At 34.7% G+C, this 60618-nt stretch overlaps 4 protein-coding genes across 4 annotated transcripts; all 4 read left to right on the top strand.

The window, feature by feature from the left end:
- Positions 1–10195: 10195 nt before the first annotated feature.
- LOC114721438 (TMV resistance protein N-like) lies at positions 10196–11134 on the top strand. The gene has a single exon (XM_028907257.1). It carries the CDS (start codon positions 10196–10198, stop codon positions 11132–11134), a length of 939 nt encoding a protein of 312 aa, XP_028763090.1.
- A 982-nt stretch (positions 11135–12116) lies between these two features.
- LOC114721437 (TMV resistance protein N-like) lies at positions 12117–13106 on the top strand. The gene is made up of 2 exons (XM_028907256.1): positions 12117–12866; positions 13056–13106. The coding sequence occupies exons 1-2, from the start codon at positions 12117–12119 to the stop codon at positions 13104–13106; spliced, it is 801 nt and encodes a 266-aa protein (XP_028763089.1).
- An 18011-nt stretch (positions 13107–31117) lies between these two features.
- On the top strand, positions 31118–32050 carry LOC114721436 (uncharacterized). Its single transcript, XM_028907255.1, has 4 exons — positions 31118–31148; positions 31259–31624; positions 31711–31951; positions 32028–32050. Exons 2-4 carry the CDS (start codon positions 31310–31312, stop codon positions 32048–32050), a joined length of 579 nt encoding a protein of 192 aa, XP_028763088.1. The 5' UTR covers positions 31118–31148; positions 31259–31309.
- Positions 32051–37333: 5283 nt separating this feature from the next.
- Positions 37334–39607, top strand: LOC114721434 (zinc finger BED domain-containing protein RICESLEEPER 2-like). The gene is made up of 4 exons (XM_028907254.1): positions 37334–37849; positions 38260–39027; positions 39106–39424; positions 39528–39607. Exons 1-4 carry the CDS (start codon positions 37334–37336, stop codon positions 39605–39607), a joined length of 1683 nt encoding a protein of 560 aa, XP_028763087.1.
- The last annotated feature ends 21011 nt before the right edge of the window (positions 39608–60618 follow it).

Raw genomic sequence — 60618 nt, 5'->3', positions numbered from 1 at the left:
TCTTACTATCATGGTTGTCATTGTCTACGATCGTAGTTGTTATTTTTTACCGTTATGCTGGTTGTCATTGCCTGCTATCATAATTGTCATTCCCTACTACCATAGTTGTTATTTCTTACTATCGTGGTTGTCATCGCCTGTTATCGTAGTTCTCATTCCCTACTGTCATAGTTGTTATTTCTTATTGTCATGGTTGGCATTGCTTGCTATTGTAGTTGTCATTCCCTACGGCTATAGTTGTTATTTCGTACTATTGTGGTTGTCATTGCCTGTTATTGTAGTTGTCATTCTTTGCTACCATAGTTGTTATTGCTTACTTTTTTTATGGTAGTTTATAATAAGAATTGCTTGAAGCTTACATATTAAATTTTGTTTATAGTGATTCTTGTAGATTGAAGGGAAACTAAAAGCTATAGAAGACTAACAAAAGACCATAGAAGGACAAGAGAATATAATACGAGGCTTGGAGAAAAGAATGAAAATTCTTTGAAATTTAATTTTGAGCCATTTGTGATTATATTAGTTTTGTATGTTATGATTAAATGTGTTGTAATGCAACTTCAATGAAATGAAAATATGTATTTTTCCCGAATCCTTATGTACAATTTTTGTCTTGTGACTGTTTTGAAAATTTGTATTTTTTTTTTTTGCCAAACTAAAAATCTACATTACTTGACATATTTACAAACAAAATGTATTCTTTAAGCATATTTAACTTGAAATTATATTATATCATAATTCTATATCATATTTTTAGCATCAAAGAATTGAAAAGTAAAAATGCTTGTATTACTAAGTTAAGGAGGTGGTGTTAACAAGTGGGGGTGTCAGAAATAACTACTCATTTTATATGAAAATGACAATTCATATTATTTTAAAATAACTAACTTCATATTCAAAATAAAGCCATTTTAAATTATTATATATAAACCTATGGTATAATGTCATTTAAGTTTGCAAATTTTAACTCTATATGATTTCAAATTAAATATACTTATATTCTACATTTTGGCTATACTTTTGTCTAATATGATATAATATTTTTACATAAAAGAAAGTTGTCATTTATTGCACTATAACTTGTAAATTTCAGCACTTTAACTTGTCAATGCATGTCATCTCAATTGTCAACGCATATTGATAAAAAATTTGATAGAAATATAGTCTCATTTGCTTTGATAATGCATTGTGCATATAATGTTACCCTATAATATAACAGTAGTTCACTATTAAGTTAGTTATCATTCGTGCTTTATATTAACGGTAACACTTTAACTTATCAATGAATGCACTCTTACTTGTAATTTTCCTACTCCTAACAATGTCATGAAGTTTTGTTTGGATCTTGAAAACTTGATATAAATTTATATCTTATACTATAATATAATATACAATTTCATGGCAAGCATCCTTAATCTCACTAAAACTACTTACCTTCACTAGAAGGTTTAATTTCATTCATGAATAAGAAAAACGTGCATTTCCTTCTCAAATAAGATACAAAGAAGTTCATTCCTAATTACAAGAATTCAATACATCCTAATTACAAGAATTCAATACAACTGGCTTTTGTCTTTGATTTTGTACATTGGCCTTTGTTCATTTCCTTTCAGAGGATTCAAGAACTCAAGTTCTAGGAGAAGAGCTTCCTCTTTATTCACTTCCCTTTCTTTCGACTTGGCTTGGTCTCAATTGAAAGAGTTTCCTCTACTTTACTATGGTGGGCCTCGTGCACAAGAGAAAACATATGGAATACTGTGTAGTATAAGCACAATTTGAGAAACTTCGGTTCAGTAGATTATAAACTCACTATTCTAATCTTCAATGACATAGCAAAATTCACATCTTGAGTCTTGACATATAAAAACCAATAAAACACCACACTTAAAAGCATAAGATTTGTCTGGTAACAGGGCCGAGCCCTTTCAAAACTAAAAATATTTATGCACCTCAGAAGCATTAAAAAAAAATTACAGATGCATAAATAAATATCTTCCCAAAGCAAAGTCTAGATGAAAAACAATAGTTCCTATAAAAAAAACAAACAATCACATTCCAAGCAATTATTATAGTGAAATAGGACAAAGGAGCATATATTTGTAGCTCTCCCGCGAGTGATCAGTTCTAAAAGAACCATGCCAAAGGAATATATATCTATTTAAGCCTATAGTTTCCTCCTCCCCAAGCATATAACTGTATATTCAGAAAAAAGAATAGGATCTAATGTTTATGATGCATACCTGATAGATATAATCGAACTTAATAAACAAATTAGATATAACATTTTAACTTTGCAAAGTCAGAGGAAGAAAACATTACCATAAACATACAGCATGGATGAACACAGGGATGCCGTCGACGATGCTCTAACAATGAACAGTTGAGCAATGGTAGTGACTTAGACGATCTTCAACAATTATGGCAATAATGAAGGCTTTGAGGTACGTTGCTTTTGATGAGTGGATGATTTTGAGAGGATTGAGCGCACGATTTTGAGAGGACGGTGGAACAGGCAAAAAAGGCAATAGGGTTCAAAATATATCATCTTTTTTTAACAGGGACAATGTAGCATTTTCATCTTTCTTCTTATTGCAATCAGATCCCTTTGAGACTCATGAGTAATTATCAAGTTTGAAAGGAGCTTTTTATAGTATTTTACCTTTTATGGGACCTCAGTGTTATTTTCCCAACTTTCTCCCCTTCTTTTTTTTTTTTTTGGGACAGAAGAACTTTCTTCTATTTACATCGACCGGTCCCTTATTTGTCCGCCAGCAGAGCCAAATCTGAGTTCATACCTTCGTCTACAGCAATTATGTCTTCCTTGGTTTCTTCGTCCTCCAAACCCAAATTGACTTCCTACTACGACGTCTTCGCAATTTCCCAAGTGACCCGACATCGCCTTCCAGACTTTCGGAATCTGGTAGGATCTCTAAGAGATGATACCATCAAACTTTTTGCAGACTGCAGATACTCTTCAACGATGGTTGCGTCTCTGTCTTCCGCACTGGAGGCCATGGAAAGGTCGAGAATTCTTATGGTTATTTTCACACCAGAGTTCCTTAGCGTCTCCGACGAATTATTTCTTGAGAGGCTGCAGAACGTAATGGAGTGTCACAGATCTATGAAGAGACCGGTGGTTCCTGTATTCTGGGGAGTCGAACAAAAGGAAGTGGTTGAGCATTTGGCGACACGATTCAGGGATTTGGACTGGATCGGAATCGCCGTTGAAGCTGCTTCGCAATCCGGCGTCACACTGTCCACTCATTTCAGGTAATAACTACTACGGCTGCTTCTTTTCTGGATCTGCTTGTATTCGTCTTGATTTACCTATCCTCGGGATGGAAAGGAAATTAGAAAGAAAGTTTGAATAAGGAAAGAAAAATTAGGAGAGCAAATTTTCCCTCCGGGAGTATTAAAATCGTACCGATGAATGAATCGGTCGGACTAATGATTTAAGGTTAGTGTGTTGTGTGTAAAATGGAAATTAACGACCGATCATAATTAAAATCATATAATGTAACTAAAAATCTTTATATTAGGCTGCGCATTATTTAAACTATACTTAAATGTACGAATTCAAAATGGTAAAAGAGTCTTTATCTTTTTGAAGTGACAACTCCCTGCCAAGCAAATGAAAATGAGCCTATGTGCTTGCGCATTATATTGCTTTTTGCTTTGAATTTTGATACGAGCTTTTATTTTATTCTATTTAAATCTTTCGCCATTCCCAAGCCAAGGACGCGGTTCTCTGCCCTTTTTTCCCCCTTAGCAGTCCGCTGCCATCTTTTCGTTTTGGGGGACAACGAGGAGGAATATGAATTATTTTTTTATTTTTTTTAAACCAATCATTCTCAATTTTTTTAGTGTTACTAGATATTCTAAATTAATTTTTAGTACAATCAATACTTTAAAATATTTTTTTTAATGATACTCAATATCTAAAACTTGACATCCTAAAATGCTTTCCAAATGACAATTAGCATCTTTTCATTTTTGATATATTTAGCATTGTAAATTTTTTTAGTGATATTTACTTGAATCTAGTATATTGAAGCATTTTTTTAATAATAATAATCAACATCTTAGACTAAGTTTTAGTATATTCAGCGTTATAAAATATTACCTCAAAAATTATTTTGAGATACTAAGTTCTACCAAAAAAATATTTTAAAGCAGTGGATGTTCTAAAAATTGGTTTAGAATTTCAAATGCTACTGAAAAAATACCTCTGTGATAGATGTTAGGTATTGGGCGTTACTGAAAGCTTTTGAGGAGGATACTTGACGTCACTGAAAATACTTTAAATACTGGATCAATATTACTAGAAAAATATTTGAGAATATTAATTGTATTAAAAATTAATTTAGAATCTCACGCTGAAAAAGTATTTTAGAAGGGTAGATTTTTTTTTAAAAAAAAAAATCGTCCTCCCCTATTTTTCCTCAAAACGGCGTAGTTTTTGGGATAAAGTACCAAATGTGACCAGGTTTTATTCCTTTTCTTTTTTCATTCTCTGGTTATTATTGTTCTTTTTTTTCAGTATTCTTCCTCATGCGACATTCATTTTCCAGCGTTCTTTTATCTTTTAATCTCAGAATTCGAATCTCATCAACACACTTCCTGCTGTGGTCGTGCAAGATCTTCAGCAATTATTTTCGAGTTTTCATCACCTTTTCTTCTGCATTCTCCACCATTTTCACCGCCTCGACGGCTCCCGTCACCTACTGTTTATTGTCGCAGCCATAGATTTCCCTTCCTTTTTCAGCCATCACCATTATGTTGCTTCTCTCTTCCCTCTCTTCTTCATCTTTCCTCATCAATCTGAAGCTGGATCGTGCGTCTGAAGGGAAAAACATTTACTCGGACGGCTCGCCTTGCTCGGTGAGTCATCCTAGTTAGGCCCGTGTCGTCCTGAGTCACCCGAGGGCCAGCTTTCCCCCGAGTTGGAGGCTTAGCTGGACCGGTCAGGTACCTGTCCGCTCCAAGTTTAAAGGGGTGATTGGATAGATCCAAATTGTACTTTTAAAAATAATTTTATAAATAAATACATAAAAACATTTATTTTATAAAAAAATATTTTTAAAAAACACTTTTAAATATGGCCAAATACCCCTAAAACCATGAAGAAGACACTTCCTCCTCCTCTACTCACCTCTTCAGATTTGGCAGTCCTGGTGATATTTTCGTGAGCGCAGCTTGTAGAGGCATCTTTTGGGTATCATCCTGGAAAGACGATACCTCTGATGCCAAAATATACTCTTCAGAGGGTTAATATTGCTTAATACCTATTTTGTTTATTAATTTTTTTAAAAAATTAATCCTAGGCTTAGAATGTTAAGATGCTTAATCCTTATTAGGTCTTACACTCACATTAGTTAATTTTTAGATGGTTCATGTCTTGCCGATTTTCGCGATGGTTTTAATAGGTGTACCTATTGTCTTTTTGTGACCCAAAAAAAAAATCCAGAGCTTTGTTTGCAACTTTTTTTTAATTTAGACAATTTAACTTCATAGGGGTGAGACCCACATACTCCCGCTTTTGCCGCTTTTTTTTTTTTGACCAGCGCTTTTGCCGCTTTATTATATGGAGCGAAAAATCTCGTTCATGCAAATATGTAGTAAGTATGGGTTGAGGGAGTGTCACTTGAGCCAAAAACTCTAGAAAGTCTGTGTGTGACACAATCATCAAACACTAGTACAAAGGAAGCACTAGGCTTGGGTATTTAAATGACCTGTCAAATAGGTATTCACTGTTTTTTTTTTTTTTTGAGTGAACTAGGTATTTATTAGTAAAAAATTTTCATTGACTAATTTGAGTAGATTAAAAAAACTGATTAAATTAATTATTTGTAATAAATAAGTATTATTTTTGTTAAAATATCCTTACTAATCAAATATATTGACTAGAACTACTATTATTATAAAGACTAATTTAGAAAGATGGATAAATATAAAAAACAAAATACATTGAGGCTTTATATTTGGGAGTAAAATAAAAATCAAACGAGTTTTTATATTAAGGAGAAGAAGAAATATAACTTGTGACTCAACATTTTTAATTGATTATTAATCCCAATTGATGGATCTTTTGTTTTTCCCCTAACGTTAAATACCTAGTCGGCAAAACATGTGACACCTTAAACACGATGCCTTGTTTTGATGAAAAGAAGTAAGGTACCAACTACCAAGTATTCCATTAATACTTCAAGTGCAAAAATGGTTTTTAACCCAAAGTTAATCTAGAGTTAATAGTCAATGTCATTTTCCATTAATCCCAAGGATTGAAAAACTAGCTCGACTTGAACTAATAACGATTAATTTAATGCGTTTTAGATTTTATATCTTACATATTACGTTATAAGTGACATTTTATGAAACATTATTTGACAAGACTAAATTTGTAAAATGAGAATAAATACTTTTTTTTTAATGAAATATCATTTTATTAGTGCATAATACTCCTTCTGTCCTTAATATAAGACTCATTTAACTAATTTGATTAGATTAAGGAAATTAGGTAAGTTAGTTAATTATAAGAAATGTGACATGTTTTTCCTAAAATACCATAATCATCTTTCTTAATACTCTATCTTCTTCTTTTACTTGATTATGGTTAAGAGAGTATCCATAGGAGTAATTTGGAAAAAATTGATAAATATGAAAAATGGGTCTTATATTTAGGATCAAAACCAACTCAATAATTGGATCTTATATTAAGGATCAGAGGAGTACTAATTAACAAGAAAATTTTTAAAAAAATCGTTAGTAGTTGCTGAAAATTTAAAAAATTATTGTAAGGTTTATAGATAAATGAAATTGGAAAGCTTTGTATCCAAGAAAAATCAATTGATTTAAAATTAAAATATTGTGGAGAGAATTAAAGTGAAAGCTTGTTTTCAAGACAAGTGGAACCTAGGATTACTTTTCACCAATGCACTTCTTGAAACTCAATAAATTCCCCTTAGTTAGTGATAAAATGGTAATGTTCAAAAGTCGTGGTCTGCTCCGGATCTGGGGTGGATTAAGATCAATTTGGACGGTGCTTGTTGTGGTGATCCGAGCTTCGCGAGTTGTGGAGGTGTCCTGCGAAAAGAGGAAGGTGAGTGGATTTGTGGTTTTGCCCAAGACTTGGCTTTTGTGGCGTGATAGAAGCAGAAAGCTGGGGGATTTTGAAAGGGCTTACCTTGGCTTGGAATAGAGGCTTTCTTAAGATCATCATGGAAACTGACTCTGAAATTCTGGCTAAGCGATTGAAGGGCGAAGAAACTGCTGGTTTCGTTGATGGGGTCCAAAGAGGAATATTGGAGCTTTTGGAACGTGACTGGACTGTGAGGATCTGCAAGATTGGGAGAGATCTGAACGTTTGTGCTGATGTTTTGGCGAAATGGGGTTTGAAATCTGACAATGTAGGCAGAATCTGGGAAGAAGTTCCAGAGTGGTTGCGTGTTCAGTTCGAGAAAGACAAAGGAAATATGCTGACTTCGACTCACGGGATTGATGAAGGCTAGGTGTTTTTGTTCCTTTGGGCCTTAGGCCTCTTTCTTTCACCAAAAAAAAAAAAAAGGTAATATATGCCAATCAAATGTATTTAACAATGTTAGCTTAATAGATATATCTCTATTCTACTAACATACTATCTATTTAATCCATATATTTTAGGTCTAGCATGATTTTACCCAAATTCTACAATCAAAGTAGCTTTCTCAAACATCAATTAATTGAGCAAATCTATCTAAATGGTGATCGAGCACTTAGAAGTATTAGATTCAAGGCAAAACCAGCACATAGATACCATTAACACTAAGAGAAGATCATAAAATGAGTTTCAACCCATACCATGGCTCAAGTAATCCTAAAACAAAAGGTTTAGGTGCTCATAATAAGAAAAGAGCAAGAAATATCTATAACTTCCATGTCCATATCAGAAAATGAGAGAAAAATGAAGAGAAGTTTAGAAAAAATTAAGAAAGAGGACCAAATCTCTTCAATCATTTAATCCCAATCTCCAAAACCTTCAAGATTCCCAAGCCCTAGCACTATACAGCTCTCAAGGCACTGCTCCAGGTCGTTCTCTCTGTTCCTAGGTTGAATGTCGAATTCCCTCTCTGCCCTAGCCCTAATATGCTGTAAATTCAAAGCACAGTGTTTTGCTAAAATTTAAACTTCGTTGCGGTAAAGCTTCCTTTGCTGAGGTAAAGGTGCTCTCATAACTTTTTATTTTCTTTGTTTGGGTCTAGAATTCATAAAAAATGAAGCACTATCAACCAAACCTTTGATTACTTAATTTCTTTTAAGAAAAAATGATAGAAAAATATTTATTGAATTTTAAAAAGATAAACAAATCATGCTAACTACTTTTCTAATATTTTTGACTACTTTTATAATGATTCTGACAAGTCAAAATCTGTCAAAAATCACCTATTTATCATTTCAAAATTCAATAAGTATTTTTCTGTCATTTTTTCCCTCTTTTAAATAAGTCTTGAATTTATCATAAACGATATCAAGATGACTCACTTTTAAATGCAGTGATAAATGAAAAATGATAAAATATTGGGAGTCAAGTATTGTCCACGTTAAGGGACTTATTAAAGCTAAATTACAAGTATAAAGTTTGAAACAAAAAAATATAAATAAATAATTAGAAGTGTAAAGATTGAAGATTTGTGCTTACATTAGAAGAATAGTCCAAGGCTTAAGCAAAATAAATCAGCAAAGATCAAGGAGAAAGGAGGAGGAGGAGGAGCAAAACATTAGGCACTTTTACGAAGGTTATTAGAACTAAATTAAAAAGACAAATAAGTAGAAGTATAAATATTAAAAAAAGTTGAATATTCAAATAACGTAAATGAACAATATAAGGAAAACATGAAAAAATTGATGAAGAGAACGAGCTAATGGCCAAGTAAAGCAACGTGAGTATCACCTTAAAAAAAAAAAAAAAACTATAGCAACGTGAGTCACTTCGGATTTTTTTATAAAAAGCCTAATATATTATGTATATGGGAAAAAAATTTACTTTTTAGTTCTTCAATTTTTAATTCACTTATAACCCGATTCTTTAATTATGACCCGATATGCCTTGATCCCTAAATTTTTGACTCCCTGCTCTTTTCACTTTTTTAAACAATATGTGTCTGCCCAACACTAATTCAGTCATCCAACGTCCCAAAAAAAAAAAAAAAAAGATTCCGTGTCACGTGGAATTTATATAAAATTGAAAAGAAACATCATGCAGATTAACTTCGGAAAAACTCCTCCGAAAAGGTTTACCTGCAACTAACTGCAGAGCCTAGTGGAAGACTCCTCCATTTGGATCATGTGAAAAGTTGATATAAGTAACTGTACTCAAAGTCCTTAATTATTAGTTCCTAATTAGAAAAAATTTCTGCTTCTGTGGAATTTAAAGTTCATCTTAAAGCATTGATGGGTCATTTTGAAACTAATTACGTAGAACTGAACTATCATTAAACTTAATATGTTAAGTGAAAGAGTAAACTTCGTTAATCAAATTCTATACGCAAATGAAATCACACAGAGTCCATTATACTATACAGCAAATTCACCAATGAGGATGAGAAAGAGAGAAGAGGGGAGTGCTCAGGAGAAGTTACTCAAAATCACCCGTGTGCAAAACTGACTCTCTCAATTTACATAAACACATGACTCACGTATGAGAAATTATTACAATTTAAATTTTAAATCAATAGGGTAAAACTTCCTCTTTCCACCCATGTGCTTTTCTTTAGTAGCATATAAGCCCCACCTACATTGGGCTTGGACTGAACTGGGTACATTCCAGCAGATACCTACACATGCGCTTACGTAATTTTTTAACTGATTGTGAAATGTTTTTGTCCAGGGAAGATATGAGTACACTTACGGGGGCATTATGTAAATACTTGTTTTGCAATCTTCCGCCCCATCCAGCGGGGTTACTACTCCGTAGTGTGAAAGATGTACTTCGTCTGTTGATGGATGGGACTTATTCCATCGGAATATGGGGGGTTCCAGGTATTGGTAAAACTACTTTTGCCAGAGCTATTTACGATAGAATTTGTGGCAGGTTTGAGAGAAAAGGTTTCCTTGCAAATATCAATGATGAATGGCAAAAAGATAAGGTCTAGTTCATCTACGACAGCAACTTATTTCAGTTGTTTTCGATACAGAACTTGATATGCTTCATGATGTTAAGATGGGAGCCAGTCAAATGAAGGAGGCACTGTCCAATAAAAGTGTGCTGGTAGTGTTTGATGATGTGAATCATATAGACCAACTCATAGCATTATGTGGAAGTAGGGATCTGTGCTTCGGCAAAAGGAGTTTAGTACTTGTTACGTCAACAAGTAAGGATCTAATTCTTGGCCTCGGACTCTACTTTTATGAAATGAAGGCGCTGGATGAGAGTGAGTCTCTTGAGCTTTTCAGCTGGCATGCATTTAAGAAATCTAGTCCAACAGATGATTTCATGTCTCTATCAGGGAAAGCAATAAATTTTTGTGAAGGACTATCGTTAGCTCTTGAAGTTATTGGCTCTCTTTTGCTTAATAGGACAAAAAAAGAGTGGAATAATGTGTTGAAGAAATTGAGAGGAATTCCTCGTGGTCAAATACAAGAGAAGCTCAAGATAAGCTTGAATTTTTTAACCGATTCAGAGAAAGATTTATTCTATAATATAGCTTCCTTTTATGTGGGTCTAAATAAACATGATGTTACACAATTGTTAAAGGGCTCAAAATTTCCTGTAGAAAAGGCAATGCATGAGATTACAGAGCAGGGACTTGTAAAAGTTGATATGAGTGATAAGCTTGATGTTCATCATTTGTTGCGAGAGATAGGAAGAGAAATAAGTCCTAAAAAGATAAAGCATGAATATACCTATGATGTATTCCTGAGTTTTAGAGGTGAAGATACACGTAAATCTTTTACTACTCATCTTTGCACTGCTTTAAAGAAAGCAGCTATTGAGGTCTTCATGGATGAAGAGGGGATTAGAAGGGGTGAAGCCATTTCTTCCTCTTTACTGCAAGCAATTGAAAGTTCAAGAATGTCGATAATTATATTCTCGAAAAATTATGCTGGTTCTTTTCACCAAAAAATTATGCTGGTTCTAGTTGGTGTTTACAACAATTAGAGAAAATCATGGAGTGTCACAAAACAACTCATCAAGAGGTCTTACCAATATTTTATGATTTGCAACCATCTGAAGTTCGTAAACTACAAAATATTTTTGTAGAAGCATGGAAAAGACTCACACTAAGAAACTCAACTAGCAAAGTGAAGAAATCGATGATCAATTGGAAGAGAGCACTCATTGAAGCTGCGAATATATCTGGGTGGGACATGCATGAATGGAGGTAAATCTGATTACCATTCTTTTTCAGTCAACAAGTTTGATTATCTTTTGCTTGTTACTATGTGACATCGTTAAATTCCTTAATTTCCTATTGGTGATCTGCGCTTCTATATATGAAAACAATGTCATTGGGAAAAGAAAATACTTGGTTGTAATCAAGCTGCTTACTCTTACAAATCACACAATGAGCACTGAATGAATCTTAAAAAGAAAGGTTTTTGTAATTTTCTTACAGAAGATGCGTCAAAAGAAGGGTTTGAATTTAGGTCATGCATAACAAATACCTTTAAACAAATTTTAGCTAACATCTATGTTAAGAGGAAATTGAGAATTGTTAGTCTCCAAGCTTAATAATTAAACGCCAAGATTGATCCTGATATAAATGTAACTTGTTTTTGCCAGAACTGAAACGGAGTTGATTGACGATGTGGTTGAAACTATAACAATGAAGCTAGACAACAAAGATTTGTTTGTTGCTCATCACCCAGTGGGAGTGGAGCCTCGTGTGCAAGATATCATCAAGCTGCTGATTAATAAATCAAATGAGGTTATCATAGCAGGGATATGGGGGATGGGTGGGATTGGCAAGACCACTATTGCTAAAGCGATCTTCAACGAAATTGGTCAAACATTTGAAGGAAAGTTTTTCCTCTCAAATGTGAGGGAAGTGTAGAAGCAAGATAATGGTCAAGTTTATCTTCAAAAACAAATTCTTTCAAGCATCTTTAATGCAAGAAGAGTGAAGCTCACAAGTATAGAAATGGGGACAACTCTAATCAAGAAAATGCTTTGTAAGAAAAGAGTACTTATTGTTCTTGATGATGTAAATAATGATGATCAGTTGAAAGCTTTATGCGGAAATCATGAATGGTTTGGTCGAGGTAGTAGAATACTCATCACTACTAGAGATGAACGGCTACTCAAGATCCTTGGAGTGGAAGATCATAAGATATACAACATGAAAGAAATGAATGATAGTGAATCTCTTGAGCTTTTTAGTTGGCATGCGTTTAAGCAACGATTCCCTAAAAGAGATTGTGTTGAATTTTCAAGGAGGATAGTTTCTTACTCAGGAGGTTTACCGCTAGCTCTTGAAGTTCTTGGCTCCTATTTATTTGATAGGGAAGCATTGATATGGGACAGTGTTCTAGAGAAACTACAACAAATTCCAAATGATAAAATACATGAAAAGCTAAAAATAAGTTATGAGGGTTTGAGTGACCAAACAGAGAAAGATATATTTCTTGATGTATGTTGTTTTTTTATTGGGAAGGACAAAAGTTATGCTACACAAATATTAAATGGTTGTGGACTTAATGCTGATATTGGAATTATTCGTCTGGTAGAGAGGAGCCTCATAAAAGTTGGCAAGAAAAATAAGCTTGATATGCATGACTTACTACGTGATATGGGAAGACATATCATTCGTGAGCACTCACCAGAGGATCCTGAGAAGCGGAGCAGATTATGGTCTCATGATGATGTGCTAGATGTGCTAAGAAATTGCACGGTGAGAATGTCTCTCAATGACTTGTATTGTTTAATTTATGTTGTTTTTTCATTATCGTTTTGCAGTTCCATTTTTTAGTTAACTATTGCGTGTTCAAACATTTATCATATTGCTTGTTTATTGTATATGTTATGTTTCGGTAACTGAAATATCATTTATTTTTATTTCCCGTTATTTCTACTTTAATAGGGAACAATAGCGATTAAGGGATTGGCTTTAAACATGTCAGCAAACAATTAGGATCATTGAGTGCCCAAGCATTTGAGAACATGAAGAAGCTTCGTTTGCTCCAACTTGATCATGTACAACTTACTGGAGACTTTGGTTATCTATCAAAGGACTTAAGATGGCTGTGCTGGCATGGATTTCCCTTAGAAAACTTGCCAACAAATTTAAGTCTCGAAAAGATAGTTGCCATAAACTTAAAGTGGAGTAATCTCACAAAAGTATGGGAGAAAAGCCAGGTATTTACAATGAAATTTTCAAATTAAACACTAGCAGCAATTGTCATGTTAATTTGTTTCCATATATTTTATTCTTTCCATTCATTATGTCTATTTGTTTTAAAATGTTCTCTTGGTGCAGAGGCTAGAGTGGTTGAAAATTCTCAATTTGAGTCATTGTCATCATTTGACAAAGCCACCTGATTTTTCGAAGTTACCATATCTTGAAAAGCTAATACTCAAAGATTGTCTGCTTGTGTCTTCGATTCACCCCTCCATTGGAGATCTTAAATATATTGTTCTGTTAAATTTAAAGGACTGCAAAGACCTTAATCATCTCCCAAGAGGTATATATAACTTAAAATCTTTGAAAACTCTCAATCTTTCTGGTTGTTCAAAGATTGAAAAGGTGAAAGAAGACATTGGGCAAATGGAATCCTTGACAACTTTGGTGGCAAATCAAACTTCTATTACACAAGTTCCCTCCTCATTAGTGAGAATGAAAAGTATTAAATTTGTGTCACTATGTGGCTTCGAAGGATTATCGCGCGATGTACTTCCATCGATTGTTATGTCTTGGATGTCACCGACAGTTCATTCGAAGTCCCTCCTACGAGCATTTACGATCATGCCATCTTTAATCAAGGGCCTATCACATCCTTTATTTTCCAGAAGCCGTGTAGTATTAGAAGCAAGACCCAGCACATCTCAAGATTCATGTGGAACTGAAGGGTTAATTGTTTTTCAAGAGAAATCTCACATGGAAAGGTTAGAGACATTCATGAGTTCTTTAACTATCCATTTAGGTGGATTCAACAAGGTTATGGATGCACTTTTAAAGAGTATTTCACAGGTAATTTCTTTAGAAACCATCATGAATGTATTTTCAATTAAATCAGCATGACGATTTTCATTAGTGTGAGCATTATACTACTATATTTCCTCTGTTCTCAATTCTTTTCTTGGTTCATAGATTAGGGATGGAGTGACGGAAGGTTTAACTATTCTCAGCTTCCTCAAGATAATTATCCTGATTGGCTATGTTTTGAGAGTGAAGGATCTTCTGCATCATTTAAAATGCCTCGAGTTGTTGGTTGCTTTGATAGGAATGGTAATCTATATTATCTATTCGTCTTCTCAAGATAGCATGGCATCCGTATGTCCTGTTGGCCTCATGATAAAGAATTTCACAAGGGGTACTATTGACTTTTACAAGAGAGATGATGCAGCGACTTCTGCTGATGATGACTGGCACAAAATAATACTTAATCTAGAGCCTCATAATGAGGTGGAAATTATAGTCAATTTTGCCCAGAAGCATATTGTGAAGAAGACTTTAATCTATCTGGTATGCGATGAAGGAACTACACTAAGTCTCACTCGATAATGTTAAAGCATTGGTAAGAAGGCAGGTTTGTAATTTTTTTCCCCTAAATTGGGATTGTCGTATGTATACATTTGCATGTGTTTACTCTGAAAAAAGTTTTAATATTTCTTTCTATGCATATAATATTGCAGGGCTTCATTAAAAGGAAGAAGAGGTGAAGAATGACAGGTAGAAGGTTGTAGGTTACGGCACTCGTCTTTTTTTCTTTTTGAACTTTACGTTTTTATTTGTTGAGCAAAACAGCAAAAGAAAAGATCAAGAAAAAGTCTGTGTTTAAAAATTTTATTGATCAGAATGACCTAAATTTGAATATAGGTGTTTTCTATGAATCCTTTATAATATTAGTATTTAGATTATTTTGGCCAACAAAATTTTTAAAAAGGGATTTTTCACCAATTTTTTGGGGGAAAAATTAAAATCGTTACCATGTATTATCTGTCACTATCCTGTCCTCAACTTTTGTCATTGGCATTTGGCAATTTGGCATCATTATGATTTATTTCACGGCACGGACGTCATGCAGGACCCACTTGTCTAGAAAATACTTCTTCGTTTTTAAATGTTAATTGGGCTTTGTTTTTGAATGACCCAAAACCTTGACCCATTAACCTAAATCCTTACCCACCCAGTTAAATTAATAACCTATTTCACATTTAATTTCATTTCTAAATTGACTTGGTACATTTGAAAAAGTAAGAGTCGAATAATCTCTGGAGTTTGAGTTCAAAGAGTATGGTCTTGGTTTAATATCTTTCATATTGATTTGTCTGCATCTGTATGATTTATCGTTTAATGAGTATTTCGGTTTTTGATCCATCGCAGGGGAATTAAAGGAGCTGAAATTAAAGTATGGTCTTGGTTTATAAGATGGGTGATTTTTGTAAGCCCCTGATCTAATCTTGCTGTTATCATAATCTTTAATTTCATATGAATTCTTGTACCATGACGAGATACTAATTAAAATCAATGTTTGTTTTTATGATGTATTGAAATAAGGAATTGAAACTCTTGGCTGAAAATATATACGGTGCTGGACCATTGATATATGGAGATGCAAAATCAAACGTTGGGATAATAGGTAAGTTGTGGTTACTACACACACACACACACACACACACGAAAATTCTGACTGTGATTATTGTGTTAATTCATGAAAAAAAAGGGTATTAGCCCTCAGTCCTTAATATAAAAAGCTAATTGACTAATTTGATTAGATTAAGAAAATTAATCTTGTTATTTATAATAAATATGTGTTGTCTTTCCTAAATACCCTTGTTAATAATGTATATTAGTTAGAACTACTATTTAATAAAACATTTAATATGTGCAGCTATTATGAGGATTACCTTGGAAAAAAGAAGATAAATATGAGAGATAAAATAAATTGAAGTCTTATATTTAGGACCAAATTAAATGTCAAACTAGTTCACACATTAAGTGCAGGAGGTAGTACCTACTAATTGCTGCAAAATAATCCCTTAAAGGCTTAAACTACTCTTTGATCATGCATATCTACCAGGCATAGATGCTTGTGTTTTCATGCTTGAGTTGCTATTATGTAAGCACGAAAGTGGTCTTTAATTAGTTACTGACTTGAACTACGCTCTCTCTCTCTCTCACGCGAATATAGGCATTAAGAGTTAATTATAGGATCCATATATACGTCAAATATAATCGCAAATGGCTCAGGGGAAAGCAAAGGAAGAGAAGGATGGGACGTTATCCTTGATCAGAAGAATTCAAGTTATGAAGGTGAACCAAGATCATTAAGCAGGGATCAGTAGTTATGTTCCTCTTGACTGAAAGATTTTTAGCTTCTTGTAATGATCACAAGTCCTTGGGAGAGACATAAGGGCTCTGTTCTATGCTGACTATGCGTGGTAGTTACAAAGATTTTAGGATGATCACAAAATTTTTTAATTTAATGAGTAACTCAATGGGGGAGGAAAGAAATTGAAAAAATTTTCATTATATATTAAATACATAAATTAACTAGAAAACCAGTAGATTTTACTTAATTTGTTAATAGAAATATTTAGCAATCACCACGTACGGATATATATTCAGTTGAAAATAGCAGTGGTTTCATGCGTGGTTATTGTATTCTGAAGTAATCAGGAAGCCTCAAAACAATAGGTGCCAAATATTAAATAACCTCGATAATTTTCATTCATACTTTCAGCAGTCAGTAGAAGAGCCTGAGAAATATTCATGCATGGATTCATTAATTTCTTTTTTTTTAGATAATGCAATCATAGGTGACATTTGCATTTAATGTTAATTTGATTGACGTGCAGGATCTCATTCTCACTCACCTTTTGAAAGCTTTAAATGGTTGCTAACAAGAGACAAAAGTGGAAGACACAGCGAGTTGAAATCACCTATGTTTAGAATCCCTTGTCTATCAATTCTTCATCTCAAGAAACATATTCCCTCCCGTCGTTTTTATAGCATTCTTTTAATTAAATTACGTAATTTGAGAAATTAGTTAAAGTTAATTAAAAAGAATAAATATGTAAAAATTGAACCCATTTTTTTCCTAATATGTCCTCATTTAATAAGGAAGTAAATAAGAGAGGGAAATACTAATAATGAGATAGAGGAAGAAAAAATATGTAATATGAGAAAAAGATAGCTGGCAAGGGAAAAAAAAAAAAGAAAAAGATAAGGAGAGAGCACAGAAAATTAATTAGGGACAAAAGCAATAAAAACAGATTTAATGTTCAGATAATTCTAAATAGAATTTTATTTAAAAAAACTAATTTAAATTTTGAGATGTTATAAAAATGAGCCAAAGGGAGCATCTTAAAATCTAGTTCCCACCTCGCCTTACTTTTCTTACTTTTCATCTCCTTCACATGCACAAGACTTCGGCTTCCCCACAAGTATTGTGACTTCGATGTTATACGTATTTAGATAAATCCCATTTAATGCTGACACAGACGTTTAGTACCATGGAGCAAATACTGGGGAAATCTTTAGAATTACGTATATGTCTTTTTAAAGTGAACTTATTTCACCCAAAAAAGAAACAGGTTTAAGGTGAATCTAGGATATGGAGTTTTTTTAATACAAAAAAAAAATTATGTGAGTTGGGTCCGAGGGCTTACCAAAGTCAAGACATCCCTGTAGGCTTAACAAATACTTACAGAGGTACTTATAGATTATCTATCAATAAGATCTTCACATTCGTAATGAGATTCGAACTCATGGCCTTATCTGTTCTGAATCGACTCCTTATCAATTGAACCAACTATTGTGAGTTAGAATCTCAAATTGAAGGTATAAATACAATTAATGATACAGGTCTTGAGTGGAATGGACTAGGCCAGTGGGAGTATGGGCTAGATATGAAATAACTATTGTCAAAGCCTTTTGAGTATGAGAAAAAGGGAGGTGCCATAGGGAGAGTTTTTCCTCCTTTGATTTTCCGAATTAGAGATAAAAGTGTTCAGGGGATAGGAGGGGACAAAAACAATCCTGTACAGGATGGCTTTTTCATTCTGTGTCAGGACGGAACATAACTGGGACGAGACAGGGACATCCCATCTTTTTTTTTAAATTCTTTTTTGTTTTTTAAATTGAAAACTAACTATACGTGAAATGTAGGAACTTATAATAAAAACTATATGAAGAAAATAGATAAAAATAAGAAAACAATGACAAAAAAAATATTTTTTTGGTAATCTTGAGAGGCAAAAAATAAACAAACTTAAAATGTGCACCACAAAAATATTATGTAACCCATACAAAACAACTTATAAATAGATAATAATATAACAATTGATAAATAACATTATTCAAATACTATTACAATGATAAATAAAATAAATTTATAACAATAAAAAAAATAAAAGATAATATATTGGGACAAGATTGAGATGAGACACTCCCGTCTTGCGTCCTGTCCTGTCCTATCCCCTTATGAGAACTTTTAAGACAGGACTGTCCCATCCCAAAATGATGGGGACAGGGATAGGATGCTAGGACGGAATACAGTTGAACACCTCTAATCAGAGATTGTCGGTTCTATATGGAGTAACAAAAAAGGAGGGGCAGTGGGTATGCGTAATAGATGCTTAAATAGATGTGTTTGGGTTATACTTATTTCATTCTTGATGGATTAGAGCCCAAACCTGTTAGTGTAAAGAGTTGGAGATAGTTTTATTTTGGTTCAATAATATAGGAAAATAAGTTAATATTTTAGTAATCATGAGGGAGTTACTTTTATGAGATTTTATCTGGATCATGGGAATCAGTTTTTAATTAAGACGATAACTCCCAAAACTTTCTCCCTACCGTTCTCTTCTTCTCTCTTTCTGTTTAGTGTATTTGTTGTGTATCATTGACATGATTTCATTACATGTGGGCTGCCTGCTATCTTCATCAGATGTGTGTGGGTCCTTCTCCCATGGGAGGGTGTTAAATTGTTAGAATAAAAAAAGAGAATTATAAAACATAACATATTTTATTATAAAAAGCGGGGAGTAGAGGAGAGAGTTAGAAAACGTTTTTTGACTTGTTGAAGAGCTTCATAGAGAGTTTTTTTTTTTGGTACAAAAGTTTAGGTGAATTGAGTCTCAGAGGCTCACCAAGACCAAAGCAGTATGGGCTGAATATGACACAGGTATTGGGTCAAGAAGGAGGTCAAAGCCTTTTGAGTATGAAAAAAAAAAGGGAATGCCAAAAAATCTCCTTCCCCTCTGCTCATTATTCTAATTCTTCCTTTCTGGGTTTGTCTTCCCTTTTCTATGTGTTTTCTTCTTGGTTTTTATGTTTGGAGTGATCGATGATTTGTGGCTAATTTGATATCTGATGCTAAGCTTCTTCAGCTACGAACTTTTGGGAATATTTGTGACCATAATTGTAGATATTGTTTTTTTTTAATGTGTGTTTCTTAAATGAAAACAAGTAATTTAAAAAAATCTGCACATCCACTAATGGAGAGAAGAGAGAGAATTATAAAACACAAATTATATTTTATTATTGAAACCCTCTTGCAGGCTTCTCGGGTTCAGCTTGAAGATTTATATACATGGGGACACAAAATTCTACATTTGATTCAAGCTAGCCACTTTGGCACACAAACCTCATGTATATCTGAGGCATATTTGATAACAAAAGTATTATCAATATTCCATCTCAAGTCAAAGAAAGTTTACCAAAAAAGTAGTCAGAATTCTAATTAACCTATTTACCCCTCAATTTAGTCTAACGTTTCTTCACTGTATTTGGTTGTTTTTATATTTTTGATACAATTTTATTTTCATTTTTTTTGCCCGGACGAGGAAGGCCGAAGAAACAAGGAATATCACACCATATCTGTAAAAGAGAGCCAGAAATGGGACAATATCATCATTTATGTACAACCATGCATATAGATTTGTTTTGATTCTGCATATATTGACTTCATAAAATGTGTTGTGGCCAACAAATGAAACTTCATGGAAAATGTTGCAGCAAAAAACTGGAAAAAATTGCCGAATTTCAAATCTCCATTGCCTTTGATCTAGATTTGATAGATTGTTATGCCTCCTCCTCCTCACTTTTGTGTTTGGTGCCACTTAAATTCGTAGCTTCAGATGGTCAAAGCTTCATCTGATCATCCAATGACTCATCATATCAAATAGACAGCTGTGTTGTTCACGGTAAATTCATTCCCAAAAATTGCTTTCACCTCCACTTGGTTATCAGATTCTAGATTTGAAATTATTTTCTTCCTCTCTCCTTCTTCCTAGGATTTTAGTTTGTCTCATGTGGAGACCAAAGTGGTTGCCTTTGTATAAGTTATAATCATCAAGCAAATTACACAAGATTCATATGCCTTGTCACCCAAATCATTTGATAAGAAATATATACAACAAATAGCCATCTATTTTAAATGATCACAACCATTAACTGGAGGCACTTTAAATTTTGCAGAAGCTCCTTCACCCTTGAATGTTAGCCAATAGGGGTAATTGTCAGCAAGGAGAATATAATCATCACTGTACTTTGTGAGATTCAATCCCTACGCAATAATAGAAACACAGCCTCTAATTTAACTATATAATATGCATGCATAAATCTTTTTCAAAAAATTAATTTAGGAAAATCTAATTAGAGAGAGCTTGTGAAACCCTCTTTGAAAGTGTATGAAGGATTTGAGAATTCTTTTCTATTTGAATTAAAAGATTTCCTAGGCAATTTTCAAGCCTCAAGGTGTCCAATACAATTCGCGGCACACAAGGAATTAGGAATCTCCAATTCATCTTCTGCCAAAAGACGACATTGTTGATTTGGTTCATTTCGAGGGATTGTTGAAGAATTGGAGACAACATCTTTTGATCGACGCTTTTGAAGCTTTCTACGCACTTCTTGCACTTGAGAACTCATTCCAACTAGGCCATTCGTGGCAAACGGGCCTTTCGAGTCCAATACATAATGAACATTCTGGACAATATTCTGAATATCCTCACTTTCATAATTCCTGTGATTTCTAAAGAAGATAGAATAGCAGAAAAGGGAGCATTGATTAATTAATTAAGCATGATTGCAAATAAAGCAGAATGATGGGTATCAAGAGCAACGCATAGTTATGTTTCCATCAATAAATAAAACGCAAAACGAAAAGGAAAAATTACTTGAACCCAAAGTCATGCACAACATACCCATAAAGTCCCCAGCTTCACTGAGCGCTGTCCTCCACCTTGACACTTGATCTTCAGTGGGTGAAATTCTTTGTACAAGACCTCGAAATGCTTCTCCAAAACTAGGTCTTGATTATGAACTTCAGAAGGATTCACACCATAGAATATGGGCCGGAAACAACTACATGATCATGTGATATGCAAAACCCCATCATTTTTGGGAGTTCCTTGAGGCGCTTTTTGGAGCTAGCATAGCGCTTGGAGAAGCCCCGCCATTTAAATTTTAGAACCTTCCATATTGCTTCGCAATAGTTTAATTTTGTGAATGAAAATTCCAGCTTTTCATAGAAATGAATAGAGACGGGAAGTGAAAGATTCTAGAGTGTAGTGTCTTCCCCCCCCCCCCCACAAAAAACTAAAACTCGATAACACTTAATATTTATTGCCTACACTTTAAATTACATAAACACATGAAAGGATCTGTACAGGTTGATATACATATATTGTGAATGATTATGAAAATTGTAAATACATTCACGAACCAAAAGATTATTCATTGGCCCTATCGAATACCCTAAAAAAATAATACAACGTGTTTATCTATCAAAAATTGATTTGCTAGTCCTTATAATTTTATTATTTTTTGAATTGAGTCCTTTTAATCTTGTTTGTTTTTATTGGATCCTTATGTTTTATTGTGTTAAAGATGTAAGTTCCGTTTAAAAAAAGAAAACACCGTTAATGCATCAAGACTTGCTCTCTCTCTCCCACAGCCGTGGCGCTCTCTCTCATCTTTCGGCAACCATGACCAGTTCGATTGCATTTTGCCTCTTCCTCTTCCTGCCACCACCCTCTCTTTTATATCCCTTCTTTCCTAGCTCCTTCTCTCTCACCTTTCTTCCTCGCTCAATTCTCCTCCTCCTCACATCTCTCCTTGCTGTGAGAAAGAGTACACCAACAAAGGAGCCTGAACCAAAGAGGATGTCCAACGCTTCATCAATTATATATATATGTACTCCCTCTTATCCTATTTATAAACTTCAAATTTGAAAAGTGTGATCCACTTTATAAGTTTTAATTTGAGTATGTCCTAACTGGTAATCACTAGAATTTCATGTCATTTTAGCACTTTTCCTTTAATTTTATGTACTCTTAGATATATTTGTTCATCTTTTAGCTTTCATCCTTGTTATTTTTGAACTTATAAAGTTTGTCACTTTTGCAAGGTATATTTTGGCATTAAGAGCAATTATGTCAAGTCACTTGGAAAGCTTTTGAAAGTATTTGAGGATCAAGATTGTCATGCCCCAAAAATAAGGGATGATCGGCACAGAATATGAGAGAACTCACATTTCTTAAGCCTTAAAGCAATTAAATAATTACCCCACTTAATAATGTTATTATCACTAAATCAAACATAAAAATATTTATTGTATTCAGACAAAAACATACATTCCAAAATAATAAAAAGGACAGAAATTTGCATATAAACTACATGGAGCGTTTAAATCATAAAAACAAAACAAGTGAAAATTTAAATTTACGTCAATTAGTAGGCATACTTAGTAAATTTATAAGCTTTGATCAACAATGAAATGTCTCTGCTATCAAGGTCGGCGATGCTCTCTAAAGCCAAAAAAATTTTCCGATGAATAATGTAGCATTAATGGGAACAAGAAAAAGTAGTGCTTAAAAGAAAAATTGTGCACGTATTGTTTTGTAAAATAAATTATTAACAGTTACTTATAACTTAAGTAACATATAAAAGAAAATATATAAATGATTTTTAGTAGATAAAATTTACTAAACATTAAAACAACTTATGCATGAAATCTAATCATGTAATAGTATGAAAAACCTTTTTCGATTGAGGACTTTGACAGAATGAGCAACAAGTGTGGACACACAGTCCACAAGGGCAAGTAACCAATAAGCGTGGCTGAAGCCACAAATACAAGCGCGGGAACGATACCCACGAATATCAAGCGAGCTCGATGTTAACCATGGTGCACCAATACAACTGTAGCCCAAAGCCATGAAACAAGCGTAGCTGAAATCACAAATATCAAGAGTAGCCAAAGCCACAAAACAAGCGCAGCTGAAGCCACGAAACAAGCGAGCTCGATAGTAATCATGGCACACCATAGACTAATAGTTCTGTTGTTAGCAACCAGCATTCTATATTCAGTCCTCACAAAAACATTTACAAGCATGCGCAGGGTCGAAAACCAGAGCAAACAAAGCTTTTCTTTGTCACTAAAAATTTGTAAAATGAATATTTCATAACAAAAGACCCCAACATAAAAGTTCACAAAGTCTGAAATATCTTGTTCAAATTCCGTCATTGGACAAAACCATTTTTGTTTTTCAAATCTATATTAATGGCTTGCATAAAAACATTTCAAGATGTTAAAACATTATGATATCAATAAAGTGAAAATGAATAACAATATATTTCAAATTAAATTGTTTTGTTGAAACCATACTTGAGAAATGTAGTAGCTAAATAATAATAGAACAAATAAGAAAGTATCATCTATGAAAATGTTTATGGCACGCTATTTACACACCTGCTACACTCTCAATATACAATTCACTTCTATATATTACTCACTTTTGAATTATGTTTACCCCTTAATTCCTAATGTTCAAACAATGTCGTTAGTATTCCAACCATAACTTTTTATGAAATATTCACAATATATCACTTGACAAGATTTTATTTTCACTAACAAAGCTTTCCTTAACTTTTACCATATCCAGATAGCATTTTAAGTTTTATAAGTCACTTCACATAATTATACCAACACTTAATATATCAATACGCTCATAATTCAATTCTTAAATCAAAGCTATTGTTTATGAAACCATACTATGTTATACAAAACAAATGCATCCAATACCTCACCATCAATATTCTGCCTTTCTAGCTTAAACTCACGTTACTAGAGTCATTTATTAATATTCTTCAACAACTTAACAAGTACAATCAACCACCACATAGGCATTCCAGGGTTGACATAAGAATAAGCACACTTAACTATTGAAGTTTTCAAATGGTGTTCTTTCCATATCATTTTTTTTTTGTCAACCAAGTTTTCAATTAGAACACTCTTAATTTAACCAAATTTCTTTTCTACACAATTCCACAAACATCTTGTGTGCATTATAAAAATCAAGTTGCAAAACAATCGTCATCATCTCAAATTGCTAACCAATCAAATTTAAGTATCCTTGTTAAGCCCAAAACTAGATAAATTTGATTTCTTGACAACTTTTTAACCTATAAATAAACATTGTACTCCTCCATTTAACAACCACATATCATTCAAGTTCAAGCGCCATAGTAGTTTCACAAAAGTCCTAAAATTCCATTCAATACCGACATTTTGCTTTCAATTCTACTTTCGACCATTTTGTCAAACACCTAATATGCATTTAATTTGAAAAGCTTAAAAAAAGTATGTTCCTCTTAAAACTACGGCCTCGAACCACATACATTATGTTTATAATTCAACTTTGTTTACTCACCAAAACTTGGTAAAGCTCAAATCTACACCAACTAGACTTCCCACTCCACACACATACCAATTAGGGGGGGCAATACTATGCCACATTAAGAAAATAGCAGCATTAAAAAAAACAGAGAGGGGAGAAGAAGGTTGGTGTTTAAAACACACCCTTTTAACCATATCTGACCAACTAGACAGGCGTAGCATCAGCAAGGCGGAAGAACGAGAGGAAAGAAAGCAGGCGATTTCAATGTTGAGAGTGGGATCAGATGAGAGCCTCTAGAAATTTCCTCTCCTCCACTTGCGGATCACCGACCTTGTTTCCCTAGAAAGAGTAACAGTCATATATATGAAATAAAATATAATCAGTATTATGTTTATTTAAGAGCAATATGGTAATTTTGAGTGGTAAAGATGATAAATAAATCATCTCCTGGGCACATACGAGACTTGAATGGAACAAGAAGCAAGGCTCTATTAGATTCAGTTTCAAATATAATAATGAGATATTAATACTATTTAGTATTTAATTCCCCATATCTTTGTTTTTTTTTTAAATAAATACTTATTTATTCACTACAATAGAAGACACCCAACTTCTCTTTTTACATTTGATCCAAAAATTTAAATATAGATATGAAATATGCTAATCTAATAATATTGTAATTATTATTACTATTGTTACTGTTACTTTTGACTATATTCATGGTCTCTTGTCTCTCCCTCCTTTTGATTTTATTAACTTGCTTCATCCATTAATCAATTATTGTTTAATTTAAGAGTTCTCAAATAATTCTCAGGGTCATTACAAAGGTTACTTTAGAATCACACTGTGGTGATAAAAGAAGAACAAATAGACTCCAAATTATGGGTAAAACTCCTCATTTGAGCTAGAAAGACAAAATTTTCAAGAGATAATCTACTACAACAAAATGTGTTATTTACCTCCCTCGTTTATGTCTGTTTTGCAAAATAGAAGAGACTTCATGTCTGTTTTAAACAAAACAGACGTGAATTCACGTCCGTTGACCCAAAACAGACGGACGTGAATTCACGTCCGTTGACCCAAAACGGACGTGAATTCACGTCCGTCTGTTTTGGGTCAAGACGTGAATTCACGTCTGTTTCTTAGAACAGACGTGAATTCACGTCTGTTTCTAAGTAAACAGACGTGAAGGGGCTTCATTTTTAAAAAAAATTTGCCCGCAGCGCAGCTCGCATCAGTTATCTATCAGATCTGCATGTACTGCGCGCGATCGAAGAACTCCAGCTCGCAGCTATCTCGCACCCAACTTTCATTTTCGGTCTCTCCCTCTCATTTTCCTCTTGTCCGTGAAGTAGCCGTGAGCTATTTCAACTTGTTTCGGTCTCTCCTTCTGGTTTCAGCTCTTCAAGGCCGTAGCCGGACTCCCTCCATTGCGTCTCGCATTCTGCAGTAGCCGTGTTGTAGCAGCTCGCCGTTGAAGCCGTGAAGCTCACACGCACAGCAGCTCACCGTCATCGTCCTCTCTGTAGGCCGTTGATTCGAAGGCACGCCAGAACGGTGAAGGTAAGTTCATTCAACCGTTGCATTGTGGATTTAGTGTGTTGTATGGTGGGTTTGAGTAGCTTGAGGAGTTTTGAATTGGTTTCTGAGGTTGCTGTTTAAATTTTTACTGAAGAATTGTGTTTAGATAGTTTTAAATTTGTATATATTGATTGGGTAGAAATTTTAATGATTTCAAGCCTTGTTAATCTTGTTAGAAAAATAATGCATACAAGGTGTTTGTCAAAATGCCTAAGAGGGATTGCATTAGATAGTTTGCTATATGTGTTGAATTTAGATTAAGGATTGGGTATACATTAAATGATTAATGAAAAAATTGCATTTAGATAAGTTAAAATTTGTTTACATTGATTGGGTAATAGATTTGAAGTTTGAAATCATTTGCTTGGAATTGGCATGATTTATGTTGTAATTGGAATGAATCGGATTCAATTGATATCATTAGTTTTGAATTTGGTTAATGTTTATTGGGACTGTGCTGAATGGAATTAAATTGTTTATAATTCCTTAGGTAGTAACAGAATGGATCATAGTTGGATGAATGCTTTGAGAACAAGTGATGAATATGAGAACGGAGTAGAACGATTTATTGAATTTGCTAAACAGAATGCTCCTAGCAATAACGGAATGTATTTTTGTCCTGTGTCAAGTGTTTAAATGAGAGGCGACTAAGTGTTGATGATATTAGAGATCACCTGCTTTGTGATGGTATAAATCTTCGATATACAAGATGGATATGGCATGGTGAAGTAGGAACAAGTTCAATACTCGAAGAAGAGGAAGATATGGATGATGTAAATGATAGAATGAGCGATATGATTCGTGATGTAGGGGTAGAGTTCTTTGTGCAATCACATGCAAATGATAACTTGAAGAGTGATGCAGAGATGCCTTTGTACCCTGGGTGTTCTAAGTATACACGATTGACAGCTGTATTGAAATTGTTCAGTTTAAAAGCAAATAATGGGTGGACTGACAAAAGTTTCACAGAGTTGCTTCAATTGATTAGTGATATGCTTCCAATTGATAACGTTCTTCCAAATCGTGTGTATGAAGCAAAGAAAATCTTGTCTCGGATGGGTATGGGCTATGAAAAGATACACGCTTGTCCTAATGACTGTGTATTATATAGAAAAGAGTATGCTGGTCTACGTGAGTGCCCAAAATGTAAAACTTCACGATACAAGGTGAAAAAGAACATGGACTGTGCTGGTAACTATGATGGTGATGAGACAAGTAAAGGGCAACCTTTGAAGGTGTTATGGTATCTTCCGATAATACCACGATTTAAGCGCTTATTTGCTAATGCAACAGAAGCGAAGAAGTTAAGATGGCATTTTGATGAGAGAATATCAGATGGAAGATATCTTCGGCACCCTGCTGATTCTCCTCAATGGCAGAAAATAGATGAAATGTTTCCGGAATTTGGTCTTGAACCAAGAAATCTTCGCCTTGGGCTTTGTACAGATGGAATCAACCCTTACGGTACTCTTAATAGCACACATAGTGCATGGCCAGTACTGTTGGTGATTTACAACCTACCTCCCTGGTTATGTATGAAGCGCAAGTACATGATGCTTTCTATGATGATTTCAGGACCGAAACAACCAGGAAACAATATCGATATCTACTTGGCACCTTTAATTGAAGATTTGAAGATGTTGTGGGAAGAAGGCGTGGATGTGTTTGATGCATACAAGCAGGAGTCCTTTAAGTTGCGTGCCATGATCTTTACAACGATAAATGACTTTCCTGCATATGGAAATCTATCAGGATACAGTGTGAAGGGGCATAAAGCATGTCCTATATGTGAAGCAGACACATACTTCCACCAACTTAAGCACGGAAGGAAGACAGTTTACCTCGGTCACAGGAGGTTTCTTGATCGGTTCCACCCATACCGGAGATTGAAAAAGGTTTTTAATGGCTCACCAGAGCATGGCATGGCTTCGAAGGCATTAACTGGAGAGGAAGTTTACCAGCGAGTTGAAAGAATCAATGTCATTTTCGGTAAGACTCAAAAAGCTGCAAGTGAGAAAAACATATGGAAGAAGAGGTCTATTTTCTTTGATCTTCCATATTGGCGCAGTCTTGATGTAAGACACAGTATCGATGTGATGCATGTGGAAAAAAATGTGTGTGATAGTCTTATCGGTACTCTTTTGCACATACCTGGAAAAACTAAAGACGGAATTAATGCAAGACTTGATCTGGCTGAAATGGGCATTCGAGAGCGCTTACATCCACAATTGAGAGAGGGTGGTAAGCGGGCTTATATGGAACCTGCGGCCCACACATTGTCTAAAGTCGAAAAAACAAGCTTGTGTCGGTGTTTGCATGACATCAAGGTGCCCCAGGGGTATTCTTCTAATGTGAAAAGGCTTGTCTCAATGCACGATTTGAAGTTAGTGGGAATGAAGTCTCATGATTATCATGTACTGATGCAACAACTATTACCCGTAGCTATTCGAGGCACAATGAGAGATGATGTGAGGAGCACTATAACTAGATTATGTATCTTCTTCAATGCTATTTGTAGCAAAGTCATTGACATAGAGAAATTGGATGAATTGGAAAATGAGGGTTATGTTATCTTGTCTCAACTAGAAATGCACTTTCCCCCAGCATTTTTTGACATCATGGTGCATTTGATCATTCATTTAGTGAGGGAGATAAGGCTTTGCGGTCCTATTTTTCTAAGATGGATGTATCCATTTGAGAGGTACATGAAAGTCTTAAAAAATTATTCTAAAAATCCTTATCGACCTGAAGCATCAATTGTTGAAAGGTATGTAGCGGAAGAGGCTATGGAATTTTGCAAAACATATCTATCTATAGCTAAGACACCATCTCGGCATGAAAACGGTACAAGTAAAGGAATCAGGGGGTTGAAGGTAAAGAGTATGGGTCGTGAAGAAGTGTTACAAGCGCACTTATACATATTGAATAATATGGAAGAAGTGCAGTCGTATTTAGATGATCACAAAAAAAGTTTAAAAGAGAAGTATCCAAAGAAAAGTGATATGCAGATAGCAAATGAGCATAACAAAACATTTATAACATGGTTCAGTGAAAAAGTTTTGAGAGAGGCCAATGTATCTGATACAATAAAATGGTTAGCTTGGGGTCCTTGTTTTGAAGTTATCACTTGGAGTGGATACGACATAAATGGATATTCCTTCTACACAAAAGCTCAAGATGACAAAAGTACTGTGCAGAATAGTGGGGTAATGGTGGTTGCTGAAGCGATGCATTTTTCGAGTTCGAAAGATAAAAACCCCAAATTGGCATCTATGGCTTATTATGGAGTTATTGAAGAGATATGGGAGGTAAACTACACCAATTTCAAGATTCCTGTCTTCAAATGTAAATGGGTCAACAACAACAGTATTGAAATAGATCAACAATTTGGATTTACATTAGTTGATCTTGGCAGGGTTGGTTATGCAGATGAGCCCTTCATTTTAGCAAGCCAGGCAAAACAAGTATTTTATGTTACTGATCCAGCAAATAAAAAATTGTCTATTGTCCTTCAAAGTAAAAAGCAGAAGGACAGTGATCCTACCATGAATCTTGATGAGACACCACCTTTTGCTTCAAATCCGCCTAGACCAAGTGAAGTAGAATTGGTAGATAATGATGAATATGCTGCAAGAGATGATCATTGTGAAGGGATATGGGACAATGCATAAAGTCAGATTAAGTAATGTAATTTTGCAACGTACCTTGTGTTATTTTCTTTCATTTATTTCATTGCAATGTACTTGATATTATTTATATATTAATACATTTCACTATAATTTACTTATTTATCTAATTTTGGTTTTTCAACAGGCACATGGAGGAGGATTTTGATGCAAATATGGAGGAGGATTATGACATCGATGATGTCAATCAGCCGGAAGGAAGGAAGGTTAGAGGTAGTACAAGGCTACCAAAGTTAGCAGTACGTCATGGTCGTATTCAGAAGAAGCATGTGGATTTTGATGCCAATATGAATCCAATTGGTGAAGAGAAGGACAGATTCATTAGCTATATAGGCTCCGTTGCCCGAAGCAAAGTTAATATTCTATGGCCTAATTGGAAGTCAATTTCTAAGGAGACGAAGGATAGGATTTGGGAATATATTCTGGTATGTCACTTTCTAATTTTATTTCATTTGTTTTATTGTAAATATAGTTATAACTAAGATCTTTAACTCAAACATATATATTTTTCTTTGCAGCAAACGTATGACATCCCTCGTACTGAGCAAATGAAAAAGCATTTGTTGCAGCAAGTTCGTCAGCGCTGGAAAGATTTTAAGCACACACTCACGAGCCAGTATGTGCGAGGGCCTAAGAAAGATGATGATCCGTGCGAAAAATACTCCTTCCTTGATCCAGATGATTGGAGGAGGTTTGTGGCATCACGGCATGATCCTAAATTTCAGGTACATTGCCTTATAAAACATTTAATTTTGATTTAATTTACTTCACTTACTCAATTTACTTTGTTTTCTTTTCCACAGGAATTAAGTGCGATGAATAAAGAAAGGCAAGCTAAAAATTTATATCCGCACTATTTATCCCGTGGAGGTTACAAGATGCTTGAGGAGAGGATCATGCAGGATGACTTTAAGGCGATGCAGGAAGCTGCAAAATCTGATCCTAGTATCGTTGTTCAGACCCCACCTCCTCCTCCACGTCATAGAAAATGGAAGGAAGCAAGGATGAAGAAGGGTCAATATATTAATCCAGCAGTTGCTGAGATTGCTAAAAAAATTGTAAGTTGTATACATCAAATAACTTTAACTTATGGTAATATTCCTTATATTTTATCATTAATTTTCTATTATACTGTCATTAATTTTTTATCATACTTAAAATGTTATAGGAGGTACTTGAAGAGCAAAGCAGTGAAGGTTCATTTAGTCCGAGTGGAAGGATGGACATTTTAGCGACAGCGATTGGGAAGCCTGATCACCCCGGACGCGTTAGAGGAGAAGGGAGGACAGTTGGTCTTACCCAATATTTTGGACAAACTTCACGAGCTTCTCTACGAAGTCAACCCACTGATGAGATGATAGCTAAACTTCGAGACCAAGTTCGTGATGAGCTCCAATCTGAGCTAGAGGTCAAGATTGAGGCCCAGTTACGCCAGTCACTTCGAAAAGAGCTTATGGCTGAGCTTCGTGATGAGATGAAATCTATGGTCTCTAGCATGCAAATTGGGACAGTTCAACAACAATGCACACCCCAGGTTTGTAATCAATTTCACTTAAATTAATGTTGAGTTTTACCAACGTTTTTTTAATTTAATTTAATACTTGCATTTCTCTCATTTAGGATTCCCCCGTCTTTCCTAGCACTAAAAACAGTTGTAATCCACCGGGGGCATTGGGAGAGCATGATCCTAGTAGTCCCACGCCGGACTTTGGACAACCTTGTTGTCTTCGTTTAGAGGTCCCAAGGATGCGTGTTGTTGCTGACGCTCTCCTCTACAATCAAGGGAGCACTATCCATCACCAACATATTCAAGAGGACCAAGCGAGGGTTACAGTTACGACTGTTCGAGAGGGAGAGACAGGTGCGGATGTGCCATTCCCGACTGCTGAAGTTGTGAAGTTAGGTCAGGCAATTGGAACTTTCATTCTTTGGCCTAGACACCTTGTTGATGAGGAGATAATACCTGTGATGGTAAGAAAATGTTATTCTATACTGTGTGCATTTTTTTAACATAATACTTATAATACTTATTATGTTTATTTGATGTTTCATTAGGACCAGGAAGATGTTAATAGATATCCCTGCTTGGCACAATTATATGAGGAATATAAAACAATTAACAAGGTCGACATAAAGATGCCTGTAGGGATTGTGGGTGAAGAAAAATCATATTTCTTTGGACTTGACAACAAAGACATCAGGGATTTGTTATCCTTGAAGGAGTTGGACATAGCATGGGTTCAATTAGCAATCATGTAAGTTTACTTTTTCATTTCTAACTTAAATTTCTAATTTCTTACTTTCACATACTAATAATTATCTTATTTCAATTCAATGATAGCTTCTTCCATAACAAATGCATGTCATCAATGGAGAAGAGAAATTTGTATGGATATTTATGCCCTGCAAGTGTCCAGAAGAAGTACAACCCACTAGATAGGAGAATCAGATATGTGGGCAATACGATTGGAGACACTAAATTACCTTGTTATTTGGCACCAATTATTGAAGGGCAAGTAGCTTAATTATATTTATTTATACATACTTAAATTGTTAAGAATTATTGTGATATCCAGTAATGTATAAGTCTTACTCTATGATGCAGTTGTCATTGGAGTTTGTGTGTTTCTTGTCCCATTGACAATGTCATCTACTGGTTTGATCCCTTGGGTCGTCGTCCAAGCAGTGAGATGAGGGGCGTTTTCAACACGTAAGTACCTTAATGTAGATCAATAATTTTGTTTTCAATATAAATTATTTAACTTGTGCTTTCATTTGCTTATAGGGCTTTAAAGACTTATTATATAACCGGTGGGAAGCGTTCCGGGAAAAATGGCTCAACAACTTGGGTATATCCTAGTGTGAGTACTTTAAATTGAAGTTCTTTCATTGATGGCAGTTATTTTATATATGAATTTGGATTATCATTTCCTTGTGATTTGCAGTGTGCTAAGCAACAAGGGCCAACAGAGTGCGGATATTACATTATCCGTTATATGTTTGAGATTATTGAGAGCGGATGTATTACAAAATTTGATGAGGTAAGTAAATATAATTTTAGTTTTGTAATAGTTGAATTTTTAAATTGAATTGTTACTTATTTTATTTTCTTCCTATGTTTAAATTTGTTCATTTGTCAATTTACAGATTTTTGATAATGATTGTTCATATACTATTGATGACATTAACTTCATCCGAGACCTTTTGGCACAGCAACTGCTTCAAGAATTGTGGTCCAGGGATTGAGCAAGTTTATGTTTAGAGACAATAGGATCAATATTGACTTTTGTAATTTGTTCTTCTTTTTTGACTAGTTAGTTAATTAATGTGTCTATATAGATGAAGTTATGATGTTGATATGTCTTGGCTGAAAATATTGACTGGTTCATACTATTTCAACTTGCTAGAAAGTGGCTATTATGGCTATTGTGGCTGTAGGAGAAGCAGTATATACGAACTGAATCTTTTTTTAAAAAAAACAGACGTGAATTAACGTCTGTTTCGCAAAAACAGACGTGAATTCACGTCTGTTTTAAGATTAACAGACGTGAATTCACGTATGTTTTTGGGAAACAGACGTGAATTCTCGTCCGTTCCAAAATGAAGTAAAAAGGGGGGTACTTTTTATGTCCCTTCTTTTCATGTCCCCTGCAAAACAGACGTAAAAAGTCATGCAAAACAGAAGTAAAAAGTCTTCATTGTAGTAGTGTAAAATGAGCTATGGTGCACTCTGTCCTGGTTGCGGCCCAACTTAAACGAAGGCAAACTCGGCCGTGACGCAGAATTTTTGGGCCGCAGCACGGTCGCTAATAACAAAATGCATAGCTGCACTAAGTCAAAAAAAAAATTCTAGGTTTTAAGGCTCCAAACTCAATTTTGGTTGCCATTCTTCAGTTCTGGGTGGCTCTTGGGAGTATTTGGCTATGCTAGGGCTTGCTTCTTAGAGGAGATTGAGCTAGGAGTTAGAGCTTTGAAGAGATTTGGGCTTCTTTTTTTGGTTTTTCCTCTCCATCTTGCTTTTTCTACTCTTGTTTCATGTTTGTGTTGATATAGATGTATGTTCACATAGATTTTCTGAGTATGTGTGGCTAATACTTTGATTCTAGGATTATTTTGAACTCTTGTATGGATTAAGTACTCATTTCCCCTTTATATTTGTGATTAATAATATGATTGTGTTGATTTTACTTTATGCTTAATGCTTCTTATTGATTGGCCACTAGTGAGATTGTTGGATTCACTTAATGGATGCTTGAGAAGACTAGATTGAGTGTAAAACTTGGGTAAAATCATGAGAGAACTTGAAATGTGCGAGTTGGATGGATGGTTTTGTTAATGATATAGAGATATACTCATTAACCTCACATAATCATATAAGGTTTGCAATTAAAATTGGGGCTTCATTAATTAATTAAGAGATTAAGGAATTAATTGAGCAAAACATGTATTTGGAGACCTGAGAGATTAAGGAATTAATTGAGCTAAACATCTATTTGGAGACTTGAGAGAGCACTTATAGGTAATTTAATATCCTTGGCTAATATAATCTATAATTAAGAAGCAAATATAATGGGGATTTAATTGAGTACTTTTGAAGTATATGGGGGATAAGTAATCCTAGGTCCCTTTGAATCATTAGAATTGAAGAATCACTTTTTCTTTTTATTAATTTTTAATTTTACAAATAGTTGCTTTCACTCTTGATATTTGTATTACTCAAATTAAGCGAAAGTGTGATAATCAATATTTGATCAGGTTTTGAAACCAAGTCCTAGTGTGAACAATGCTTTACTTATCACTTTATTACTTGTCACGACCCATGCATTTGTGATGTGAACACTAACATTTAACACATTTTTTCCAATGTTACTCTTAATGATTTCTCTGTTACTACATTTTTTTACACATTCTCTTTCATCTTTTTCCTCATTTGTTATAAGGGTATATTTAGAAATAAAAAAATATTTTTAATAAATTTTAACTAATTATTTATTATTTGTAAATTAGTTATTTGAAGACTACAATGAGAAGCATCTTCCCCTGTCTCTCTTAAACGCACCTGTCTCCCCGTGCCTTCTTACTCTCTCTCAACTGACGAGAGAGTGTGGGTCACGGCTTGAGGGATATATAGAGAGTAAATGTATCTCAATACATTATCGGTCAGCAGCCTTAACATAATAAAATATGAGGATCCAATAAAAAAAATAAATTTAAAATGAATTGATTCAATATCTGATGAAACTATAAGGAGTAATAAATTAATTTTCCCTTTATTGTTTAGTAGTTTTACTTTTTAATATTTTGTAAATTTGAAGAGTAATTTTGTAATATTAAAAATCATAAGATAATAAATTATTTATAATTATTTAACATTTTGAAAAATTCAAAAGCTTCTCTATTTAAATAACAAAATCTGATTATGCAGTTCGAGGTCGCAGGAACCTTCGGTCCCGGCTTCAAAATGGGTTTTGCATCCCAGGTGGGAATAACAATATATAGGAGAGAAGACTTGAGAGACTATTAAAACTATGAACTATATCTGAAGGACATAAATCCTAGATATTTCAAATAAAAACAAAGGTTATTTCTTGGTGGGAATTAATTTCTCGTGTTAATCAAAATGCCGCTCTTTGCTTTCTTTTTCACACACATCTTTCAGTTTTTGTTAAGAAAACTAGAAGTGTGTATCAGCTTGGTCCAAGTCGTGCCGGTAGACACTGTCCTTAAGAGTTATTCTGCTACCATAGGTAAACGTGAGTGCGGCACTCCCCAGGATTAAACGAACCCTTCCTGCAGAAAACAAGGTAACAGAACAGTAGAAAAATATAACCCAGCAGCACAGAAACGCAGAGAGGGAAGAAGAGAAACACAGAGGAGGAAGAGATGCTCGAAAACTCAAGAGCGAGATGCAAAACACACTATCCTGGACCGCTTTATATAGGCCTTGAGGACCTGACCATTGGGCACCACCATAAACACAATTAATCTGTCGGTTTTATAAGTTACTGCAATAATCTGTAATTATACCTTCGATTATGAACGTTGGTTACGTTTAAGAAATAAATTCCAGACGTTACCAGACATTAATCCATGAAAAACGGTTTAAGGATTAATGGAGGATTAATCACGGTTTGAAAAACTCCCAACATTCAGTAACCTTCGGCTGTTACAAAAAATAAATGGTCAAAAGAAGGATTTTCTGATAAGCTCTCTTAACACCATTTTATAATTTAATTTTGCAAAAGTGTTTTATAAAAAGTGCCCGATAGTCGGTAAAACGGGCTAGGCCCGCCCGCTTAAAAGATCAGGTTTGGGTTGGGAAAATGCTAGCCCGTTGAAATTTGAACTTTGTCAGCTTGCTCCGCCTGGAGCCCGCTCCGCCACGGGCTAGCCCGCGGGTTGGCAGGCTAGCCCACTTTTTTTCTTTTTTTTTTTACGCTACCTCACACTCATAAGCTCACAATCATGGACTCGTCACTCTTGTCTCATGGTCTATATACTATATGGTGGTCCTGGTCCAAGTCCAACTTCACCAAGTCTTTTTTAATTTTTAGCCCAACCCAAAAAATTTTTTCCCCGGCTGCCTTGCGCCCCTGCCCTAACCCCTAAGTTAGTAAGTCCCTAGCTTCGCACTTCGCACTTCGCTGTTTCGCAGTTCGCAGTTTGCGCTTCGCCGTCGCCCTTCGCTGAATCGCCTTCGGTTGACCTTCACCCCTACTCCTTCATCCTTCCAGAATTTAGAATTCAGAGTTTCGCTCTATCATCCTGCAGCCACCAGCCCACCACACACTCACGCACTAAGCAGTCCCTACTCGGCTACTCCCCACTCCCCATAAACCAGAATCACCGGCACCGACGCTGACCACGCATGTAGCTCACTGCGACACGGCCTCGCTTCTTGTCTCCTTGATTCGCATCGCCATCACCCAGCCCCATCATCTTCGTGTCGCAAGCTCGCAGGCGCAGCAACCTTGTTTCGCAAATTGCAAGACGCAAGCTCGAGACTTTGGCTGGCTGTCTCTAGAGTCAAATTCAAAATTTGGGCAGTTGCTGGAGCTCAACTCGTCCTCTCAGGCAAATCTTCCTTACCTTCGATTTCTGCTTTCTTCGTCTTTGATTGTTGCTTGGCTGTTGGATTTGTTGTTGGATATCCGCTCGTCTTTGATTTGTTCTTTCTGTTGTGGTTGATTTTGCTGGATTATTGGGATTAGTGTTGATATTTGCAAGTTAATTTTAAAGAAAAATGGCTACTGATGGTAGTGGAACTGGAAGAAAGGAAGTTGAGATTACCGTTCCTGATGAAACAAATACGGGGGGAAACCAATCTGTACAAGGAAAAACCCCTGAATCTTCTGTGCAAGATAATTCAAATAAGAGGGCAAAGAAAAATACATATGATGTCTGGAAGTTTTTTACTAAAATTGGTGTGGTTAATGGCAAACAAAAAGCAACCTGTAATGGATGTGGAAAACCATATGTTTGCGGTGGAAAGGAGTATGGAACTTCAACCCTTAGGCGTCATATGGAGATGTGTGTGTCACTGCCAAAATATAAAGACATTGGTGACATGATGATAGACCATGCAGGGAATGTAAGATCCAGGCAACTTGATCATAACAAAGTTCGAGAAATGATTTCTGCTTGTATCATTAAACATGATTTACCATATTCATTTGTTGAGTATGAAGCGGTTAGGGAGTTGCTCAAATATTTGAATGCTGATTATAAGAACATTACTAGAAAAACTGCAGTGATGGATGTTTGGAATTTTTATATTAGTCAAAAAGAAAATCTAAAGAAAGTGATGATAGATTGTCCTAGTAGAATATGTTTAACTAGTGATTGTTGGACATCAATAACTAGTGAAGGTTATCTTTGCTTAACTGCTCATTTTGTTGATGAGAAGTGGCGACTTAATAGTAAGATACTTGCATTCTCTAAAATGGAGCCGCCTCACTCTGGGGTTGAATTAGCTAAAAGGGTGCATGATTTATTGATTGATTGGGGGATTGAAAAGAAAGTTTTTCTATTACCTTGGATAATGCTTCAGCAAATGATGTCATGCAAAATTTATTAAAAGAGAGGTTGAATTTTTATAATGACTTGCTATGCAATGGGGAGTTTTTTCATGTGAGATGTTGTGCCCACATCTTGAATCTTATAGTTCAGGAGGGTATGAAAGTAGCAAGTGATGCTATGCATAAGATTAGGGAGAGCATTAGATATGTAAGGCAATCAGAGGCGAGGAAAATTGTTTTCAAGAGATGTATTGAACAAGTTGAAGTTCCTGAAACAGTGAGTTTGAAGTTAGATGTCCCAACTAGATGGAATTCTACACATGCAATGCTTGAAAGTGCACTTAAATATCGTCATGCCTTTGCTAATTTGGCTTTCAATGACACCAATTATCCTCATTGTCCAACCAATGAAGAGTGGGCTAGAGCAGAAGCAATGTGTAAATTCTTGAAGCCATTTGCAGTGATTACAAATTTGATGTCTGGGTCAACATATCCCACTTCTAACATGTACTTCATGCAAATATCAAAAATTGAGTCAATGTTAAAGCGTCATATGCATAATGATGATTCTGTGATTCGAGATATGGCTGTTAGAACGCTTGACAAGTTTGAGAAATATTGGGAGTCATACTCTGTCATTCTTTCACTTGCAATTATCCTTGATCCACGGATGAAGTTTGATATCGTAAAATTTTCTTACTCAAGACTTGATCCTATAAATTGTCATGAGAAGGTTGAATATGTTAGGAGCAAGTTGTACAGTGTTTTCAATGAGTACAAAAATCTGGTATCATCTTCATCTCCAACCCATATTGTTCAAACTGAATCAAGTTACAATGCTAGATCCATTCATCCTGCAAACATTGTGCTGCCTAATTTCTCTGTGAGGGATCAATCTAACTACTTGGATGCTTTTGATGTAAGTTTGAATTTGTTTAATAGTTAAATATTTTCCTTCAATGTTACTAAATACTAATGTTTTATTCTTATGATGTAGGATTATCTTGAATGCAAGAGCAAAGATAGTGCGACAATAGAAAAGTCTGAATTAGATTATTATTTGGAAGAGGCAACACTTGATCCTACCTTGTTTGTAAACCTACAGGTTTTGGATTATTGGAAGAGTAACTCATCTCGGTTTCCTTGTCTTGCAAAAATGGCATGTGATATTCTTAGCATTCCCATAACCACGGTTGCCAGTGAATCAGCTTTTAGTATTGGTTCACGAGTTCTCACAAAGTATAGAAGTAGTCTTCTTCCGAATAATGTGCAAGCCCTCATTTGTACTCGTAATTGGATTCTTGGTTTTCCATTTAGTGATAATATAATCATATTTGCTTATTTGTTTTATATATATTAATTTTTCTATTAAGTGTAATTGAGCAGTGCAAATCTAATACTCTTCTTTATGTATGGCAGAAGATGATCCTGAAGAAGAAATAGTTTCTATCAATCCTGAAGAAGCTTTATTTAATGCTTCAAGTGTCCCACCCGATTAGATCATGTTTGGACTTTAGATGTGTTTTGTTTGTAATATTTAATTTTTGGACACTTGAATTAATGTTGAATTGTTGCTGGACGCTGGTTGGTGTTTTTTAACTGTTCTAGATGTTTATTTGTCCTTGAATGTTGTAATCTGTAATGAAAAATGCGTTCAGGTGTGAAAAGGTGCCAAAAGTAGCATGTTCTCGTTTTTTTTTTTAAAAAAAAAATACAGGCCCGCCAGCCCGCCTTGGCGGGTATAGGCTTCCACTCTGCCAGCCCACCAAAATGCGGGCTACTTGAGCCCGCTCCGCTTTCAACCTGCTCCGCTACGGGCTGGCCCGTATCCGCACCGCCAGCCCGTATTACCAGCTCTACCCGATACTATTCTAATTTGCGCGCAGGGGGGAAATTGCAACACCTAACTTTCTAGATACTAATAGGATCATTTTAACGTCTGTGAAATCACTAATGCCAGGTTTCCGACTTGGGAAAAGACAGGAAATTTTTTTTTTCAACATTAGAATCAATCAATCAACATTTCAAACCTTTAGAATAATTAAAGAGTGATCTACAATCAACCCTGCTTTCAACTTAATCTATTATCACCTAAAATAATTTCATACTGTACAATCTTATAATATTATATTAAAAATAGAGCAACGCTCTTGGTTGACAGCATATACTTGCACCCGGCAGTGCTCACCTTCTTATAGAGGATACAAAATAATATTTCCATAGAGCAAGTAAAGTTACTTACCCATATAACATATATAATAAAATAAGTGTTAACTTATTAAGATATTTTGCTACATATTTATAGAATATAATAGCCATCTCTGCTATTCAACTAGCTCACCTTCTTTTCAAACAACCTCCTTATCCTTCGAGCTACTAGCCTTCGCTGTTCATCATAAATGGGAGGGTGGGATTCTAAAGAATCTCCGTAATAGTAATTTCTGTCAAACAAATGTGCAGATTACATAAAGCATGCAAAACAAGCCAAAGTGGAACATAACCTTGCAAGCTAATGCAATTAAGCATTAATCGCAATGACAGATAGACAAGCTGAATAAATAATGTGCAAATAATTGGCAAATACTGCCCCATGTCTATCAGCTACACATGATCACGGCTAAATAATCCATGCAAAGAATTAAGGATTACATGTTCTCATGCTTTAAACAGCAATATGGCACAAACAGACATGTAGCAATCATACACAAGTGTAAGGTAGGAAAGAACTACTACCTGGGCCGCTTCCCTCCAAATCAAACCTTACCGTTTTCCTTTCTTTTTGCTTCTTGGTGGGCTTGAGCAGATATATAAACCTATCATATTGGTAAGGGTAGATTAACACTTGATCCAACTGTAATTCATAAATTAAATAACTCTCTTTAAATTCCAAATCTTCTGTAATCTCTACCCTTACATGATAGTTAATCATCCTGTACAATTTTTCTTATTCAAACTATTCTCTTTGGAATGCTTCCTTCCTTATCTTAACCCATATAGTTACTTTACTTAATAACTGGTCATCCTGGTCAAATATATTATCTTTAATTATTGCATTTAAGGGTAACTCCGTGTCCCCAATTCCAAATTCAGTTCCACTATTAAGTGGTTGGTATCATGGAAAAAGTAAAGATACACACACACACACACACATATTTATATGTATTACTTTAATCCTCATTTAACTTCATTTTTTCCAAAATAATTCCATAAGCTCTCTTAGTTTTTATTCACAATTAACTTAATACTTATCATTTGATTCCAAGCTAAGAGATTTCAATTTCTAACCATCTATTGATCTTCTTAAATCTTTGATCTAACATTCCTCCAACCACCTTTCCAATAACTTCTATTGATTGTCACTTGTTAACCCATACCTTAAAATAATTTCCAAACATCATAAACATTAGTCCATTTACAATGTCCATTCACTATTTGGAAACCTCAAACAAACCCCAACAATGAATTTCAAATCAATTCCTAGCTTAATTCCCTTCATCCTCAAAACAGCCACCAAATTAATTCCTAAGTTCAATCATTTAATCTTTAAAACTTCCTATTGTTTTCTTTCTATTACGATTGATCTATTCCTTACTATTCTGTTAATCCTTTCCCAAAATCTTTCTGCAATATCTCCATTCAAAACCCCAGGCTCAAGCCTGTTCACAACCCATAGTACCAAATTCCAACTTAACAATCCATTAAAAACCCGACTTCACACTCAACAAAACAGGAAGTTTAAGTTTAACCATTACTTCCACAAACAAACACCTACTGTATTGCATCTAGATATTTTAAACTTATTCTTACTTATCATTCCCAACACCTATGCATTCAGAAACTTAAACTCTTGTTCGACCATCATAGAGCAATATCAAACGGTAAGCATTCGGACACAAGCATCACATATATATCTATATATTTCACGGTTCTACTCCCCCATATATTATCCTATCAGACACGCTCTCAGAAAACAACAACCCCATTCCGTCACTGTTTTGGAATTTTCCCAGCATCAACTTTCAACTTAAATTTTGTTTTTGAATCATCATTTTCGAAACATAGCAGCAACTTCGCATACAACCAGCAAATGCACATGCATAAATACCGTGTTATTACTTTCTTCCATCTCTAAGTTTCAACACCAACCAGAGGCTCATTTTAATCCCTGTTTCGGTCGAACCAGAATAGGGGAAGAGAGTTTTGCACGTCTATATAGTTATATCAGTTTCAGCCTTCAACTTAACTCCATAAACTCGAAGCTTATGAACCATGGAGCATATACCCCCACATACACTGTTCAGACAGTAACGCAGAGGCAAAGAAAGGGACATGCAAGCTCAAAAACAAGCATCATACACTTCAATCTACCCATAGAATTCGAATCCATTGATCCATCTCTTCACTGGTTCATTTTCTCTCTCTAAGCTCATCTCTCTCTCTCTCCTCGACTTCGCCGGTAATGTGAACCAAAACCAGAAAATGAAGACAGCAATAAACTCGGGAAGCTCACCTTGTTCAGGATCCAATCTTGCATGCAATGGATACCACCTCCGGTCACTCCTCCAGTTCCGCCGAGCTTTGCTTCTCTTGTGCTCTCTCTACGGTCGTGGAAATGAAATGAAGATGGTGAGAATGATCTGATGATATAAAGGAAGTAACATGCATGTGAAGTGGGTGTGGGTAGAAATGAAATGCCCATTTTGCCCTTACACTCTATTTTCTTTCAATTTCATCCTTCCACTATAATTCTGAAATAATGAGATAAACCCAGAAATTATTCCACCATGTTTTATATGGATCTTTCTTTCCATTAGCTTCTTTGACCCATAAAATAATTTCTCGAAAAATTTTGGGTCAAAAATTAACTCATAACTATTTTTCTTGAATTTTTCAAGAAAATAACTCTTAATTCCAGAAATTAATCCTTAACCCATTTTAAGGATTTTATGCCTCAAATAACTTCTTTACCTCATAAGATAATTTCTCTAAAATTTTCTAGTTAATTAGAAACCTCTAAGTATTTTCTAAGAAAATAACCCATTTTGCTATGAAAATAGCTTTAAAATCATTTAAGCCACTTTTTGGGGAATGAACTTTTCCAAAATATTTCTAAACCTTGAAAATCAATATTCCATAATTTTTCCCAATTGTGATTGAACTATTAAGTAATTTTAATGAATTTTCTCTTTTCTGCTCATCCTGAGTCAGAAAATTCGGGATGTTACAGAAATCGCCAGTTTTCAATTGTGTTTCCTTTCAGTGGGCCGTTGTCGTGTGCGCGAGATCCTCCTTCTCCTCCAGGCCCATTCACTAGCTCAATAATGTATGATAGTATTTATACACTTAAGTTCCCTCTCTCTTAAGCAATGTGGGACTTCACTTTTGACACACCCCTTTACATACACAACAATCCCCTACATGTGTCAAAAGGGAACACGTACAGCTGAGTTACACATGGATATAACCATTTCGAGTCTAGTGTCTTTTGGACTATGAACCAGATCTAGACCAATAATACTTAGCACATAGAGATATCAGTAAAGCCTGCTTCTATGAACCAACAGCTCTTGGTATGCGCTAGAGGTATCAAGAGTCAGATTATACCCCCATAATTTCTAATGTTTACGGTGGTTTTACGCGTTATGACAGCCATGCGCGTGCCCAGTTCTTAACGAATGCTCTAGAGATTTCATCACGATCTCATAAGAGTGGCCCCACTCCACATTCGTAGAGGTGATTTCATCAAGTGTACTTGTAATGAGCACACCATCCCATAGGATTATGAAATCATTAAGAGTTTTCACTTAACCTCGCTAATAAATGCATTCTAGCACTTTCTCACATAATAGGAAGGGACTATGAATTTACAATAGTGCTAGCAGAACTAACAGACGACTTGTTTTTCCCATTTGAACCTTCTTCATGGGGTCTCCAATCACAAAGGTAGGGTTTCCATCGTTGTTAATTTCATGTTGGCTTAAGTCCCATTCCCCTCGATGTTTTGATAATCTGTTTCTTCCCCAAGGGTTTCGTAAATGGATATGCCAGATTCACTTTTGACTCACAAAATCGATTGAGACTACTCCATCTTTAAGCAGCTGCCTTAGAACATTATGTCTCAATCGTATGTGTCTACTTTACCATTGAAGGTTTTATTTTTCACTATAGCTATTGCGGCTTGGTTATTGCAATGCAAAGACATTGATGGTGGTGGTTTTTCTCCCAATAGGATATTAGCCAAGAAGTTTTTCAACCACTCAACCTCTATACCAGCCAACTCCATAGCGATTAGCTCTGAATCCCTCGAGGATTTACATAGAATGGTTCATTTGGCTGATCTCCATGATATTGCACCATTGCCAAGAGTAAATATATAACCACTAGTGGATTTGGTCTCCTCTGAATCTGAGATCCAGTTAGCATTACTATATCCTTCTAATACAGCAGGAAATCCACTATAGAGAATACCATAACTTATGGTACCTTTCAAATATCTCAATACTCTTACCAAGGCCACCTAGTGTTCACTGCTTGGACAGTGAGTATACTTGCTCAATCTACACACAGCATATGCTATGTCTGACCTGGTGAAGTTCACTAAATGCAACAAACTCCCAATAATCTGTGCATATTTAGATTGAGTAATTGGTTCTCCTTTATTTTTAAACAAATTCAAACTAGAATCATAAGGAGTACTCAACGGATCATCATCACATCCAAATTTTCTAAGAATTTTTTCAACATAGTGCTCTTGAGATAATAAAATGCCATTTTCATTTTTTGTTATCTTAACACCCAAAATAACTTTTGCTTCACCCAGATCTTTCATATCAAAATTAGAAGTAAGAAAACATTTAGTTTCAAACACAACATCTAGACAACTATCAAAGATTAGCATGTCATCCACACATAAGCAGATAATCACACAGTCATTATTCACAAGTTTGGTATAAACACACCTTTCTACCTCGTTAGTAGTGAAAACCGCCATTAGTTAACACTTGATCACAAGTTTACAGACTTTATTTTCTTGCCCAAAGCGATGCACCCTTCAGGTTGTACCATGTAAATCTCTTCTTCTAAATCACCATTTAGAAAAGCTGTTTTAACATCCATTTGATGAATAAAGAGTTTATGAATCGAAGCCAAAGCAATGAGAATTCTTATAGAAGAAATTCTTGTCACTGGAGAAAAGTATCAAAGTAATCAATGTTTTTTTTTTGTGTAAAACCTTTGGCTACTAGCCTCGCTTTGTACTTATCGATAGAACCATTAGGAAAATATTTTTTCTTAAAAACCTATTTACAGCCAATTGGTTTTGCTCCTGGAGACAAGTCAACTAAAACCCAAGTTTAGTTTTGTTTTAAAGAATCAATTTCAGCCTGAATTGCTTCTTTCCAAAAAGGTGCGTCTGGAGAATAGGTCGCTTCATAAAAATTTCTAGGTTCATCTTATACTAAATAAGTATAGAAATCATCTCCAAAGGAGGTTTTATTTCTTTGCCTTTTACTTCGTAAACTTTCTACTACGTTTTCATTTGAGTTTTGCTCAAAAGAATTTTCAAAAATTCTAGGGATACGCTCAGCTTTCAAAGGAAAAATATGTTCAAAAAATTCCGCATCTTTAGTTTCAACAATAGTATTTTGACCCAAAACATCACTTTTTAAAACCATAAAATGATAAGCGGTACTCGGTACTTTGCTGAGCATACCTAATAAATAAACAATCAGCAGTTTTAGAACCTATTTTCCTCTTTTTAGGGTCAGGTAATAAAACTTTTGCAAGGGACCCCCACACTTTTAAGTAATTAAGACTAGGTGCAAAGCCTTTCCATAATTCATAAGGAGTTTTATTTGTTTTCCTATGAGGTATTCTATTTTGTAGAAAACAAGCAAACAAAATGGCTTCTCCCCAAAGGTTATCTGGTGCAGTAGAGCTTGCAAGTAAAGCATTCGTAATTTCTTTAAGTGTTCTATTTTTCCTTTCCACAACACCGTTAGATTCTGTGGAATATAGAGGAGTTACCCCATGAATAATTCCTTCTTTTTCAAAAAATTCATTTAATTGTAAAAATTCTCCTCCTTTATCAGATCTAACTCGTTTAATTTTTCTGTCTAATTGATTTTCTACTTCAGCTTTATATGAAAGGAATTTTTCAAAAGCCTCGTCTAAATTTCTTAACAAATATAATTTTGTATACCTTGAAAAATCATCGATAAAGGTTACATAATATCTTTTACCACCTCTAGTCTCAGTTTGTTTCAAATCACCTAGATTAGTGTGTATTAAGGATAACAACTAGGTTTCTCTTTGAGCAGGAAAATGTCATTTTTTTAGTTTGTTTTGTTTTTGCACATACTTCACATTTATTAAGAATATTATTTTTAATCCCTGATGTTAGCCCTAGATGAGAAAGCCTTTTTATATAAAATTTACTTATGTGTCCTAATCTAGCATGCCACGTATCAAAAGAATCAATATAGAACATAGGCAAGTAAGCAGAAGAAGCATTTCCATTCATTTCAGTAATGTTCAGCACAAACAATCCTTGATTATAATAGCCTTTCCTAACAAGAACATTATTCTTTGTCATTACGATCTTGTCAGATTCGAATGACACCTTAACCCCAGCTTTCCCTAACAGAGCCACAGAAATCAGGTTAGCTCTAACATCAGGCACGTAAAGAACTTCATTCAGTGCTAAGGTCTTTCCAGACGTGAGTTTCAGGACAACTTTTCCTTGTCACAGAACTTTTGTGGTTTGGGAATCAGCTAGATAAATATGGTCTTCTCCTTCTTCAAAGGAGGTGAACATGTCCTTATTTGTACAGATGTGCCTGGTAGTACCTGAGTCTACCACCCACTTCCTCACATCGGAGATCACAAGGGCTTGTGAGACAACAGTAATAATCTCATCGTCATCTCCTTCTACCAAATTTACGTTTGGCTTAGGAGGATTTCTACCTTTACGGTTATTGTTTTTACCAGCCCTTTTCCTGCACTGAGTTGTGTGGTGACCTGGCTTTCCACACACAAATAAATCTCCTTTCTTCTTGAATTTGGGGTTAGAATCATTAGGCTTGTAATCAAAGTTTTTATTTCTAGGTTTAGTGTTGTACCTCTTGTCATGCGGCCTTCCTTCTACCAAATTTGCCTTTGTTACCAACTCCTTTCCTTTAGCTGTCTAGATTGCCTTTCCGTTTGTGTCCTCAATGATGATATGCGTGATTAGGTCTGATAGTGAAAGTTGCTTCTGCTTATGCTTCAGTTGTTGCTTGTAGTCATTCTATGAGTTTGGCAGCTTCTCGATCAAGATCTCAGCCACGAACTCATCTGGTAAATTTATCTTCTCAGCTCAGAACTCTTCCAGTAGCTTATGGTATTCATTGATTTGAAGTTTTATATCTTTTTCTTCATCCATCTCCCATTTGTAAAAGTTCCCAACCATGAACTTTTGCTTTCTAGCATCCTCAGCAGTGTACTTCATGATCAGTGACTCCCATATTTTATGTGCCTCCTTGTATACACAGTAGACATCGAACAAGTCATTAGATAAAGTGCTAATGAGTGTATGTCGGCAACCTTGTTGGCATTTGCCCAAGCATTCTTCTGGGGCTGGTCAACATCAGTGGGGGGTTTAGGTTGGGTAAGAACAGCAGCAACTCCATGCATGTCAAGGACAGTGTACGCACGTTCCTGCCACTGTCTGAAGTACTTTCCATCGAACACATCAATCTTGGAGACATTTGGGAATGGCTTGGGTAGTGGCACTATAGTGAAGACAGGGGCATGGGCAACATTGAAAGCAAGGTCAGTGTTCCCAGTAGTAGTATCATTACGGGACTCCATATTAACTCTTAAGATTGTTGAGAAAACTGGAAGTGTATCAGCTTGGTTCAAGTCGTGCCGGTAGACACTGTCCTTAAGAGTTATTCCTCCACTGTAGGTAAACATGAGTGTGGCACTCCCTAGGATTAAACGAACCCTGCCTGCAAAAAATAGGGTGACAAAACAGCAGAAAAATATAACCCATCAGCACATGAACACAGAGAGGGAAGAAGAGAAACACAGAGGAGGAAGAGATGCTCAAAAACTCAAGAGCGAGATGTAGAACACATTGTCCTGGACCGCTTTATATAGGCCTCGAGGACCTGACCGTTGGGCACCACCATAAACACAATTAATCCGTCGGTTTCATATGTTACTGCAATAATCTGTAATTATACCTTCGGTTATGAACGTTGGGTACGTTTAAGAAATAAATTCTAGATGTTACCAGACATTAATCCATGAAAAACGGTTTAAGGATTAATGGAGGATTAATCACAATTTGAAAAACTCCCAACATTCAGTAACCTTCGGCTGTTACAAAAAATAAATGGTCAAAAGAAGGATTTTCTGATAAGCTCTCTTAACACCATTTTAGAATTTAATTTTGCGAAAGTGTTTTATAAAAAGTGCCTGGTACTATTCTAATTCACGCGTAGGGCGAAAATTGCCAGTTTTCAACTGTGTCTCCCTCCGGTAGGCCGTTATCGTGTGCGTGAGATCCTCTTTTTCTTCTAGGCCCATTCACTAGCCCAATAATGTATGATAGTATTTATGTACTTGAGCTTCCTCTCTCTTGGGCAATGTGAGACTTCACTTCTAACACACCCCTTTACATACACAACAATTTTGAGTATGGGATATAAAATATTTCCCATTGAATTGAAGGGATTTTTGGAAAAAAAGACAGAACGTGAAGGATTAATGGTTTACCCTGCTGACTCAGAGGCTCATTCAGTAGATCCGTGGAATCTTGCCTCCGCTTCAAAGATATTGGACTGTCGAACAATCAATCATTTCTAGCTTTCTTGGGAAGAAGAAGAGGAAGAAGAATCCATTAAAGCTGGTGCTACTAGCATTGCTGGATCAATCAAACGTAAAAAAAGAACGATGGAGATGGAGCAGAAAGTTACTTGTGAATTGCTGGGTTGGCGAAAGAGACATGAGAAAACAGTTGATAATAAGTATCAGAGACGAGAGAGAGAGAGAGACGAGGCTTTTGCAGCTTGTGCAGGAGAGTGAATGGAGAAAGAGTGAAATGAAACAAAGGAATCTATAAAGCGACCTGTGGGGAGAAGAAACCTGGAAGCTACATTAAGCGCCATTAACTTGTTTCCCTTAAAAGAACTAACAAGTATTAAGGTATCAAACTAAAATTAAAGCTAAAGAAGAAATTCAAAATAACAATAATAGTAGTAGTAGAGAGATAGTCCTGTTTGAAGCAACGGGCACTTCTTCAATGGTTGTTAAATCACATTATGTTCTTGGAATATTCCTTCAAATTCAAATTCTCCACCCTCAAGCCTTTAATAATAAAATAATATAAATGTGGGTAATTCTCTACGGAGTCTTGTTTCTTGAAGGGCTTGAAAATGAGTGTGGGAGTATATATAGGAAGAAAATGTTCAAGAATGAAATAAGATAAACGAGTTTTGGTGCTCATCACAATAATGATGAGCACCATGATACTCAATTACTCATCATTGTGATGAAATTTACACTATTTAGATATAGCTCTAATGATCTAAATATAAAATTTTTCAAATAATTTTTAAATAAAAAATTTTTTAAATCTAGGTCATCCATATTAAATTTGAATAGTTGAGATTTAATGAGCTGCATGGTTTATTATTACAATAAGCACCAAAATGGTTCCAAACAAAGGGTTTTTTTTATAAATAAATAAGGTATAATTTTTTTATAAAAAGAAACAAGAGGAGAGTTTATTTTTATTATTTAATTGAACTTTGGGAAAAGTTCACAAAGCGTTGGGCTATCAATGGCCTTCCAACATCCATTTTACGCCATTCAGATCTGATTTGAACAGTCCAAATATAAAATTATTTTTTTAAAAAATAATAGTTAAGATATTATCTTCAGTTTAAATTCTATATCTATTAAAGTAATTATTTTAAACAAATAAAAAAAAGAAATCAAACCTAAATCATCCAAATTAAATATGAACGATTTACTGTGCACATTACTTTGGTGAGCACTCAACTAGTTTCGTTTTCAGCTTCCTCCCACTCACACATCCCAAATCCCATTGCTCCTCCCTCCCGCCAACGCCGCATGTTGTCTGCCTTTGAGTTTGTTGGTGTGGCTTCTGGACCTACCCTCTCCGACGTGGATGACCACCACAACGAACCGCACCTCGCTGCAAAATCTACAACTCCTCACTTGGAGAGCATTTGCAAGGCGCCAAATTAGGACTAGGGAGTTAAGATGATCAAGCCAAAATCAAAGAAGAAGAAGAATAAGAACCTTTCCCCACCATTCTTATCCCTTTACTGTCGACGTTACAGTAACTCTCTTTGATCTACCGATTTCATTTTGCTTTCACTGGTTTCGGTGGTTTGTTTTTCTCGATGAGATTCAAGAAAAACGAAAGATGGAAGAGGGATCATTACTGGCGAAGGTGTGGTTTCGAATGGAAGCTTTTTGGCTTTGTGATTGATGATGCCTTTGTCATTAAAGTACTCAATTAAACTAGGTCCCAATTACTTTGTAGTTTAGGATCAACCTAAGTCATTACTTCCAAGGAGCAAGTTATGGGTTTATTTAAGTAAAAATTTAGGTGATAAAAAATGCAATAAAATGAACCTAAACTAAAATGCAAAATTCTAATTTAAATGCAAGATACAAATGCCCTAAAATCTGTATGAAAATTAAATTAAACTAAATGAATACAAATGCAATTTTTGGGGGATTTTTTTAGAAGAAAATTAAAATGATAAATAAAGAAAATTAATCAAAAAGCAAAGAAAATTAACAAGTAAAAATGAGAAGTTTCTCTTCAGGTACGGTAAAGGGAACAACTTAGAATTCACATGGATTTAACCTTCATAACCTTAATGAGTTAATTAGACCAAAGGAAAGTGCTAAGAGAGTGGAATTAATAAATTTAATCACCTACTTGAAATAAAGGGAACCCTCAACTTCAAAAACCCTTAAACCATTAGAGAACTCATAATGATATAAGGTTGGTTAATTAAACTCATTAAAACCAATGACAAATAATTCAATTAATTCTGAAAATTATGTTTAGGATTATCCAATTAAACAATTAGATAATTTACCAACTCAATTAAACAATCAAGAGGCAAAAGAACCCAATTTTGCAATTTAAACCACATTGATAATTAAATCCATAATGAAAACTCAATTATAAATTCACTTAACAATATAAAGGTTCATAAACATAAATTCCAGCAAGTGTCTTAGCACAAATAAAATCCAAATATCAATCCAATCCAAGCATAAAGATGACAATCTAGAACTAAATTGTCTCACAAAAATACAACTCAAAATTATTTAAAACTAAATAATCTCAAATCCTTGAATTAAAAAGATAAATGGAATATCACTCTCTTATGGTCTTCGAGTGTTAGTCCAAGGCTCAATCCTCATCCACGCTCCTCCCAAGTTGTCTCCCTAGCAAGCTTAAGCTTCCATGGTATTATCTCCTCCCTCCACGCTGTTGGTATTGAGCTTAAGAATGGAGAATGAAATGATGAATTTATGTGGCACGTGGAATGGAGGAGTTGGTGATGATGACTGGATGGCTTTTGTGCGTAGGGAAAGGAAGTGAATTTTGATTGAAATCGTTGGTGTCCAGTGGCTGAATGGAGAGGGAAAAAGGTCGTCTTCGGTGTAAATCCTTGCTCTCAAATAAGGAAAATAGTTTAATGGGAGAAAAGGAAATTTTTGTGGATCCAAAGCTCAAGCCTATTAGTAATTAATTGACTCATTTGATATCAGTCATTGGATTATGCTTAGATTCCAAGAAACAATCTTGCACCATTGGATTTCATATATGCTCTTTCTTGACCTACAAGAATTTAAGTGCATCCATTAATATAGATTATATCCAAATATAATACAATCTCTATGAAAAATAAATGTTAGATATGCACAAAAATTAGACAAGAAATTGCAAAACTTTCTAAAAATAATCTTTCTAAAAATATAAAACTTGATTCCAAAGAAATAGGAAAAATTAATTCCAAGTCAAAAATAAGAAAGCACAAAATATTTATATTTTTAATCCAAAATCTCAATTTTATGCAAAATCCAAAAATAAACCAGTTAATCCAATAATGCATAAAGATCCATTTAAGCCCAAAATTATCATTTAATTCTTGAATTAATATGAGATAAAATGTATAAAAATTGGGCTTTATCAATTCCCCTACACTTAGCCTTTACACTGCTAAGCAAAGCAAATGAAGACCAAAGAGCAGTAAAAGAACAAAAGAAAATAAAACAAAAGTGAATGTTCCAATCACAAGTAAAAAGCAAGTTAAAGAAATTAACATCTTTCTTATCCAAGTAATCTTCTCATGAATCAAGAAAACAAACATCATGGCAATTTACTTGACAAAGGGGAATCTAAGTCACAAATCCCTCACCAAGGTTAATGTGTATGTCACTCATCACTCAAAAGTATATTGGCTTGTGTTTGCACTCAAAACCCTCATATCCAATCCTCTTTCCATAGGCTTGACAAGAATCTAAATTCTTCGCCAATCATAAAGCAATTACAAGCATAAATCAAAAGGACTTTTATTAGGTTGTAATGGGGCTAAGGTAAAGAAAGAAAGGGCATAGTGTTTGGGAAAACAAAATTGAACATCTTAGGAGATGAAGAGAATCAATGAAAGAATATAATGGAATGTAAGAAACTAAATTAAACTTGAATGGGGTCATTCTTTCTCTTCTTTTTTCTACTTCTTTTATTTTTTTTTCAAGCTCTTTTTCTTTCTCTTCTTCTTTTTTTTTTTTTTTAACTTTCTTAGGCCGCTATGTATATGCTATTTTGACATGAAACTTCATATTGGTGGAGGTAGCCAGTGATGACGTGGTGTCAACAATGATGATGTGGCGTCATTAAAGCTAATTTTTCTTAGGCATCACTTTCAGCGGCGATAAAAAAGTCACCACTGAAAGTTACTTTTGGAGGCAACAGATTCTCCCCGCTGAAAGTTCTTTCAACGGCGACAATAAGGTCGCTGCCGAAAGTAGCTTTGTCACTGCTGAAACTTCTAAAAGTCACCGTTGAAAGTGTTTTTCAACGGCGACTTTTTTTGTCACCGGCAAAAGTTTTCAACCACGTTCGCTATGGCAACGATTTTTCAGTGGCGACTTTTTGTCTCCGCTAAAAGTCAATTTTTTTGTAGTGACCATATAGCCCTACGTTATAAAGAATCTAAAATTTAACTTCAAGAATTAAGGCATCAATTGAGATTACATTTTCTATTCAATTACCAAAATATCTTTTACTTATTAAAGGGTAAATGTGTAATTTCATCCCTAATATTATTTCTCAGGTATAATTTTACCCCTCATCTTAGGTAAGATCATGGGTAAACTTGTGTCATTAAAAAAATCACAGGTAAACTTACACTTGAGAAATAATATCAGGAGTAAAATTTTACCTTTAGTCTTTATTAAAACAAAATCAACCCCCACCTTTACAACCAAAGTTAAACTTGTTAATTTGGAAGGTTAGCTGCAAACTTGTCGGCTTGAAAATGAACTTGTCAATTTGTAAATGTTGCTTCTTAGCATACATACACGAACATGCAGTAGTTGACTTATTAAAATGTTAATTTGTCATTTTAATAACTTGTTTTTTGTGACAATTATTTTTACTTGTTAATATGAAAGGTCAGTTAAAAAAGAAGCTTGAAAATGTATGTGAGAATCTTTTACATCAAATTAACATGTTAATTAAACCTATTGAAATTGTCATTATGATAGTTTTTGTTTCTCAATGTTGCAAACTTAACTTGTCAGCGTATATAAACATATAGAAGTAGATTCGTAAATGCATTAACTCTACTTGTCATTTTAATAACTTTTACGAGTTAATATGTCAGGTTATCAGTTGCAAAATGAACAGTTTGAAAAACTCAATAAAGATAACAAGTTGACTTGATGTTATAAAAAGTTGCCTCGTATATTTTCAAACCTCTCATTTATGCATGTTCAAGTATGCTGCTAATTAACAAGTACTTTTTCATTACCTTCCTCTTCCACTATAATCTCATGTGTTCTTCACCTTCAGATAAAGCAAAAGCTCTTTGACTTAAGAGTGTTTGGGTGGAAAGCAAATAATAATTTTAAAAATAATTTTGCGGTACACAAAATAAATATATAAGAGGAGTTTTGTCTCGACTCAAAATTAGATATTCAGTCTCAAACTTACAAAATAAGTTTGATCCCTTGATCAAATAAATTTTATTTTCTTATATTCTCTCCTTTCGTTTTCTCTTTAAACTCTACGATAAAAGAATTTATAGAAAAAATTCACACGAAATGATTTTCTTATTGCTATAAAACTCAGGAAAATATAAAACAGAACTAAAAGCTGAAAATAGGGAGTAATTCTCATTCATTTCAAGATTATAAGAAAATCATACATGGATCGTATTATAGGCCTCCAAAAGTAACAATTACGTAAAGAGGAGAACTAATATGCATAATCGTTCAATACAGTGGAGCATCTGGAGGTTAGAGGGATTTACATATTAGAAAACCAGCCGTTCAAAATTTATAAAGTACTCATGTGGTCCTAAATGTAACATTCAGTTTGAAATATAAATTACATCACAAAATGAGTCTTATATTTATAACTGGAAGAAAATATATAATGCCATTAAGCATGGGATGTATTCAAGAACTCTAGTTGTTAGAGATTATGGATATCCACAATATTCATAACACGTACCCAATTACTAATTATGGAATCAAAATTAAGCAAGGTCACAAACGCAATATACCAATTCATCTATAAAGGAGCAAACTATTAATCTACTTTATTGGCCAAAATATACTCAAACATAAACTCTAAGGTTCCAAGCAGAAGCCAAATTACATCATTTACAAAGTAAACTGGCACTTTCATCCCTCAACTCTTAGGCCAATCCGTATAGTTTCAACGTTTCATTCACCTTATTATTAAAAATACTTATAAGAGCTCATCGCTAAGAGATTAATAATTAAAAGAACTAACATATGCAACAATATATTGCATTCGTGAACTAACTCATTATGCGCTCAACAGTCTTTGAAGCCGAAGAAAGCACTTAACAATTCAGGATCCAAATGATAGTTTACTTTGGATATATAGGCAACCTCAAGTACGCGGAGCTCTCAGGTTCTACAGAAGAACCTTAATAGGACGTTTTTAAAAAGCTCATACCATTTTTCCTCACGGTCGTTTCGCGTCTACACACAATCAAAACACATGTTGATGCAATAATCATGCCTAAATTTCAATTACATGCATTGACGATGAAGTCTATAGTTCATGATTTCCATAAATTATGGGCCTCACGCCTGTGATTTAAACTTGTTGAAAATATTCCCGTGAAGTGAGGTGAAGATTCAAAAAATTGACCAAGTAAAATGGCGAAAAAAATGTTAGAGACAGTATCTCTCAATGCCTTATTAATTGTGATTGATTGGCAGTAAACTGAAGATGCATCTAAAATGATAGAGCTATGTAACACTACCATGTTCTTAATATAAAAGGTGCATAACTAATTTGTCAATATTAAAAAAATTAGTTAAATTTCCAGTGAGAGGATCAATTCAGGTCAGATTGAACAGCAATTGGAACACACCTGTGTAATCAATATCCTAACCTCCAAAATAATTTTTTTTTGTTAATTATTAGATTCTACATTAAATCAATGAAATTTTGGCATCTTACGAACATGAAACAGTGCAGTTTTAAAATTTTTCATCATTTTTGAAAAAATAAATAAAAAATTCACAATTATGCCGTGTCATGCTCATTAGATATCAAAATTTCATCGCTTTTACATAGAATCTAACGATCAATAGGGGGAAAAAAACATTTGGAAGGTTGTCTCTTGGAGAGAGTATGGATAGAAGAATGTTAAAGAAAAATTATAAGCAAGAGCATTAATTTAGTCCTTCACGGTATGAAGTTGCATGGTGACATTATTTGCTGACGAGAAACTAACTGAAACCGAAATCACAGCACTTAACTTCAGACATAATGAATCTGTAGGTTTAATAAATTTCCACTAAAAGTGAAACAAATCGGAGAAAGATATATACTTACAAGAAATGGAATAAACGCTATCCAAAAATATGTATACCACCCTGTAAGACCAAAGAAATTAAATTAAATATCTGACTTTGGAGACAGAAGGAAATGATATTTTTTTTGACAACCTAGCAAAAACCACGAGAAATAATTGGATGAACCCACCATTAACATTAATTAAGAAGAAGATAACAACATAGATCCATATGTACCAACTGCAACCAAACAAAAGTATGATCATCACTACAGAATCTGTTCCCAAAGATATTTAAAATCAAAATGAATCCCCAGAAGCACTTACGTTATACCAACAACTTGTTTAAAATCTTCTTCAAGGGCCTTCATCGTGTGTTTGTGAAAATCAAGCTCCGGATTATTTTTCTTGCCAGACTAAAACAAAGGAATATAAAACAACGATCTTGATATGTATCCCTGCTTGGCTACTTGAAAAGAAAGGATTAATAGGCAGCAAACTTCACACTGCATGCCCTTTTAAACTTACCTTCATAAAATCACGCCCTAAGGCTACTTGACACTTAATTACTAGGGAACCAATTTCTTGGCTCCCCGGCAACGGCGCCACTTGGGCTGGAGCGCACAAAGAAATACACACACACCCACAAGCTGGAACCGATACGAGCCAGAGGAGAGACGCAAGACACACGCAAACGAGCTAGGGGCTGGGCAGAAACACCAGAGGAGCGAGCGCCTCTGTTCACCACCATCACCACCGTCTTCTCCTTGCCGGCGCACAGAACCAGTGAGGACCACTTTTCCGTCATTTCTTCCATGGATGACCGCAAAAGAGGATTGATTGTGGCATTTTTCATGGCTATGCGTGGCTAATCCCATAATTCTCTAATTCAATAATAATGGCAGGAGCTTGGATCATCAAAGGGGAGTTTTAGTTGCTTTAATTTCCTACTCAATAATTGTTTAATAATTCCTAGGTCTGAGGATAGTTTTTCTGATTATTGGGATAATTGTATTGCTTAATCTGGTTATATTTGGAGATTATTGTGACTGAATTATTGCTTAGCATTTGACATTGGGCTGTTTATAGTTTTGATTTCAATTATAATGTTGTGGTTATGACATTTGTATTGATTTTGGAATTAATATATTGTGATTTTCTGAGGTGGCTTGGAATCTTGGATCATATTGTCTCTTGCTAGCTTTGATTCTATTATTGTGGATTTAAGAATTTAATTAAGCATTGGTTTGTAGTATCCTTAATTTCATTTTACTATTCTGGTTGCAGTTAGTAATTTGAATTTTTGGAAAAATATTTTGAGGCAATTCGAGGTGGCTCGGTTGTTGGATTAAAAGCTTGATTATAATTCTTAATTCATTGTTTTAACTCCCACATCTTTTAGAGTGATGATTGCCTGAGTTGTTAAATTGGAGAATTAATTATCATCAGTGTTATTTGTGTGTCTCATTTTCATTTCTTTCATCTTCAGTTATTTCAATCATCTTTTATATAAAAGAAAATAACCAAAAAAAAAGTATTTTAATTTCAGTTTAATTCAAGGCATTTAGTTAGCAATTTTTCAAACTCAAATCAAAAATCCTTTTTATAGTTTAGGTTACTTACATTTATTTACTAGGATTTAATTTCGTTTTCGGCTCCTCAAAGTGAATACGACCCGGATTGTGCACTATATTGCATTAATTCGGTTAATTTTTGGAGTAACCCCAAAGCGACAATTAAGGGCAGTTAACTTCAAGTCACGTATTCTGACTTATTTATTGAGTCATAAAATTGCTTCCCAAAAGAATGCTGCAAGAAACTTGCAACATTAGGACAAACAACTAAAATTCAGGCAAAATCTTCATACAGTCAATTCTTAGTTTTCGATTAACATATTCGAACAACTTACCAACCAAGCCATCAGATCATTAGTACTGCTCCTTCGTTGCAGAACTGCAGTAATTCAATTAGCATATAAGGAGCAATGAAAAAGAAAAATACCCAGAAAGATAGCTTTTATAGGAGTTAAGCAGATACTGTTTGTAAGATTAATTAATTCTTTTCAGTGGTTTCATGATTCACGAGACCAAAAGGATGCAATTCACAAAGTAGAACTTGAAAAACATCTTCCAAAGGAGACTACAGTTTGATTAAATAATTGAATCACTTACGTACCTTTCTGATCTTCAGCATTTGAATTGTCCCAGTGCCGCCAGTGTCGTATCTGTACAACAAATGGATGGATCTTTAATAAAGAAAGAAAACTGTGAGTAGGAATAGTTTATAATAGAAAGTGTCTCAGATCCTTACTTTGCCCCATCCAATGAAAACTGTGAGAACACAATAGATGACATGGACAACAGCTAGAGTGAATATGAAGATATGCAGGTCATGGATGGCCTTAACGGATATCAATGGAACCTTGTTCTGAAGGAAAAATGAAGGCATAACAAACAGTTAAATGATCGTGGTTTCAAGAAACTTACAAAGGAAGGTTCATGGCATAAATAACTGAAAGGGTTATGTCCTGACTCTGAGAGCCTCCATAACTATTGTGATTATCGCAATATCTCATATTTAGTTATTTAAGTTTCATTTTAATTTCTAAATTTTATAAAGTATCATTTTAATCCTTTAGTCTTAATGCATTAACAGAAAAAATGTTGATATTAAAATTTTAAATGTTAATAAAATATTCTCAAATGCTGACATATAATTCAGTTTGATTTTTTAAAATGATAATAACAGTATTACGTTAAAAGGATTGAAAGGTTGTTGAAAACTCACCAATCTCAAGTGATGAAGGAAATAGTTTGCGATTTTGATGCTGTTCAAGGGTAATGAGTACCAAAATCCCAACAATCTAGATTTATTTTTTTGAAAAAATATTAAAATTTATAAAGAATCTAAAATAAAGATGATCACTTAACTGAGTTTTATTTAAAAAATTATAATTATTATTTAAAATAATATACTAAAAATTTCTTTGTTTTCCTCTGCCAACGCAAAAAATTTCGATCTATATACATTGTTGAAATTGCATTTAGACGTTGCGTTTCTCACCGCAACAATAAATATCACATTGGGAAACTAATTTGGGTATTAATCAAAGGTGATGAGCACTAAAATTTGGAATTTGTTAGTCTAAATGAACAGTCCAGATTTAATTTTACTTTTATTTTTAAAAATATTTGAATTTGTAAAATTTTAAACAAACATATAATTTCTTCACTATCAGTACTTAAAACTATTTTCACATTTTAAAAAATAAAACTTTAAATCTAAATCATTAAAAATACTATTCATAATACTCAATATAATCAGTGTCATGACCAGCGCGACTCGACGGTTGGAGTGAGGAATTAATGTAGAAACGTTATGTGACCTGAGCAGAACAATATCTGATTTTCGCATCAGATGATGGTGGCGCCGCCGCAGCAAGAAGACGACGGACAGTTGGAGAATGATTATTCGGTTTCGTCCAGCAAGGCATCATATCATGGGTCACACCCGGCGACACGCAGATTTTTACGATCCTTTTCTCTGAAACCGTCAGAAGCAGAGATATGAAACCCAGCAGCATCAACTCTGAAAAAAAATTAAAAAACATTTTCAAAATTAATTTAGATGAACTCAAGAAGAAGAAAGGTTGAGAGCGTATTATTATTAGTTACAGCTGCAGAACCTTCTTTGATTTTCTGAAGAGCTTCGTAGAGGGCCGTCTTTTGCTTCTCCTTCAGGCGCTCTCCGGCGCGATGAAGAAGACGTTCAACACCATATGAAACGCCGACAATGACAGTGTAAACGACGGCTACAACCCATGTAGGAGTGAATCCGTCGGCAGTAGCTTCCCCACCTCCAGCCATTATATTCTCTCTCTCTAGCTTTCTATCTTCTTATTTGCTTCTTGCTACTGATCTGTGGACTCTCTGCACTTTGTCACTTCCACTTTGTCCATTTATAGATGTGCGTATCCAAGTCCTGTGTACCTCCACTGAGCTTCAAAGTCTTCTTGTATTGTTTTGGATCACACTGAAAGGTGCGTAGATTACGGGAAAAAAATTTAAAAAAAAAAAAAATTTAAAAAAAAAAATTTGTAAGATTTTTTCGGGGGTGATGTTATCTTTATTCTCTAAAATTTGACCTGACTTTAATTTTGGTCTTTGAAATTTAAAACTAATAGTTTTGGTTAATAGAATTTGACTTCATTCTGAATGTTTTCCCCCCCTAAATTTTTGAGTAGGTGAAAGAAGGGGATCATCAGAAAGGGACAAAATTATTGTAGGAAGAAAAACGTGGTGCCTTCACTTGCATCAGCAACTCGCTACTTACATTACGTGGGATTGATGACTTCATTACAGAAAAGATCCATTCACCCATTTGTTTTAATTCTGTCGGCCAAAATG

Source organism: Neltuma alba, unplaced genomic scaffold (genome assembly GCF_004799145.2).
Source record: "Neltuma alba isolate B1F8T4 unplaced genomic scaffold, ASM479914v2 tig00012036_pilon, whole genome shotgun sequence".
NCBI classification, from domain to species: domain Eukaryota; kingdom Viridiplantae; phylum Streptophyta; class Magnoliopsida; order Fabales; family Fabaceae; genus Neltuma; species Neltuma alba.
The sequence above is the reverse complement of the archived record's forward strand: the minus strand, read 5'-3'. Positions and strand labels throughout refer to the sequence as shown.

Excerpts from the sequence above, each read along its gene's own strand:
- LOC114721437 (XM_028907256.1), top strand. The coding sequence starts at position 12,117 with ATGGGGACAACTCTAATCAAGAAAATGCTTTGTAAGAAAAGAGTACTT. Across the intron at positions 12,867-13,055 it reads ATGTGCTAAGAAATTGCACG|GGAACAATAGCGATTAAGGG; the intron begins GTGAGAATGTCT and ends CTACTTTAATAG.
- LOC114721434 (XM_028907254.1), top strand. The coding sequence starts at position 37,334 with ATGGCTACTGATGGTAGTGGAACTGGAAGAAAGGAAGTTGAGATTACC. Across the intron at positions 39,028-39,105 it reads ACTACTTGGATGCTTTTGAT|GATTATCTTGAATGCAAGAG; the intron begins GTAAGTTTGAAT and ends CTTATGATGTAG. Across the intron at positions 39,425-39,527 it reads GATTCTTGGTTTTCCATTTA|AAGATGATCCTGAAGAAGAA; the intron begins GTGATAATATAA and ends TATGTATGGCAG.
- LOC114721436 (XM_028907255.1), top strand. The coding sequence starts at position 31,310 with ATGGACATTTTAGCGACAGCGATTGGGAAGCCTGATCACCCCGGACGC. Across the intron at positions 31,625-31,710 it reads AACAACAATGCACACCCCAG|GATTCCCCCGTCTTTCCTAG; the intron begins GTTTGTAATCAA and ends TCTCTCATTTAG. Across the intron at positions 31,952-32,027 it reads TGTTCGAGAGGGAGAGACAG|ACACCTTGTTGATGAGGAGA; the intron begins GTGCGGATGTGC and ends TCTTTGGCCTAG.
- LOC114721438 (XM_028907257.1), top strand. The coding sequence starts at position 10,196 with ATGGGAGCCAGTCAAATGAAGGAGGCACTGTCCAATAAAAGTGTGCTG.